Source organism: Rhineura floridana, chromosome 6 (assembly GCF_030035675.1).
Source record: "Rhineura floridana isolate rRhiFlo1 chromosome 6, rRhiFlo1.hap2, whole genome shotgun sequence".
NCBI lineage: Eukaryota > Metazoa > Chordata > Lepidosauria > Squamata > Rhineuridae > Rhineura > Rhineura floridana.
Window position 1 is genome coordinate 1,939,981 of NC_084485.1, and position 71,846 is coordinate 2,011,826.

At 44.1% G+C, this 71,846-nt stretch overlaps 2 protein-coding genes across 2 annotated transcripts; both read right to left on the reverse strand.

Annotated features, from left to right (window-relative positions):
* Positions 1-2,109: 2,109 nt before the first annotated feature.
* On the reverse strand, positions 2,110-7,674 carry LOC133386938 (kunitz/BPTI-like toxin). Its single transcript, XM_061630755.1, has 4 exons — positions 7,510-7,674; positions 5,843-6,004; positions 5,568-5,705; positions 2,110-2,326 (listed from the first exon to the last, which is right to left on the reverse strand). Exons 1-3 carry the CDS (start codon positions 7,589-7,591, stop codon positions 5,569-5,571), a joined length of 381 nt encoding a protein of 126 aa, XP_061486739.1. The 5' UTR covers positions 7,592-7,674; the 3' UTR covers positions 2,110-2,326; position 5,568.
* A 10,166-nt stretch (positions 7,675-17,840) lies between these two features.
* LOC133386483 (uncharacterized protein ZC84.1-like) lies at positions 17,841-43,581 on the reverse strand. Its single transcript, XM_061630141.1, has 8 exons — positions 43,410-43,581; positions 41,743-41,904; positions 41,475-41,605; positions 38,062-38,221; positions 24,697-24,846; positions 21,531-21,692; positions 21,256-21,393; positions 17,841-18,044 (listed from the first exon to the last, which is right to left on the reverse strand). Exons 1-7 carry the CDS (start codon positions 43,489-43,491, stop codon positions 21,257-21,259), a joined length of 984 nt encoding a protein of 327 aa, XP_061486125.1. The 5' UTR covers positions 43,492-43,581; the 3' UTR covers positions 17,841-18,044; position 21,256.
* Positions 43,582-71,846: the final 28,265 nt, after the last annotated feature.

Consider the following 71,846-nt stretch of genomic DNA (forward strand, 5'->3'; position numbering starts at 1 on the left):
ATTCTAATCTTGTGATTCAAAGATGCAGTTCCCAGACCTGCTTGGCTTGTCTGCCTGGAACGATGGACGCACAGGTAGGTGTTAGGAGCGACATCTCCTGCTCAGGCCCCCAGACGTGAATGGCTCCATCATGGGCAGTATGAATCATCCTTGAGACCATTCTTCCTTAGGGAAGGGCCAGAGGCTGAGGAGGGGGCCATAGTCTGGGAAGACCAGATGCTGAAGCTAAGCAGAGGTCAGCAATCCGAAGGAGGGACCACTTGCCCTCAGATATATATGTACGTTTGGGGAGGGTAAAAAGCGAGGAGGATCTGCTCTCTCTCGGCTTCTCTAGAGCAGGGGCTTCTAGAAGCTCATGGGATTGCCCAGATGGGCACTGATCTCCTGAGGAAAAAGAGAAGCCCATATTTGTTGTATGAAGAGAAGATGCCATGGCCAACCCAGAGACCTACCGTTGCCCATTGGAGCCCCCATTGTGACTTGTCCTGGAAAGGCCTGGAAAGAGAGTCTCCCCATTATTTTTGAAAGAGCATGATTTGATTCCCCAGCACTCCATCAAGCCCTCCTTTCCTTCACCTCTTTAGACCCAAAGCATCTCCTCTTCGTCACAGAGGTCCCAGAGGAAGGAGGAGGAGCCTGGAAGGTTTTTTCCTGGAAAGGTTTGAACTGCAAAAACATTTCCAATGCAAAGTCAGAGAATTTGCATTGGAAAATCTTCAGGTTGCACTGGACAATTTTATGATGAGTTTAATTTAGTAAACAAAGCAAAAACTTTGAAACTGCCAAGTTTCCCTAATATTGCTTTGCAATCATCCATTCTATTATTAGTAATTAATATATGAAATGGAACATTTTCCATGGAAAAAACATAACATTGGAAAATCTTCTGGCCCCCTCACTGATTGGACTACAAATCCCAGTATTTGTGTCAAGCCCACTGAGACCCCCCAGCTCCTAAAACCTGCATTTGCCACAAATTTCATCCAATTTTACCAAAGAAAAGTTAAATACTTTAAAAAAAACTATAGAAGGTGTCTGATACAAAAACGTCTGCATCTGTTGTTCTGTAATTTAACAGGCCCTATTCACTAAGGAGAAGTGCTAAGTCTGCAAATTTCATCCGCTTCTGTCTAAATAATCAGTCTTAATTGTTATAGGTATTTTATAATAGAAGACTACACTTTTATTAAAGCTACAGTTTGGTTTTCTAAGGATAATTCAAAGGGATTGACAAGATTTTTTCCCTCTGCTTTCAGGAAGTAACCACACCTACTCAGAAGAAAGCGCTCATTTTCCCTGTCTAAATCCTGTGAACACTGCTGCGTAAGAACTCCAGGGTCCACAAGATAACTCTTAGGTAGAACATAGAGGGCACTCTGCAAATGATCAGAGGCACTATCCTTTAAACCCTCTTTGGCACTATCCCTTCAGCTCTACAAGCTTGCTTAGAGGAGCAGTGGAGCACTCTTACAAAGGGCTTTACCACAGCGCCTTCTGCTTCTGAGCCTCCAGAGGCTCAAATGGCATTGAAGGGGCTGTCTTAAAGCTTTTGCAAGTATCTCCGCACTCCCTTATTAAACATCCAACATCAGAGGCTTAGAGAGGAGCATGGGAAGCCCTGGGAAGCCCTGTGCAAGTCTCCCCAAGGTCCCCTTTTGAATCTCTGAGATCAGGACTGTAAAAAGGAAGGAGACCCTTGCAACGCTGCCAGGAAGCTTGGCATATGGGCTGCCAAACCCACCTATCAAATTTGCCCTGTGAAATTGATGCTGGTAAGGATGTGACTTCTAGAGCCAAAAAGTTCCCCACCCTTGCCCTCTAGGGAGAGCAAAGGTGCCCCTTCTATGATAAGCTTCCGCCGGGCCTTGAAGACCTGGCTCTTCAGGCAGGCTTTTGGGGTGGGTTAGGTTTCTTACTGTTATGGTCTTAAATTTTAATGTTTTAATGTATTGTCTTATCTTGTACGTCGCCCAGAGTGGCTGGACAACCAGCCAGATGGGCGACTAATAGATTAAATAAATAAATAAATAAATAAATAAATAAATAAATAAAAGCAAATTGGAGAGCCAGGAAAACATGCACACACACACACACATTGCCCAGTGTGCAAATGAGCGGATGTCTTTATTGCAGAGAAGAGAAAAGAGGATGCCTGATGGAGCAAACTTTGCTCCACCGACAGCGAAAGCCCAAGGTTGGGTAGGGAGGCTGAGCTTTGCAGGGCCGGTGCCGTCACTGCTAAGATATGTGAGGTCTTCAGATTGCACTGGATCAGCTCCTGTAGATGTTTCTGGGTTTCCGGCCAGGGTCCGCTGCAGCTGAGAAGCTGGAGAGGAGAAGAAGAAGAGTGTGTCAGGCACAAGGGACATGGCATTGTAAATATTGGGCTTGTGCACAGACCCCCCATTTGCCCGTGGCTCCAGTCCACCAGTAGACCCACACTGGGTCAACCTGGGGACTAGCCGTCCTCGCTCGGAATCACTCCCAAATAAGGGCAAGGGGCGGGGCTAATGTTTAATTCGGATTTAAAAGAAGCCTAATTACATACAGTGGGGAGGGGGAGGGAGACAATGTTACTGAGCACGGGGTCCATTCTGAGCAGGTCCGCTCCCTCGGCTCATTGGCCCTTGAGCCCAGGAAGTAATACTGGACATGGTGGTTTGCAAGGCCCTTTCCTTCAGGATCACCTGCAGTGATCTTGCGGGGCATCAGTGCTGGAGGCACTCAGGTAGGAAGGAGAGCTGTGGCTGCCACTTCTCCCTGTCAGACGCCCTGCCCTGCTCTGGGTCATCCAATCTGACCCATACCCATCCGTGGCTGTCAGAATCTGACTCGGCTCAGGCCCCAAAAGGTCTGAATGCGCTGATTTGGGCGAATCGAGATATTGTTGGACTGCTTCAAAGGAATGTGCAGAGAAACCAGGGTCCCCAGGTATTACTTTCTTCAGAAAGGTTATGGCAATCCGTAGTCATATTCCAAAACTCTGTTTTGCAACTAGATGGTTTGGAGGAAGTTAGAAAGAGGCCAAACCTTCTATAAGGATAGGAAATAAACTCTGAGCACTTTCTCAGTGCAGTTACAATGCAATTCTTATGCTGTTTTAAAACTAGATTTTCAAAACAGAATGGGTTATATTTAACTGAGCCCTACTCAGGGTAGACCCATGGAAATTAATTAACCTAAGTCAGCTATGTCTATTAACTTCAATAGGGTTTCTCTCAGTCGGACTAGCATCATTTACCACCCACTATATTGCTATATGACATTGCCTTTAAACTAACTTCTTGGCTTCCAATCTTATAATATTATTGTGTTTCCTTGTTTACATTGTCAGTTTACTTGAAGGATCAGCTTAACTCACAAATGCCGACTCGACCGCTTTGTTCTGTGGAACTGGTACTTTTACAAGTGCCGAATAATGTTGGTTGCGCACTTGTGAGGATCTTTGAGGCTGGCTGCTCCCGTCCTTTGGAACTCCTTGCCCTTTGAAATTAGGCAGCGGCCTTCCCTGGATTCTTTTTGGTGCCTGCTAAATATTTTTTGTTTAGGCAAGGAAACCAAAGAATTTAAAGCTCATGTGTATTTTAATCTGTAACGTTAGCTTAGAATGTATAATTTAAATAGCTGATTTTATTCATTTTGTTTTTTTAAGACATCTTTTAAAATTGATCATCATCAAAACTCTTAGTGAGGAGAGACTGAAATAACTGGGCATGTTTCGTCTTGAGAAGAGAAGACTGAGGGGAGATATGACAGCACTCTTCAAGTACTTGAAAGGTTCCCACACAGTGGAGGACCAGGACCTCTTCTCGATCATCCCAGAGTGCAGGACACGGAATAATGGGCTCAAGCTGCAGGAAGCCAGATTTCAACTGGACATCAGGAAGAACTCCCTAACTGTTAGAGCAGTGGAACAATGGAACCCATGACCTAGGGAGGTGGTGGGCTCTCCGACATTGGAGGCCTTCAAGAGGCAGCTGGACAGGCACCTGTTGGGGATGCTTTAAGTTGGATTCCTGCATTGACCAGGGGGTTGGAACGGATGCCTTATAGGCCCCTTCCAACTCTATGATTCAGTGAACACACCTCCCTCTAGAGGACTGAAAGTTTGCCATGCAGAGGAGCAGTAATGTAATAGCAATTTCAGAAGTGCAAGGTCCCTTCATGATAGTCACAGTCACATCTCCTCCCCCTGCTTTTTGCTGTGAGGCTGAGATAATGATCTTTGTTATGGCTTCTCACACAACAACAGGTGCCCCAGGAGCCAATCAGCACGAAAGCGGAGACTGTTAGCTACTGAGAAGAGTCTTCTCAGTGGCTGACTCACCTCCTTTGACTCTGATTGGCTCTGTTCAGCAGGAAAGGATAAAGAAGCATGTTAGAAAACTCTTCTGAGTGCCTAACACACTCCCCTTTCGTGCTGATTGGCTCGTACAATGCTGGAGGCATGGGGATCCTTCTGGGATCCTAATCCCCAAAAGGTGAGGAGTCTAAGACCCCGCAAGAGCCTGTATGACTACACTCCTGCAGAGAAGGGCCAGGATCTCTTCTCGATCATCTGAGAGTGACGGACATGGAATAGTAATTCTATGATAAGTTACAGGAAACTAGATTTCGGCTGAACGTCAGGAAAAACGTCTTAACTATTGTAAATGTGCTGACTTCAAGTCGATTCCAACTTATGGCGACCCTATGAATAGGGTTTCCATGAGGCTGAGAGGCAGTGACTGACCCAAGGTCACCCAGTGAGATTCATGGCTATGTGGGGATTTGAACCCTGGTCTCCCATGTCGTAGTCTAATACCTTAACCACTATACCACACTGGCTCTCATGCCTAACTATTAGAGTGGTACGACAATGGAACCAATGTGCTAGGAAGGTTCTCTAGACTGGAGGCATTCAAGGGGCAGCTGGACAGCCGCCTGTCAGGGATGCTTGAAGTTGGACTCAGTGGCCTTATAGGCCTCTTCCAACACTCCTATTCTATTATTCTAAGACATGTTTTATATTCTTTGCAAACTTCGTAAACTCCCTTGAGGGTTTTTCTTACAGTTAAGTGGTATACAAAATTTGTTAATTAATTAACGTATTATTTAAAATAAACATATGAAGAAAATATGGCTTAAAATGTAAGGATTAAAGGAAGCATTGTGCATCAGTTAACAGATCTGATTCATTTTGGTGGTGTTTATCTCTGGTTATGCTTGTCTCACTCATTGCTAACGAGCAACTTTGAACCCTGCTTGGAGGACATTGATGCATAGGCTAGGAACGCACCAGTGATGACTGGATCCCCAAATTGACAATGCTTGTGGCAAAGATGTGCTTCAAAGCATAGTTTGCTTACCACAAGCATGGCCTGGGAGTTGGCTATTGATAAAAGCTCTAAATACATCAGACAGCAGCATTATATCCTTCAGCAGGCAGAGGAGAGAAGGAAAGTCTACTGGATCTGTTGAGATTCCAAACTTCTTTGTCAGCCACAATCAGTGTGGTTTGTGCAGTGGAGGAGAGGTCTACCCAACCCGCCCCACCCCACCATCCACCACCAAATAAGGGGTCTCACCTTAGATGGGAGAGGTACACTGTCGCGGGCAACTACCACAGCACTTCTGCTTTCCAGGGCAATCACAGTCATGTGAACACCATCCTATGCAGGGTCCGACGTGACCTGGAGGTTCTGGGGGGCATCTTCCAGGCTTCTCTGCAAAAGAGCACAACTGTGTGGGTGAGAGATGCCTGTTGGCCAGAGAGCTCCCCCTGTGCAGTGGGATGTGGCTCCCTTGCACCCAGGTGCCAGAGAAACCCAGCAGTCCTACGTCTGTCCCTGTTGTGCCTTACCAACACAGGTGCGACGGCATTCCTCTAAAGTCTTGAAATTGTTTCCATTTCCATGGCAGCCCCCATAAATAAACTGCTCACACTGGCCGGACGACTTGTTGTAGAAGAAGCGAGGCATGCGTGCTTTACATGGCCCTATTTCCGCAGGGAGGAAGCAGAACTCTGTGGAGAAAAGAGCTTATAAGCTTGGCGATGGAATCTGAAACAATTCTTCCCTCAGTGGTCAGCTGGTGGGAAAGTTCCTTCCAAACTGGACGTGGTTTGTGGTCTTTTGCTCTGCCTTGTGGTCTCCAAAATGAACTTCCCTGAATTTATGAGCTCTATGGAAAAGACAGAGACCATTGGGCGAAAAAAAAGAGTTGTAAAGTGCCAGGACATTAATCTGCTGTCCGTGCCTGCATTTGGAACAGCTTTAGGGAGCCTGTGGCCCTCCCGACGGCCTTGGACTCCTGCCCCCAACAGCCCCAGCCAGAGTGAAAACCCACCGAGATAAAACAGATGGAATGAAAATAAAAGGGCGCCAAGTGGGCCTCCGTGAGGAGATCATTCCCCACACCAAAGAGGGTGTCTTTCCTATCATGTATCAGTGGGGGAAAACCCCCCCAAAGGGCCTCCAGTGGAGATGTAAACAAGGGCACACGTGGAGACAGGCGGCCCTCCAGTAGTCTGGCAGACATTTCCCAGGACTGATTTGAATTTTGTTGCCCACAAGTCTGATTTCAACATGCGGAACCACATTTGCCAGAGAGACCCAAAAGCGACAGTCTAGAAGTCAGAGCTTGCCTGGTTCTCCCCAATAATCCTGCAAATATTGTAGCAATGGCTGCTGAGATTTGTCTGTTTTAGAGGCATCGGGAAGAGAAAGGCTTCTTCTTTCCACCTCGTGTGAGGCTTTTACTCTGGGATGGCGAAAGATACTGAGGAACCCACTCCAGACTCTGAGTATTTCTTTATCACAAGCCACAAGCCAGCTGAAACATGATCTGCAGTAGGGAATAGATCTACAACGTCTGCAGCTTTGTCAACCCCATTTCCCATCTTCCTTCAAAAGTTTGCAGCCAAACAGGACTCAAGACTTTCCCTTCCTGATGTTACAACAGTTGAGGACACCTGTTCATTAGGATCTGTCCATTTCATTTCTCTCAGTTTTTCATTTTTCCAAACTTAATTCAATTCTCCACATTTCTCCAGGAATTGATGTTGTTGTTGTTTTTTAAAAAAAACACCTCAGGAAAATTCTCCAGCATTTTAGTGCAGATTGCTAATAATAAACATATTTTTGTATGCCATTTTGACTCATCTAGACATTTGGACAAGCCATTTCCCATCATCTAAAAAGTTTTCATGTTATCTTCACTCATATATTAATTTTTATGCACACTTTTCCCTAATAAATGTATTTTTGCAAACCATTGTTTGGTTGGCTAACTGCATCACAAAATTCAAAGCATTTCAAAGGATTCGTGTGAATTTCAAAGAATGGCTGTGCTTCACTTCTTATGTTGTTTCAGAAAGTGCAAATTTGAAATTTCCTGAAAAATATCCATTTTTGTAAGCATAATTTTGATGGAGAACTGCATTGCAAAGTTCAGAGAAGCCCAAATTTCAAAGATGGCTTTCATGTGCACAGGAAAAGGGCGCAGGGAGAAGGAGAGGGAAGCTCTTACTTGGAGGGTCACCGGAGGCAGGAGGCAGCTGAGCCCAGAGGGCGAGGAGTCCCACGAGGAGGAGAAGGCCACCAGACTTCATGATGGGGCAGACTTTGGTGTCCACTGCCCAGCCACCTGCTCTCTTATATCCCAGAAAACAGCTCAGAAGTAGGAGGTTCAGGAAGGAGATAGATGTGATGGGGACAGAGTGAAAATTCCTTTTCCTTTAACCAGATCCTGCATTAATAGGAACTCATGACCTTTCTGTCGGTATTTTCAGCTCTAGTATGCTGAAGATGCAATAGATGATTGCAATAGCAATAGATGCTATTGGAGGTCGCTGAGTCATAGGGTGTATTGCCACATGACTGGAAGAATCTAGATGCATGAGGAAGCTTAAGAATGGCATGTGCATGGCCTTTGTCCCATAATTCAAACCTCATATCCCAAATCTATTGGGGTGCTGATTGCTTTGCACACTGTAATTGTAAGGTATTGCAATTTAGAGAGCTCAAAGCACAGGCTTTGTGGTATTATTTAGAAGAAGTTGAAAGAGAAGTTTCAACTCTGTATTCAGAAGCAGTCTTTGGGAAAGTTATTCAGTTAAGAAAAACCATGCAGCTTGTCCCATGCTTCTGCTCTGTCAGGTGGGATTGTTTATGGCTTTCCCAAGCTTTGACGGGATGGTGAGCTAATTGGCTTATGCATGTTCTCACTTGGCTAATTATTATTATTATTATTATTATCTAAAATTTATTCGACATCTATCTGGCAGGACACCCTGTCACTCTAGGCGACATACAAAGGAATAGAAATACAAAACGACAAATCAAAATATAAATAAACAGGTACATAATAAAAATACTGTTCACAATAAACCCCAAAAATCAGACCACCCCCTTAGCCACCTAACTGTAGCACGTTCATTCATCTGACTGTACAAAATGTAATGTAAACAAGTAGCCTGAGAGTCAAAACAAGGCATTAAGTGGGAGGTGCAGCTACATTGTCAAGCCAAAGCTGTACCACATGCAAGGTCAGGAGACATCACCTGAGGGGGAAACCAGCAATCTAGATGATGGGAATATAATTTTAGTTATTAATTTATTATTTGATTTATATCCTGCCCTTCCTTCCAGCAGGAGCCCAGGGAGGCAAACAAAAGCACTAAAAACACTTCAAAACATCATAAAAACAGACTTTAAAATAAATTAAAACAAAACATCTTAAACATTTTTATAACAGGTTTCAAGACATCTTTTTAAAAATGTTAAAAACATATTGTTTTATAAAAAGGTTTAAAAACATATTAAAAAGCAATTCAACACAGACACATAAGGGATAAGGTCTCAACTTAAAAGGCTTGTTGAAAGAGGAAGGTCTTCAATAGGTGCCGAAAAGATAACAGAGATAGCTCCTGTCTAATATTTAAGGGAAGGGAATGTCAAAGGGTAGGTGCCGCCACACTAAAGGTCTGCTTCCTATGTTGTGCAGAATGGACCTCCTGGTAAGATGTTATCTGCAGGAGGCCCTCACCTGCAGAGCGTAGTGATCGGCTGGGTATATAATGATCTAAGAGTTGTAAGTTGTCCCTCTCAGGGGGTTTTTTGGGGTATAGACATAGGACCCCTTGATCAGGGAGAGTAAGCTTCTGAGACAGCCTCGAAGCATCAAGAAGCAACATCAAGAAGAAGACTGAAGACTCAAGCCCTGCCAGGCAAGAATCTTCAGTGTGCTGTAGGGAGGTTTCCAGCCAGTGAAGAGTGTAAGACAGCGGAGGCAGGCAGAGACTGCTAGCTATTTAGTTTCATTTTAGCTGTTTGCAAATGCTGCTCTAATAAACCTTTAATTTCTTCACCACTAACAGTATTCATTGCCTTTTGACATTCCGAACTTAATTTGTCTCGTGGTGGGCACCAGGCTAGGCATTTGACGTTATATAGGGGCTCCATGGGTCGAGATCGAAGGTACATAACAACAACAAGGTTTCTCTCTCATCAACTCCTTGGTAAAGAATTCATCACAAAGACCCTTTGATCTCAAGGCTGTTTGGTGAAGATTTTTCTGTTCTTCCAGGCCTTTCAAGATCTCTGTGATATGGCTGGTGGTTAGACCTATCTGTGCATTTGAGGGTTTGCCTTATTTTTTCTTCAGTTCTGTGCTCTGTCATGCGGTTTACTGTGCTAGTATTGAATTTGTGTTTTCTTAATATGCTGATTGCCCAGGATTATTAAAGGAGCATGGGAGCAAGTAGCAAAAATTTTTAAAAAGAAAACAGTCCCACCATTTATAAACATCAAAATTCTGTTGCTGTTTTTAAAAATGCCATCTGTTGAACTAATACCTGGAAACTTGGCATGCACGATCTGTGTGATGTGCCGGATTTCAAACCAGGTAATAAAATTGCCATAGGTACAGCAAGTGAAAAAGTGCTGGAAATGGACCCATGTTTAGATCCTCATGCACCTTCCCCATGAGGTCCCAGGACAGATTATAATCATTAGGGCTGTGCACAGACCCCCCGATCTGCCCTGTGGCCCTGAATGTGGGCCTGAATCAGGCCAACCCATCCAGGGCCAACCCAGGGGCCGCTTGTCCCACATGCCATTAGGAGGGGGGAGGAGACGGTGCATCTCCTTCACCCCTCCTCCTAAAGAAAAGTGGGTGAGCTCAATTATAAGGGGTGCTCCTTGACAAGTGGCTTTTCTGTGGGGAGGATATTCTTGCAAAGAAGCCCCTGCAGGTGTAACCGGCTTCTTTCTGCTGGTTTTCTCAGTTGCTTCCCAATGACAGACAAGCCAGTCATTAAAACAAAACAAAACACTCTGTTAACAAGAATACAAGGGGAATGGCATTCCCGCCAAAGCAGGGGCGTGTTTGCCGCCACCCAGCCTTTGCAGAAGGCTCGGGAACATTCTCGAAGGGTTCAAAAATTTGTCACATGCCGCCCCCCTGGGCCAATCTGTGGAAGGGAGGACCAGGGCTTATAAGCCAGCTCCCCCCTTGAATCTTGCCACTCTTTGCCTTACGGCTCCCCCCCCTCCGGTCAGTATGGGCTTTGCTAGTCGCCAGTTGGGGCTGAGCAGGATTTTGGGGGGGAGGATTCTGATTTCAACATCCCTTTCGTTTTGCCTACTCCATACTGCTGGGATTTGATTCAATTGGCCTTAAGGGGGGAGTCGGGTTGTTCCGCTTTGGCTGGCATGGAATTCGGGCAGGTGAGGAAGGTGGGGGTACAAGATAGGTGACTGAGGCATTGTATTAAAGGGCACTCACTAGGGAACCGCCAGTCAGGTGTGGCTGGTGGGGATCTTGGGGGTGTCCTTGTGGGACCAACTTGCGTATCAGGGTGAGCGCCTGTATGGCGGGGCTGTGGTGCGGAGGTTGGAAACGCGTGATTGGCTCTACTGGCAAGGAGGGATAATCTCACCCACATACTTTGCTAGGGAGTCATGGTCTGTAGAGACTGAGATGCTCAGGGAACTGGAGGGATAAATCCCTCTCAGTTAGGTAGCCTCACCTGCCCGAAGTAGGTTTAATTTGGTAATTGGCAGAAAATTGGATAGAATCTATAGTTGTTATATTTTAAATAAATATAACATTATTCCACAACTGTGTCACGAGTCTTCTTTGGTGTCGTGGCAAAGCCCTACGCCAGGGCTACATGGCCTTCTACTCCCTTTTCCAGGGACCGGGACAAAAGTACAAGGCTCTGAATGTGGTGAAATTCAAAACTTTTGGGGTAAAGAAAAACCATAAACTGAACAGTTTTTACCCTCTTCCATTCTCCCCTCTCAACTTTCACCAAAACCTTTCTGTACAGAACGTTTTGTCAACACTGGACCGAGTGCACACCAAGGGACATTGCTATCAGTAGGGAATAACCTGCGAACTAGGTAAGGCAGGGATCACCATCCCCTCTGAGTGGGAGAACTGCCCTGTCAAGGGTTCAGAAGTGATGAGGGTCAGCTGCCTCCCCCAACCCACTTACGTAAGCGGAATGCGGCCTACACTCTGCACAGCTTAGCTCATTTTGTTAATGATATCTTCTTTACCAGCAACCCGTATTCATTTACATCTCCTATATATGAGCGGGTTTGGGGGGTATTCAAATGCCAGGGATTTCCCACTGTTTACACAACATCAGTACTTATTTCTTAAGATGAACCATATTGTAAAGCAACCTCTTTACTGGCGTAACCAATCTTCCAATCTTTGTTCTGATAGCCTGGATGCCTGACACTGGTGGCAGGATATCAGGAACCGGTGACCCCCTTTGGTGGATGCCAGATGCAGGCTTGGAACGTCTGGACCCTTGTTTCCTCAAACTCCGTGAGTCAGAACATTGTGATCTTCCATCTCCACTGAGGTAAGAATAGACTCCTTCCCCCATGCTGGAATCCACTCTCTGCAACGCTCCAGTACCTCTACGGGAGTCACAGTCAGAAACCTGGCTTACCCATGCAGCTGCCCGAGTTATCACATCCTCCTGAAACAACCCTGTGGATGTGCAATCACTTTGACTGTCATCATGCAAGGATTCCCTCCCCTCTGGGTTCAAGGGCATTAACCTAACTCACAGCATCAGATTCCTATGGACCATTTTGGCTTGTCCTGTTTCACAAGTCTTGACTTTGTACAATTGACTTGACTTTGGAATTTGTGGGCTCTTCCCAACCACAGTATAGACAGTGGATTCCCACCTTTCAGAAAGTTTCCTCCTGCCTCTTTCACCCTTGTTAGCCAACAATACATGGTCTCGTACCTGTGGTGGACCACCTTTCAGCTTGTGATGGTAGACTCCTGCCTGAGGTTGCTGTTTTGCTTGGCCATAAATTGGTATAATCAAACTGATTGTATACTTGGCAGCAGAAGATGGAGAAGTTCCATACTTTCTGCGTAAACAAGACCAGGAGCAGACTGCGGTACAGATCATGAACTGGTCATATTGAAAATCAGAGTAAAGCTAAAGAAGAAGAACAAAGCAATCATAATGCCAAAATACAATTTCAACAACATCCTAGAAGAATATAAAGATCACATAAAGAACAGATTTGAGGCTTTAAACTTAGTTGATAGAGAACCAGAAGAACTATGGAGTGAAGTCAGAGACATTATCAGGGAAGAACGCAAAAAGACAATACCTCTCGTTAAAAAGAGAGAAAGACCTTAATGGATGACTGAAGAAACTCTTCAAATGGTTAAAGAGAGAAGGAAAGCAAAAGCAAAAGGAGATTGAAACACGGTTAGAACCCTAAATGCAACTATACAGCGACTAGTACATAGGGACAAACAGAAGTATCACAATGGTTAATGTATAGAAATAAGATGTAAGATGTAAGTCGATTCCGACTTATGGTGACCCTATGAATAGGGTTTTCATGAGGCTGAGAGGCAGTGACTGGCCCAAGGTCACCCAGTGCGCTTCATGGCTATGTGGGGATTCAAACCCTCAGGTCGTAGTCCAACACCTTAACCACTACACCACACCCCTCACAGACCTTCAATCAGAATGGCTGACTGTTAAACCAGTCTGGCCACTGGAGCTCTGTCAGGGGAATAGGAGTCTCCTCTCAGCACCCTTCACTAACTACACTTCCCAGGATTCTTGGAGAGAAGCCATGACTGTCCAAAGTGAAATAAAGGCCTGGTGTGGATGTGGCCAGGGACAGCTTTGGTTTACATTTGGGTGGGAGGCTACATGTCCCTGCTGTAGAATAAAAATGTGGGGGAAATGATGAAAAGCAATGATACTGTTCATAATGTTTTCCTTTTGGAAAGGAAAGGGGCTTCTCTTCTGCCCAGTGCCCACCCACCCACCCAATCTCCTCCCCTCCCCTCCCCCTCCCCTCACTGCCCCTCCCCCAGGTCAGTGTTGGACTATGACCTGGGAGACCAGGGCTCAAATCCCCCCATGTCCATGAAGCTCACTGGGTGACCTTGGGACAATCACTGCCTCAGCCTCAGCGGAAGGCGATGGTAAAACCACCTCTGAATACCATTTACCATGAAAACCCTATTCATAGGGTCGACGTAAGTCGGGATCGGACTTTTTGCAAGCTACACAGCAAGTGGATTGGACTGTGAAAGACCAACCCAAGTTGTGTTTCCATTTTGACAAATTTGTAGGGCAGTCCAATATCTCAGGTCTCCTGCTCCCCTGGTGCATTCACTATAGCTGCCCAATTTGCCTGCTTTTTAAAGTTTGATAGAAATATCTGTGGGCTATAGGTACGTTCCTGAACCGCAAGGTTTTTTTGCTTATTAGTGAATTATTAGTAAATTATATGCCAGCCATGTATATGAGAAGCTACTAAAAACATATCAGGAGATAAACAGGCTGGTTTCAGGTCAAGGCGATCTGCTGTAGACCAGGGCCTAGTCCTCCAACATCTTGTTGAAAAATACACATCACCTAGAGAGGGAGCTCTTTTGTATACCAAGGGCGATTCAGTCCCATAACCAGGCCTGAACCCAGACTGGAATGGGTCGAGATAATCTGTTTCATCCAAGAATACTTGCAATTGCTGCGCCACAAGCCTCTCAATCACCTTCCCTAAGAAGGGAGTATTTGAAATCGGTCGGTAGTTGTCACAAACCAATGGGTCCAGGATGGGCTTCTTCAGGAGTGGAAGGATCACCACCTCTTTCAAGCCGGCTGGAACCACTCCCTCCCACAATGAGGCGTTGACCACACCCTGGATCTGCTTGGTCAACCCCCCTCGGCAAGCTCTAATAAGTCAAGAAGGGCAAGGCGAGAGGACATGTGGCTGGCTGCATCATCGCAAGCACCTTGTCCACATCATCAGGCCGCATCAACTGAAACCGTTCCCAAGAACGGTTAGTCTCAGTCTTAGTCTTCTCCAGGAAGGGGACAAAGCACAAATGGCAGATCAGTAATCACCCCATTGAACTGGTTGCATCTTATGTCTATCTGGGTGTAATTTTCCATGCATCGGGCTCCTGGAGAGCACAATCCAAAGATGCTACTGGGAATGCTCAGAGGAGTATAAAGGCCTTGCTCCGGTTCTTTTACACAAAGAGGGACCAATATGTGCCTTCAGCCTTCCAGGTGTTTCTAGCAAAGGCTATTTCAAAGATGTTATATGGCGCCCAGTTATGTGCATATGATAACTTTGCCCCTTTTGAAGTTGCACAGACTAAGTTTCTGAGAGCCGTGCTGGGAGTTCCAAGCTGTGTGCCTCATGTGTTGCCTCGTTTAGAAGCGGGGCTAATCTCTATTGAAGCTGGTGCTTGGATTCTTAGCCTTCATTATTAGTTGAAACTGATTTTTTCTCCTGTGGGTTTGGCCCCTTTGACTCTGATTGATGCACATCAGTCAAGATGGAAAAGCTTGGTGTCTGAGAAACTGCAAAATCTGGGATTTATGCCTTGTGCTCTTCTCCCTCTTGGACATGCTAAAGCAAAAACCACTCTCCAACAGCAAATTTGGGATACAGAACTACAAAATCATTTGCGTCTTGCTGGTAGGCACCCTGAGTTCAGGAATAGCCTTTCAGATTTAGGTTTACTTAACAAATTTGAATCTTCCCAACTATAGACGAGCTTTTACAGCTGCCAGGTTTAATGTACTCCCATCTGCCCTCCTGGAGGGAAGATGTAGAAGGGTACCTTATCTCAAAAGGGTCTGTCCATGTGGAATGGGTGAAGCGGAAACTGTCGGTCACGTTTTATTGTCTTGTACCTTTTATAGGGATCTCTGCCACTCTTTTATTACCCCAATTTTCAAAGCACCCTGGACTTACCTAGTGAGCTTTATTTAACGCGCTTATTGGCAGACAGGAGCCTACAGGTTACAGCAAGAGTGGCTGGTTTCTGTCGGAAAACAATGATGAATGACCCTATATAGGAAATCTGATGCTGGTTTTAATTTTGTACCTTTTACTCATTTATGGTTTTATGTATTTTATACGATCTTGTTTACTCATGCTTTTTTTATGTACTGATCTTTGATCGAAATAAATTATTCACAAGTCCAAAAGGGATCTGGGTTTCTCTCTCTCTCTCTTTTTAGACTTTGAACTCTCTACTCTGTCTGACTGTTTTGTGTATCACTATGAAAATTTACAGGTTGTTAAGCAAGAGTTTCTGAGTTCAGGACTACAAGTCTTGTAAGGTTTTGTGTTAAAATGAGCTTATGGGAAGCATCAGAATGGCATGGGGGGTATTTTCAATTTAACAAGTGAAAAGTCCACACTGGCTATAGTATACAGGCACTCTCGTGGCTGTATAATAAATTAGATGATGTTTTGCATATCAGTGTGCTGCCAAAGTCTTCTGTGACTGAATGTGGGTTCATGTTGTTTTATAGTCCTGTTTTTAAGGGAAGGTACATTTGCCTTTTTTTCTTTAAGGATGTTGTAAGTTGCTTAGAGACCTTTGGGAATAATAATAATAATAGGCAGCACTTTTAAGAATAAAATAAAATTGCTTCCATCGTTCCAGGCAGACAAGCCAAGCAGGTCTGGGAACTGCATCTTTGAATCACAAGATTAGAATGGGAAGATGCCAGGACTCCAACTGCAGAGCTGAGGATCTGCCTCCAGGCACCTCCACGCACAGGTAGGTGTTAGGAGCGACATCTCCTGCTCAGGCCCCCAGACGTGAATGGCTCCATCATGGGCAGTATGAATCATCCTTGAGACCATTCTTCCTTAGGGAAGGGCCACAGGCTGAGGAGGGGGCCATAGTCTGGGAAGACCAGATGCTGAAGCTAAGCAGAGGTCAGCAATCCGAAGGAGGGACCACTTGCCCTCAGATATATATGTACGTTTGGGGAGGGTAAAAAGCGAGGAGGATCTGCTCTCTCTCGGCTTCTCTAGAGCAGGGGCTTCTAGAAGCTCATGGGATTGCCCAGATGGGCACTGATCTCCTGAGGAAAAAGAGAAGCCCATATTTGTTGTATGAGGAGAAGATGCCATGGCCAACCCAGAGACCTACCGTTGCCCATTGGAACCCCCATTGTGACTTGTCCTGGAAAGGCCTGGAAAGAGAGTCTTCCCATTATTTCTGAAAGAGCATGATTTGATTCCCCAGCACTCCATCAAGCCCTCCTTTCCTTCACCTCTTTAGTCCCAAAGCAGCTCCTCTTCGTCACAGAGGTCCCAGAGGAAGGAGGAGGAGCCTGGACGGTTTTTTCCTGGAAAGGTTTGAACTGCAAAAACATTTCCAATGCAAAGTCAGAGAATTTGCATTGGAAAATCTTCAGGTTGCACTGGAAAATTTTATGATGAGTTTAATTTAGTAAACAAAGCAAAAACAAAGCATTTTCCATGGAAAAAACATAACATTGGAAAATCTTCTGGCCCCCCTCACTGATTGGACTACAAATCCCAGTATTTGCATCAAGCCCACTGAGACCCCCCAGCTCCTAAAACCTACATTTTCCACAAATTTCATCCAATAATACCAAAGAAAAGTTAAATACTTAAAAAAAAAACTATAAAAGGTGTCTGATACAAAAACGTCTGCATCTCTTGTTCTGTAATTTAACAGGCCCTATTCACTAAGGAGAAGTGCTAAGTCTGCAAATTTCATCCGTTTCTGTCTAAATAATCAATCTTAATTGTTATAGGTATTTTATAATAGAAGACTACACTTTTATTAAAGCTACAGTTTGGTTTTCTAAGGATAATTCAAAGGGTTTGCCAAGATTTTTTCCCTCTGCTTTCAGGAAGCAACCACACCTACTCAGAAGAAAGCGCTCATTTTCCCTGTCTAAATCCTATGAGCACTGCTGCGTAAGAACTCCAGGGTCCACAAGATAACTCTCAGGTAGAACATAGAGGGCACTCTGCAAATGTTCAGAGGCACTATCCTTTAAACCCTCTTCGGCACTATCCCTTCAGCTCTACAAGCTTGCTTAGAGGAGAAGTGGAGCACTCTTACAAAGGGCTTTACCACAGCGCCCTCTGCTTCTGAGCCTCCAGAGGCTCAAATGGCATTGAAGGGGCTGTCTTAAAGCTTTTGCAAGTATCCTTGCACTCCCTTATTAAACATCCAACATCAGAGGCTTAGAGAGGAGCATGGGAAGCCCTGGGAAGCCCTGTGCAAGTCTCCCCAAGGTCCCCTTTTGAATCTCTGAGATCAGGACTGTAAAAAGGAAGGAGACCCTTGCAACGCTGCAAGGAAGCTTGGCGTATGGGCTGCCAAACCCACCTATCAAATTTGCCCTGTGAAATTGATGCTGGTAAGGATGTGACTTCTGGAGCCAAAACGTTCCCCACCCTTGCCCTCTAGGGACAGCAAAGGTGGAAACCGCATTGGAGAGCCAGGAAAACACACACACACACACACACACATTGCCCAGTGTGCAAATGAGTGGATGTCTTTATTGCAGAGAAGAGAAAAGAGGATGCCTGATGGAGCAAACTTTGCTCCACCGACAGCGAAAGCCCAAGGTTGGGTAGGGAGGCTGAGCTTTGCAGGGCCGGTGCCGTCACTGCTAAGATATGTGAGGTCTTCAGATTGCACTGGATCAGCTCCTGTAGATGTTTCTGGGTTTCCTGCCAGGGTCCGCTGCAGCTGAGAAGCTGGAGAGGAGAAGAAGAAGAGTGTGTCAGGCACAAGGGACATGGCATTGTAAATATTGGGCTTGTGCACAGACCCCCCATTTGCCCATGGCTCCAGTCCACCAGTAGACCCACGCTGGGTCAACCTGGGGACTAGCCGTCCTCGCTCGGAATCACTCCCAAATAAGGGCAAGGGGCGGGGCTAATGTTTAATTCAGATTTGAAAGAAGCCTAATTACATACAGTGGGGAGGGGGAGGGAGACAATGTCACTGAGCACGGGGTCCATTCTGAGCAGGTCCGCTCCCTCGGCTCATTGGCCCTTGAGCCCAGGAAGTAATACTGGACATGGTGGTTTGCAAGGCCCTTTCCTTCAGGATCACCTGCAGTGATCTTGCAGGGCATCAGTGCTGGAGGCACTCAGGTAGGAAGGAGAGCTGTGGCTGCCACTTCTCCCTGTCAGACGCCCTGCCCTGCTCTGGGTCATCCAATCTGACCCATACCCATCCGTGGCTGTCAGAATCTGACTCAGCTCAGGCCCCAAAAGGTCTGAATGCGCTGATTTGGGCAAATCGAGATATTGTTGGACTGCTTCAAAGGAATGTGCAGAGAAACCAGGGTCCCCAGGTATTACTTTCTTCAGAAAGGTTATGGCAATCCGTAGTCATATTCCAAAACTCTGTTTTGCAACTAGATGGTTTGGAGGAAGTTAGAAAGAGGCCAAACCTTCAATAAGGATAGGAAATAAACTCTGAGCACTTTCTCAGTGCAGTTACAATGCTATTCTTATGCTGTTTTAAAACTAGATTTTCAAAACAGAATGGGTTATATTTAACTGAGCCCTACTCAGGGTAGACCCATGGAAATTAATTAACCTAAGTCAGCTATGTCTATTAACTTCAATAGGTTTTCTCTCAGTTGGGCTAGCATTATTTACCACCCACTATATTGCTATATGACATTGCCTTTAAACTAACTTCTTGGCTTCAAATCGTATAATATTATTGTGTTTCCTTGTTTACATTGTCAGTTTACTTGAAGGATCAGCTTAACTCACAAATGCCGACTCCACTGCTTTGTTCTGTGGAACTGGTACTTTTACAAGTGCCGAATAATGTTGGTTGTGCGCTTGTGAGGAGCTGATCTTTGAGGCTGGCTGCTCCCGTCCTTTGGAACTCCTTGCCCTTTGAAATTAGGCAGCGGCCTTCCCTGGATTCTTTTTGGTGCCTGCTAAATATTTTTTGTTTAGGCAAGGAAACCAAAGAATTTAAAGCTCATGTGTATTTTAATCTGTAACGTTAGCTTAGAATGTATAATTTAAATAGCTGATTTTATTCATTTTGCTTTTTTAAGACATCTTTTAAAATTGATCATCATCAAAACTCTTAATGAGGAGAGACTGAAATAACTGGGCATGTTTCGTCTTGAGAAGAGAAGACTGAGGGGAGATATGGCAGCACTCTTCAAGTACTTGAAAGGTTCCCACACAGTGGAGGACCAGGACCTCTTCTCGATCATCCCAGAGTGCAGGACACGGAATAATGGGCTCAAGCTGCAGGAAGCCAGATTTCAACTGGACACCAGGAAGAACTCCCTAACTGTTAGAGCAGTGGAACAATGGAACCCATGACCTAGGGAGGTGGTGGGCTCTCCGACATTGGAGGCCTTCAAGAGGCAGCTGGACAGGCACCTGTCGGGGATGCTTTAAGTTGGATTCCTGCATTGACCAGGGGGTTGGAACGGATGCCTTATAGGCCCCTTCCAACTCTATGATTCAGTGAACCCACCTCCCTCTAGAGGACTGAAAGTTTGCCATGCAGAGGAGCAGTAATGTAATAGCAATTTCAGAAGTGCAGGGTCCCTTCATGATAGTCACAGTCACATCTCCTCCCCCTGCTTTTTGCTGTGAGGCTGAGATAATGATTTTTGTTATGGCTTCTCACACAACAACAGGTGTCCCCAGGAGCCAATCAGCACAAAAGGGGAGACTGTTAGCTACTGAGAAGAGTCTTCTCAGTGGCTGACTCACCTCCTTTGACTCTGATTGGCTCTGTTCAGCAGGAAAGGATAAAGAAGCATGTTAGAAAACTCTTCTGAGTGCCTAACACACTCCCCTTTCGTGCTGATTGGCTCGTACAATGCTGGAGGCATGGGGATCCTTCTGGGATCCTAATCCCCAAAAGGTGAGGAGTCTAAGACCCCGCAAGAGCCTGTATGACTACTCTCCTGCAGAGAAGGGCCAGGATCTCTTCTCGATCATCTGAGAGTGACGGACATGGAATAGTAATTCTATGATAAGTTACAGGAAACTAGATTTCGGCTGAACGTCAGGAAAAACGTCCTAACTATTGTAAATGTGCTGACTCCAAGTCGATTCCAACTTATGGCGACCCTATGAATAGGGTTTCCATGAGGCTGAGAGGCAGTGACTGACCCAAGGTCACCCAGTGAGATTCATGGCTATGTGGGGATTTGAACCCTGGTCTCCCATGTCGTAGTCTAATACCTTAACCACTATACCACACTGGCTCTCATGCCTAACTATTAGAGTGGTACGACAATGGAACCAATGTGCTAGGAAGGTTCTCTAGACTGGAGGCATTCAAGGGGCAGCTGGACAGCCGCCTGTCAGGGATGCTTGAAGTTGGACTCAGTGGCCTTATAGGCCTCTTCCAACACTCCTATTCTATTATTCTAAGACATGTTTTATATTCTTTGCAAACTTCGTAAATTCCCTTGAGGGTTTTTCTTACAGTTAAGTGGTATACAAAATTTGTTAATTAATTAACGTATTATTTAAAATAAACATATGAAGAAAATATGGCTTAAAATGTAAGGAAGCATTGTGCATCAGTTAACAGATCTGATTCATTTTGGTGGTCTTTATCTCTGGTTATGCTTGTCTCACTCATCGCTAACGAGCAACTTTGAACCCTGCTTGGAGGACATTGATGCATAGGCTAGGAACGCACCAGTGATGACTGGATCCCCAAATTGACAATGCTTGTGACAATAGCATGGGAGTTGGCTATTGATAAAACCCCTAAATACATACATCAGACAGCAGCATTATATCCTTCAGCAGTCAGAGGAAAAAGAGAAAGTTTGCTGGATCTTTGAGACTCCAAACTTCTTTGTTAGCCACAATCAGTGAGGTTCTTGTAGTGGAGGAGAGCTCTACCATGCCCCACCACACCCCACCACACACTCCTCCACAGAATAAGGTGTCTCACCTTAGATGGGAGAGCTACAGTCTCGTGGACAACTACCACAGCACTTCTGCTTTCCAGGGCAATCCCAGTCATTTGAACACCTTGCTATGCAGGGTCCGACCTGCCCTGGACAACCTGGGGGGCATCTTCCAGGCTTCTCTGCAAAAGAGCACAGCAGTGTGGGTGAGAGACGCCTGTTGGCCAGAGAGCTCCCCCTGTGCAGTGGGATGTGGCTCCCTTGCACCCAGGTGCCAGAGAAACCCAGCAGTCCTACGTCTGTCCCTGTTGTGCCTTACCAACACAGGTGCGACGGCATTCCTCTAAAGTCTCAAAATTGTTTGCATTTCCCTGGCAGCCCCCATAAATAAACTGCTCACACTGGCTGGACGACTTGTTGTAGAAGAAGCGAGGCATGCGTGCTTTACATGGCCCAATTTCCACAGGGAGGGAGCAGAACTCTGTGGACAAAAGAGCTTATAAGCTTGGCGATGGGATCTGAAACAATTCTTCCCTCAGTGGTCAGCTGGTGGGAAAGTTCCTTCCAAACTGGAGGTAGTTTGTGGATCTTTTGCCCTGCCTTGTGGTCTCCAAAATGATATTCTCCGAATTTATGAGCTCAGCGTTCTTGGTCACTGGAAAAGACACTGTAATCCTGTTACTGACCTTGCCCCATACTCTGACCTTCATCTTCTGTACTTTAAAAGTTAAAAAAATTCCTGGCTGATCTTTAATTAGTTTAAGAAATATAACTTTGGAGTCTATTATAACGTTGGGAGTGCTCAGTAAGAACCAACTGTCAGTGTTCTAAACACAAGACTCACAGCTGCTGGGCTTGGCTAATCAGGTGGCCACACCCACTTAGATTGTCATGGCTCCCCCCAAAAGAATCATTGGAACTGTAGTTTGTGAAGGGTGCTGAGAGGAGACTCCTATTCCCCTGACAGAGCTCCAGTGGCCAGAGGGGTGTTTAACAATCAGCCCCTTTTCTGGGGATTGTAACTCTGTGAGGGGAACAAGGCGTCTCCTAGCAACTCTCAGCACCCTTAACTTACTACACTTCCCAGAATTCTTTGGGGGAAGCCAGGACTGTCTAAAGTGATATAAAGGTCTGGTGTGGATGTGGCCAGGGAAAGCTTTGGTTTAAATTTGGGTGGGAGGCTACATGTGCCTGCTGTAGAATAAAAAGGTGGGGGAAATGCTGAAAACCTATAATACTGTTTACAATGTTTTCCTTTTTGAAAGGAAAAGGGCTTACCCCTCCTCTTACCTTTCATCCTCTCCCCTTCCCACTCCCCTCCCCACCCCTCCCCCATGTCAGTTTCACCTATCCTAAACATGATTGCACGGGAGTAAATCCCATTGAACTCAAAAAGCATGCAAATGATCAAACCTACGCTCCCTCACCCCTCCTATTGCCTCTCTTTAGCCCCTTTCCTCCCCCTTCCTTCACCCCTCCCAGTCCATTCCCATCCCCTTCCAATCCACTCCCCCTCCTTCCTCCTTCCCCTCCCTTCCTCTTTCCCTCCCTTCTCCCCTCCTCCTCCTCCTCCTCCCCCATGGTCAGTTTTACTTATGTTAAGCATGATTCCATGGGAGTAAATCCCACTGAACTCAATAGGCATGCAAATGATCAAGCCTTCCCTCCCCTCCTCCTCCCTCCTATCACTTCCCTTTTGACTTCTTTGCCCCCTTCCCTTCCAATCCCCTCCTTCCCCCTCCCCTCTTCCTTCTTCCTCCTCCCCTGCCCACTCAAGCCCTCCGTCTCCTCCCCTCCCCATCCCCCCCAGTCACTTTTACCTATCCAAAGCATGATTGCAGGGGAGTAAATCCCACTGAACTCAATAAGCATGCAAATGATCAATTTGATTGATCTCAGCAAACTTGCACAAGATCCCATTTCTTACCTCCCAGATTAGAAAGTAGAGAAATTCACTAATAAGCAAACAAAACAAAACAAAAACCACCACCCTTGCGGTTTAAGAATGTACCTATAGGTGACAGATATTTCTCTCAAACTTTAAAAAGCGGGGAAATTGGACAGCTATAGCGAATACACAAGGGGGGCAGGAGACCTGACCTCCTCTCTGAGATATTGTACTGCCTTACAAATTTGTCAAAATGCAGACACAATTTGGGTTGGTCTTTCATAGTCCAATCCACTTCCTGTGTAGCTTGGAAGAATTTGGGAACGTGTCTTTGATGGTGTAGATCATGAAAAACTATGGAATGCTTTAAAAGAAATGGGGGTGCCACAGCATCTAATTGTCCTGATGTGCAACCTATACTCTGGACAAGAAGGTACTGTAAGGACAAAATATGGAAAAACTGATTGGTTCCCCATTGGAAAGGGTGTGAGACAGGGGTGTATTTTATCACCCTATTTGTTTAATCTATATACAGAACATATCATATGGAAGGTGGGATTGGACCAAGATGAAGTTGTGAAAATTGGAGGGAGAAATATCAATAATTTAAGATATGCAGAGGATACCATACTATTTATTTATTTATTTATTATTTGATTTATATCCATCCTCCCATCAGGAGCCCAGAAAGTACTAGCAGAAACCAGTAATGATTTGAAACTAATGCTGTTGAAAATTAAAGAGGAAAGCACAAAAGCAGAACTACAGCTGAGTGTCAAGAAGACTTAAGTAATGACAACAGAAGATTTATGTAACTTTAAAGTTGACAATGAGGACATTGAACCTGTCAAGGATTATCAATACCTCGGCACAATCATTAACCAAAATGGAGACAAGAGTCAAGAAATCAGAAGAAGGCTAAGACTGGGGAGGGCAGCTGTGAGAGAACTTGAAAAGGTCCTCAAATGCAAAGATGTATCACTGAACACTAAAGTAGGATCATTCAGACCATGGTATTCCCGATCTCTATGTATGAATGTGAAAGTTGGACAGTGAAAAAAGTGGATAAAAGAAAAATCAACTCATTTGAAATGTGGTGTTGGAGGAGAGCTTTGAGGATACCATGGACTGCGAGAAAGACAAATAATTGGGCGTTAGAACAAATTAAACCAGAACTATCACTAGAAGCTAAAATGATGAAACTGAGGTTATCATACCTTGGACACGTAATGAGAAGACATGATTCATCAGAAAAGACAATAATGCTGGGAAAAACAGAAGAGAGTTGAAAAAGAGGAAGGCCCAACAAGAGAAGGAAGCCACAGACCTGAACTTATAAGATCTGAACAGGGTGGTTCACAACAGATGCTCTTGGAGGTCGCTGATTCATATGGTTGCCATTAGTCGTCGTCGACTTGAAGGCACATAACAACAATTTTTATGTACGGTTTCCTGAAAAATAGCTATTTTGTAAACATATGTTTAATGGAGAACTGCATTGCAAAGTTTAGAGAAGTCTGAATTTCAAAAGATGGCTATTTTCAAAAGATAGCTTTCATGTGTGCAGGAAGAGGGAGACAGGGGAGGAGAGGGAAGCTCTTACCTTGATGGTTACCGGAGGCAGGAGACAGCTGAGCCCAGAGGGCGAGGAGTCCCACGACAAGGAGAAGACCACCAGACTTCATGACTGGGCAGATTTGTGTGTCCACTGCCCAGCCCACCTTCTCTCTTATATACCAGAGAACAGCTCCAATGGGAATTTCAGAAGCAGGAGGTTCAGGAAGGAGATAGATGTGATGGGGACGGAATGGAAATTCCTTTTCTTCTAACAAGATCTTGCATTAATAGGAACTAATGACCTTTCTGTAAGTATTTTCAGCTCTAGTAAGGTTTCTCTGATGTCATCACCTTGGTAAAGAATTCATCACAAAGACCCTTTGATCTCAAGACTGGTGAATAATTTTCTGTTCTTCCAGGCCTTTTAAGATCTCTGTGATATGGCTGGTGGTTAGACCTATCTGTGCATTTAATGGCTTGCCTTATTTTTTGTTTAGTTCTGTGTTCTATCATGTGGTTTACTGTGCTAGTATTTAATTTGTTTTTTTTAATATGCTGATTGTCCAGGTTTATTAAAGGAGAATGGGAGCAAGTAGTAAAAAGTTAAAGAAAACAGTCCCACCATTTATAAACATCAAAATTATGTTGCTGTTTTTAAAAATGCCCTCTGTTGAGCTAGTACCTGGAAACTTGGCATGCACAATCTATGTGTTGTGCCAGATTTCAAACCAAGACAATAAAATTGCCGTAGGTACAGCTAGTGAAAAAGCGCTGGAAATTGACGCATTTTTAGATCCTCATGCACCTTCCCCATGAGGTCCCAGGGCAGAGAATAATCATTAAGGCTCTGCACAGACCCCCCGATCTGCCCTGTGGCCCCAAACTGTGGGCCTGAATCAGGCCAACCCACCCAAGGCCAACCCAGGGACCAGTTGTCCCACATGCTATTTGGAGGGGGGAGGAGACAGTGCAACTCCTTCACCCCTCCCCGTAACCTTATTGTAAAGCAACCTCTTTACTGGCGTAACCAATCTTCCAATCTTTGTTCTGATAGCCTGGATGCCTGACACTGGTGGCAGGATATCAGGAACCGGTGACCCCCTTTGGTGGATGCCAGATGCAGGCTTGGAACGTCTGGACCCTTGTTTCCTCAAACTCCGTGAGTCAGAACATTGTGATCTTCCATCTCCACTGAGGTAAGAATAGACTCCTTCCCCCATGCTGGAATCCACTCTCTGCAACGCTCCAGTACCTCTACGGGAGTCACAATGAGAAACCTGGCTTACCCATGCAGCTGCCCGAGTTATCACATCCTCCTGAAACAACCCTGTGGATGTGCAATCACTTTGACTGTCATCATGCAAGGATTCCCTCCCCTCTGGGTTCAAGGGCATTAACCTAACTCACAGCATCAGATTCCTATGGACCATTTTGGCTTGTCCTGTTTCACAAGTCTTGACTTTGTACAATTGACTTCACTTTGGAATTTGTGGGCTCTTCCCAACCACAGTATAGACAGTGGATTCCCACCTTTCAGAAAGTTTCCTCCTGCCTCTTTCACCCTTGTTAGCCAACAATACATGGTCTCGTACCTGTGGTGGACCACCTTTCAGCTTGTGATGGTAGACTCCTGCCTGAGGTTGCTGTTTTGCTTGGGCATAAACCTCTGCAATTCTGTCAGATCATTCTTCAGAGATTTGACATATCAGTCATAGTTGACAAAGTCTTTGTCACTCAGGATCACAGCTTGGAAGATTACTTTTAAAAAGTAATCAATTACAGTTACAATTACATGGCCCAAAAAGGAGTAATTACCGTTACAATTACAATTGCTCTGAAAGTAACTGATTACTTTACTTTTGCTCAGAAGTAATCACTACAATTATATTTCAGTTACTTAAAAAAAATGCCTACAAGATGCTGCACATCTAAGTAGCCTAAAACAACATTAAAAATAAACACACACATACAGAGCTAGTAGAATAATTATTTTTATCCATAAGATAGCAAAGGTGGTCTCTCTGCTGGTAAGGGAGGTGGGGAGGGAGGCAGAGGCCACTACTCAGATCTTTGCACGTCAAACCAAGAGCAACCCCCCCCTCAGTCAGCAAGCATAATCTCTCTCACTTAACCACCTCCCGGACCCTGCCCTGACACCAACTAAGGGACACTCACCCAAGCAAACATTTTCCCCTGAGATGCAAAGAAGTTAAAATACTGCAATGCAGAACAGTAGCCAGAGAGGGTGGTGGCCGCTTTTTCAATAAGCCTTTTAAGTTGAGAGCTATTGTAACCCCTATGGGTTATATTGGTTTGGTCCAGCGGGTGGAGAAACCTTATGGAAGGATTGTATTAAGGAGTTGAGTACAAACCGTGAGGAAGCTGAAGAGAAAAGGAGCTGTTAATGCCAGGGAGTAAGGACTAGGCCCTTGTCACCTTGAATTAGGGCTTTGAAGTTTGCAATTTGGAAATTTCTGAATTTTCTCTACTGGACTTTCTGCAAGCAACTTCTTCATTTATGTCTTGCTGAATGCATTGGACTTTGGAGATTATTATGTTAAGAAGATATATGATATATTCTGTTGGCATACATGGTGTTATGTTCCTTTCAGTTATTGTTTAAATATATATATATATAAAACAAACATTGTAATTGTGTTTGCAGTATTCATTTCAACGAGCCCCATAGGACCCAAGAAAGAGGTACACTATCCCAGTCTGCATCTGTGTCAGAATTGTTTAATATGTTTTTAATAATGTTTTTAACCCTTTTTAAAAGTTTTTAAATGTTTTTAATGCTGTTTTGTTAATGTATTTTAAGATCTGTTTTTATGATGTTTTAAAGTGTTTTTAGCGCTTTGTTTGCCGCCCTGGGCTTCTGCTGGGAGGAAGGGCGGGATACAAATCAAATAAATAAATAATAATAAGTGCAAACTAAGTATTCACACAACACACACACACACATTGTCATCTTTCACCTCCACAGTTCTTTATCTCCATTCTACTGCTGCCTCCTTCTCCTCCTTTATAATCTAAAAAAATGTAACATAAGCATTGAGAACTGGGAAGCCTTGGCCCATAAACGTCCCAATTGGAGGTCAGCCATTATCAAAGGTGCTATGGACTTTGAAGAAGCACAAGTACAGGGCGAAAGGGACAAATGAGCAAAGCGGAAGCACGTCAAGCAAATCCTCATCGTGACCATCTTCCATCTGGAAACCTATGTCCTCATTTGAGAGGCTGTGTGGATCCAGAATTGGTCTCCACAGTCACTTATGGACCCACTGTTAAAGACCTTACCCTGGAAGACAATCTTATTTGGCCACGAGTGATCACCAATGAATGAATGAATTGTGTCGTTTCATGGACAGTGCAACTATAGGCAAAAGTGACGAATTTCAACATCTGTGGCCACTTCGGCTTGTCCTTGGCTGGCAGGAAACTGATCATATTGCCCAGTGTACGGATGAACCTTTCAATTTCTCCATTGCCCATTCGGTGGTAAGCAGTTGTCTGGGATATTTTGACTTCTCCAAGTTCCAAGCGTTGTGGTTTAAGCACACTTTTGAAACTGGCTCCTTTGTCAGAGTGGATCCACTCTGGGAGAGCATAAACACTGAAATACTGTTCCCACAATGCCTTTAGAACCTGCTCTGCAGATTGATCTTTGCACAAATTTTTATTTATTTATTTATTTATTTACCTAATGAAATAATTAATTAATTAATTTCCCACCCTTCCTCCCAGCAGGATCCCAGGACAGCAACAAATGCATGTGCCATTTTTGTAGAATGGTTGATAACAACCAAAACATGTACTGCCTGCTTCCTGTTATCCTCTGCTGTCCAGAAGTTGATGAACACAAGTTCCAGCGGGGCAGTGGTTGTGATGCTCTCAAGTGGGACACTTGCCTCTGGTTCAAGTGCTTTACTGACAACACATCTCTGGCAGCACTCTTTGACATCATGGTCAAGACTGGACTGGTAGAATCATTGTGAGTTCTTTGTTGGCCTTGATGACCAGCACTATCATGCACTCCTTGAAGGACAGTTGTTCTCAAGGATTCAGGTACTACATAGTGGCAGATCTTCTTTTTTGAAGTCGGAGACTCAGATACTTTGTAAAGAATGCCTTCCTTGAGTATCATCTCTTGCCATTGCTTGAGTAATCTTACAACACTGAAAGGTTCCTTGTGTTGCTCTCTCCTGGAGGGTTGCCTCTTCCTGCTCACATAAAATGTAACTCTTGAGAGGGTTTGATCCTTTTGCTGATACTCCCTGAGCTTCTGTGGTGAAAACTGATGAAGTCACCTGACTCACTATAGGATGTAAACTGGTTGTTTTGGACCAATCCCATGGCCCTGACTCAGGCACTAGTCTCTCAGTCAGCTTGAATTCTCAAAATAGCTGTTACTTCATCACAACTCATCCTGTTGGAGCTTCCCATGACTAAATCCTGATTGACTGAGAAAGGACCGGTGTGGTGATCTATTTTTGAAGCCTCTTTGACTGCTTGCACTTGATTAATCTACCTGAAGACATCCTAGGCAAGGTCCTCTTTGACAATGGCTGCATCTCTTAGCACAGTCTCATAGGGGTCTCTCAGCAACTTGTCTTCCACGATGGTAGATTTGACAATTGGTTTGCGGCTCAATGCATCAGCTACCATGTTCTTATTGCCTAAAATGTGATGGGTATCAAAATTATATGATGCAAGCTTTGCTAACCATCTTTGCTCACATGCATCCATATTAGGCTTGGTGAGTATGTACCTGAGTGGATTATTATCTGTCCACACCATAAACTGAATTTCCTTTTAGCCAATGTCCGAACTTTTCACAAACTGCCCATTCTAAGGCAAGAAATTCAAGTCTATGTACTGGATAATTTGCCTAGAGATTTGCTGGCAAAGGCAATGAGATGTGCTGTACCACCCTCTGGGGGAATTTGGGATAGTCCTGTCCCAAGTCGTTGTAGAGACACATCAACAGCTAATAGGAAATTTCTCTTGAAATCTGAATGGGTCAACACCACTGAATTCAACAATGCAGTCTTGAGGCTTTCAAAAGCCATATCACAATCAAAAGACCAATCACCTGGAGTGAGTTCACAAAACGTCCTTCCCTTTTGCAGTGCTTTACCCTTATGTCCTCTCCTTTTTTGTCCAACAGTCAATTGGAACAATGGGCTTGCTATCGAAAAACAGTGGCTGATGTAATCCTGGTAATAGCCCAAGAACAATTGAATTTTCTTGGCACAGGGATTACATCCGTTACTTTTCAACATATCCTCATTTCCATTTTGCTGGGATCAACAGCAGTTCCTTCGTGGCCAAGTATGTGACCCAGAAATCTTGGGCATCAGCTTCAAGTTGTTTTCTCTCAGTCGTGAGAGTACCATCTCTAATAGTTTCAAGGACTCTGCTTCTGTTGGTGTAAAAACTAAGAGGTCATCAGGATAGCAGAGGGGCTTGGTAAAATTCTGGTCACCAAAAATGTTCAACATCATTTGCATGAGGTGGCAGGACTATTACACAGGCCTTGAGGTAGTCTGTTATACTCATAAAGGCCCAGTGGTGTAGTAAAGGGACTGTATTTCTTATCCTCTTCATGCAGAGGGATATAACAGAAGCCAGAAATAAGATCCATAGTGCTAAAAAACACACTATCTCCCAATGCTGCCAAGCAGTGTGCCTGACAAGGGAGCGGGTGAGCATCCTTCACAGTGTGGGCATTAAGTCACTTGAAGTCAGTACAAATTCGCAGATCACTATTCTTTTTTCAGACCAGGACTTACGGCAATGATTACTCACTACTGGATGTCCAGATGATTTCCTATTCTTCCATTTCTGACAGGACTTGATGAAGTTTCTCATAATGAGCTGGTGGGACTCTCCTGCAAGGCAATCTGGAAGAACTCTCATCCACCAAGTGGATCCGGAGGACATATGTCTTTGCTTCACCACAATTATTATTATTATTATTATTTATTAAATTTATATACCGCCCGACTAGCGATAGCTCTCTGGGCGGTGAACATAAAATAGTATAAAAATACAATGAATAACAAAATAATATTAAAATACAATCAACAATACAATAAACATTATTAAAATTAGATCAATGTAACTTAAAATGCTTCAGAGAAAATCCAAGCTACGTCTACAGAAGATGACCTCAAACTCCACTGCTTTTTGGGCCAACATCTCTTTCCAAAAACTAGACACCTCACATGAATAAATATTCAGCTCTTTTAAGCCCAGATGTTCAAGGTTCTCTTCCCGTTCCTTACTTGGTTGGAAATGATCCCCCTGCAAGAGGGCTCAGCAGTGGTTTGGGTGTTATTGCACAAGTTGGCCTGTCCATCTGGGATGACCTCAGGTGGCAGATTGATGTCCTCCAGTGGTGAACAGGGTGATACATGTAGCTTAGTGTACTCCCTAACAGTCATAACTTTGTCTGACAGATTGACCACCTTCAGAGGTACCAAATTATCATTCCACATGGATGAAACTGTCCTTCCCACTAGAAAGTGATGGGGAAGGCACTTTGATGTAGTGGGTTCTGCCACAATGGTACTTCCAAGAGAGATTTTGCTCTTGCTGGGTAACCTCCCACAGACCAGATGCTCTTTGTGGGGCAAAACAGTAATAGCTTGCATGAACCTTACTGTACCAACTTTGGCTGGCACATCTTGTCCCCTCCACTGAGTGAGTCCAGGCAGCATGTCCATGGATTGTACTTCCATAACAGTTGGGCTGCTAGCAGTGTGAGCTGCCTGAGAAAGGATCTTCTGCCAGCATTCGGGGTCACCTCTCATTTGCTGTATCAGATACTTGATCACGTTGGTGCCCAAAATTTTAGGGCATCTTTTTGACCAGGAACCACTAGTGTAGCAACAACCAGAGACTTCCAAAATCTGTTCATAGATGCCTTTTGGCTGTGACTGCATGCCCCCACAGCCTACAAGCACTATTTTGCACCTTGGATATCTTTGTCACCAGCAAGGTCTGTCTTTGATTTCTTTTCAGCTTGTTCATTAATGGTACAAGCCATAGACAGAGCTTGGAAGTTACAGTTACAGTTGCATGGCCCAAAAAAGTAGTGGTTAACGTTACAATTACAATTGCTCTGAAAGTAACGGATTACTATACTTTTACTCAAAAGTAATCACTACAATTACATTTTAGTTACTCTTTTAAAAAAATTGCCTACAAGGTGCTGGCCTTGGCTGCTGCACATCTAAGTAGCCTAAAACAACATTAAAAATCAGCACATACACACAGAGGGTAGTAGAATAAATTTTTTTTATCTGTAAGATAAAGATAAGACTGGCGTAACAGAATCTCACATCCTCCCACTCCACGCCCAGCAATGATGATACCCCAACACACATATACAGACATACCCCACTTAACCTCGCTTCACTTAACGTCGCCTCGCCATAATGTACATGTTCCATATGCCTGTATTTCTCCAGAAACGCAGCTCAGCAGCAGAGGCTTTAGCGCGTGGGGGTGGAAATAGACGCGATCGTGCCACCGCATATCAGCTGGGAGGCATGATTGCGATCAGCTGAGAGGCGCAGCAGCGCAGCAGCAGAGGCTTTAGTGCAGGGCTTTGAGGCTCCACATGAGGGAGAGGTAAAAAAAGTTTTAAAAGGTAGCGCTTCACTTTAAGGACATTTTCGGTTTACGTACTCGCTCTGGTCCCATTGAGTAGGTTAATGCGAGGTATTACTGTAATTCACTTGAAATCAAATTTTACACTTGAAATGCTGCTTTTACAATACATTTCTGTTATGTCTCCAAAGAACAGGATGCTCAAGCAGCACATCAGACAAATCTGCTCTGGGCCGGGACAAATCATACACCCTAGGAAAGAGGAGGGTGTCCTCTACGAGATGCCAGTACGTCCCGCCTGGCCCACAACGTTTGCTGGGTGCAGGGCAGGGATAAGGGCATATATGCACAACCAACATTGACAAAAAGATGTGGGGGAAAAATAAGAAACCGAGGGTGCCCACCCCACAATCTGCTCTGGACCAGGACAAATCATACACCCAAGGAAAGGGAGGATATCTTCTACAAGATGCCAATGCTTCCCACCTAGCCCAGAGTTTCTGTTCGATTCAGGGTGTGTATAAGAGCATCTATGGTCAACCAAAAGAGACAAAAAGCAAAGCAAAGAATAAATATCTGGGGATGTTCACCACAAAATCTTCTCTGGGCCAAGATAGATCAGACACCCCAGAAATTGACAGGGTGTCTTCTATGCTATGCCAGTGCTTACGGCCAGTGCTTAAGATCTATGTGGATTTTTTAAAAATCTGTATTGGTCTTCCCTGTTACTCACTTTGTTATAGCTCAATTATTATTATTTTTAAAAGCCATTGATGCTGGTGACAGAAGGACTTGCGGCAGGGTCAACAAAAATGATGTCTTGAAGAAGATGTAATTTCATAGATGACGCTCTAAAGTACGCATGGATGGCATCTCGTAGAACACACTCTCCCAGATGCAGGGAAGCATGAAATGTGGTGCCCCAAATCATCTTTTAGGATGGGCACTCCCGTTTCTGATTTTCCTTCCTCTACATATTCACTATTTTTCTAATAACCATAAATAATAAATAATATTATTTATTAATAATAATAAATTTTATTTCTAAGTCGCCTATCTGGCCATATTAAACCGCCACTCTAGGTGATGTACAAAAGAATAAAATAACATATAAATACAAATGAACAGCAACTCTACATAATCAAAACCCACCCACATCTTTACAGAATAAAACAAGATTACCCAAAAGTCCCATAGGCCTGCCGAAACAGCCAGGTTTTCAATTCTCAGCGGAAACCTGCCAGGGAGGAGGCATGGCGGATGTCATAGGGCAGAGAATTCCAGAGGGTGGGGGCCACAATCGAAAATGCCCTCTCTCTGGTCCGCACCAGCCTAGCTGTCTTAACTGGCGGGACCAAGAGAAGGTCTTGAGAGGCTGATCTCGTCAGGCGGCATACTTGGTGATGCTGGAGGCGCTCCTTTAGATAAACTGGACCGAAATCGTGTAGGGCTTTAAAGGTTAATACCAACACCTTGAATTGGGCCCCGTAAACAACTGGTAACCAGTGTAGATCTACTAACACCAGAGTGATATGATCACGGCGACGGCTGTCCTTTTTTTTATAATAATTTTTTTTTATTATTCAAATTTTATAAAACAAATACAAATACAACAAAAACAATACAACAGAAATAAAAATGGGGGCTCCAATGGGCAACGGTAGGTCTCTGGGTTGGCCATGGCATCTTCTCCTCATACAACAAATATGGGCTTCTCTTTTTCCTCAGGAGACCAGTGCCCATCTGGGCAATCCCATGAGCTTCTAGAAGCCCCTGCTCTAGAGAAGCCGAGAGAGAGCAGATCCTCCTCGCTTTTTACCCTCCCCAAACGTACATATATATCTGAGGGCAGATTTAACCCGTGAAAATGCGCAAAAGTGCACACCTTCATATGGACGACCGAAAAATAATGAAAACACAAAGCGATCGTGTCACACATTTTACAGTCGTCTGGATGAGCCCTTAGTCTTCTCCAGGAAGGGGACAAAGCACAAATGGCAGATCAGTAATCACCCCATTGAACTGGTTGCATCTTATGTCTATCTGGGTGTAATTTTCCATGCATCGGGCTCCTGGAGAGCACAATCAAAAGATGCTACTGGGAATGCTCAGAGGAGTATAAAGGCCTTGCCCCGGTTCTTTTACACAAAGAGGGACCAATATGTGCCTTCAGCCTTCCAGGTGTTTCTAGCAAAGGCTATTTCAAAGATGTTATATGGCGCCCAGTTATGTGCATATGATAACTTAGCCCCTTTTGAAGTTGCACAGACTAAGTTTCTGAGAGCCGTGCTGGGAGTTCCAAGCTGTGTGCCTCATGTGTTGCCTCGTTTAGAAGCGGGGCTAATCTCTATTGAAGCTGGTGCTTGGATTCTTAGCCTTCATTATTAGTTGAAACTGATTTTTCTCCTGTGGGTTTGGCCCCTTTGACTCTGATTGATGCACATCAGTCAAGATGGAAAAGCTTGCTGTCTGAGAAACTGCAAAATCTGGGATTTATGCGTTGTGCTCTTCTCCCTCTTGGACATGCTAAAGCAAAAACCACTCTCCAACAGCAAATTTGGGATACAGAACTACAAAATCATTTGCGTCTTGTTGGTAGGCACCCTGAGTTCAGGGATAGCGGTAGGTTTACTTAACAAATTTGAATCTTCCCAAATATAGACGAGCTTTTACAGCTGCCAGGTTTCATGTACTCCGATCTGCCCTCCTGGAGGGAAGTTATAGAAGGGTACCTTATCTCGAAAGGGTCTGTGGAATGGAGGAAGCGGAAACTGTCGGTCACGTTTTATTGTCTTGTACCTTTTATAGGGATCTCTGCCACTCTTTTATTACCCCAATTTTACAAAGCACCCCGGACTTACCTAGTGAGCTTTATTTAACGCGCTTATTGGCAGACAGGAGCCCACAGGTTACAGCAAGAGTGGCTGGTTTCTGTCGGAAAACAATGATGAATGACCCTATATAGGAAATCTGATGCTGGTTTTAATTTTGTACCTTTTACTCATTTATGGTTTTATGTATTTTATACGATCTTGTTTACTCATGCTTTTTTTATGTACTGATCTTTGATCGAAATAAATTATTCACAAGTCCAAAAGGGATCTGGGTTTCTCTCTCTCTCTCTTTTTAGACTTTGAACTCTCTACTCTGTCTGACTGTTTTGTGTATCACTATGAAAATTTACAGGTTGTTAAGCAAGAGTTTCTGAGTTCAGGACTACAAGTCTTGTAAGGTTTTGTGTTGAAATGAGCTTATGGGAAGCATCAGAATGGCATGGGGGGTATTTTCAATTTAACAAGTGAAAAGTCCACACTGGCTATAGTATACAGGCACTCTCGTGGCTGTATAATAAATTAGATGGTGTTCTGCATATCAGTGTGCTGCCAAAGTCTTCTGTGACTAAATGGGGGTTCATGTTGTTTTATAGTCCTGTTTTTAAGGGAAGGTACATTTGCCTTTTTTTCTTTAAGGATGTTGTAAGTTGCTTGGAGACCTTTGGGTAACAAGCGATTAACAACAACAACAACAAAAGGCAGCACTTTTAAGAATAAAATAAAATTGCTTCCATCGTTCCAGGCAGACAAGCCAAGCAGGTCTGGGAACTGCATCTTTGAATCACAAGATTAGAATGGGAAGATGCCAGGACTCCAACTGCAGAGCTGAGGATCTGCCTCCAGGCACCTCCACGCACAGGTAGGTGTTAGGAGCGACATCTCCTGCTCAGGCCCCCAGACGTGAATGGCTCCATCATGGGCAGTATGAATCATCCTTGAGACCATTCTTCCTTAGGGAAGGGCCAGAGGCTGAGGAGGGGGCCATAGTCTGGGAAGACCAGATGCTGAAGCTAAGCAGAGGTCAGCAATCCGAAGGAGGGACCACTTGCCCTCAGATATATATGTACGTTTGGGGAGGGTAAAAAGCGAGGAGGATCTGCTCTCTCTCGGCTTCTCTAGAGCAGGGGCTTCTAGAAGCTCATGGGATTGCCCAGATGGGCACTGATCTCCTGAGGAAAAAGAGAAGCCCATATTTGTTGTATGAAGAGAAGATGCCATGGCCAACCCAGAGACCTACCGTTGCCCATTGGAGCCCCCATTGTGACTTGTCCTGGAAAGGCCTGGAAAGAGAGTCTCCCCATTATTTTTGAAAGAGCATGATTTGATTCCCCAGCACTCCATCAAGCCCTCCTTTCCTTCACCTCTTTAGACCCAAAGCATCTCCTCTTCGTCACAGAGGTCCCAGAGGAAGGAGGAGGAGCCTGGAAGGTTTTTTCCTGGAAAGGTTTGAACTGCAAAAACATTTCCAATGCAAAGTCAGAGAATTTGCATTGGAAAATCTTCAGGTTGCACTGGACAATTTTATGATGAGTTTAATTTAGTAAACAAAGCAAAAACTTTGAAACTGCCAAGTTTCCCTAATATTGCTTTGCAATCATCCATTCTATTATTAGTAATTAATATATGAAATGGAACATTTTCCATGGAAAAAACATAACATTGGAAAATCTTCTGGCCCCCTCACTGATTGGACTACAAATCCCAGTATTTGTGTCAAGCCCACTGAGACCCCCCAGCTCCTAAAACCTGCATTTGCCACAAATTTCATCCAATTTTACCAAAGAAAAGTTAAATACTTTAAAAAAAACTATAGAAGGTGTCTGATACAAAAACGTCTGCATCTGTTGTTCTGTAATTTAACAGGCCCTATTCACTAAGGAGAAGTGCTAAGTCTGCAAATTTCATCCGCTTCTGTCTAAATAATCAGTCTTAATTGTTATAGGTATTTTATAATAGAAGACTACACTTTTATTAAAGCTACAGTTTGGTTTTCTAAGGATAATTCAAAGGGATTGACAAGATTTTTTCCCTCTGCTTTCAGGAAGTAACCACACCTACTCAGAAGAAAGCGCTCATTTTCCCTGTCTAAATCCTGTGAACACTGCTGCGTAAGAACTCCAGGGTCCACAAGATAACTCTTAGGTAGAACATAGAGGGCACTCTGCAAATGATCAGAGGCACTATCCTTTAAACCCTCTTTGGCACTATCCCTTCAGCTCTACAAGCTTGCTTAGAGGAGCAGTGGAGCACTCTTACAAAGGGCTTTACCACAGCGCCTTCTGCTTCTGAGCCTCCAGAGGCTCAAATGGCATTGAAGGGGCTGTCTTAAAGCTTTTGCAAGTATCTCCGCACTCCCTTATTAAACATCCAACATCAGAGGCTTAGAGAGGAGCATGGGAAGCCCTGGGAAGCCCTGTGCAAGTCTCCCCAAGGTCCCCTTTTGAATCTCTGAGATCAGGACTGTAAAAAGGAAGGAGACCCTTGCAACGCTGCCAGGAAGCTTGGCATATGGGCTGCCAAACCCACCTATCAAATTTGCCCTGTGAAATTGATGCTGGTAAGGATGTGACTTCTAGAGCCAAAAAGTTCCCCACCCTTGCCCTCTAGGGAGAGCAAAGGTGCCCCTTCTATGATAAGCTTCCGCCGGGCCTTGAAGACCTGGCTCTTCAGGCAGGCTTTTGGGGTGGGTTAGGTTTCTTACTGTTATGGTCTTAAATTTTAATGTTTTAATGTATTGTCTTATCTTGTACGTCGCCCAGAGTGGCTGGACAACCAGCCAGATGGGCGACTAATAGATTAAATAAATAAATAAATAAATAAATAAATAAATAAATAAAAGCAAATTGGAGAGCCAGGAAAACATGCACACACACACACACATTGCCCAGTGTGCAAATGAGCGGATGTCTTTATTGCAGAGAAGAGAAAAGAGGATGCCTGATGGAGCAAACTTTGCTCCACCGACAGCGAAAGCCCAAGGTTGGGTAGGGAGGCTGAGCTTTGCAGGGCCGGTGCCGTCACTGCTAAGATATGTGAGGTCTTCAGATTGCACTGGATCAGCTCCTGTAGATGTTTCTGGGTTTCCGGCCAGGGTCCGCTGCAGCTGAGAAGCTGGAGAGGAGAAGAAGAAGAGTGTGTCAGGCACAAGGGACATGGCATTGTAAATATTGGGCTTGTGCACAGACCCCCCACTTGCCCGTGGCTCCAGTCCACCAGTAGACCCACACTGGGTCAACCTGGGGACTAGCCGTCCTCGCTCGGAATCACTCCCAAATAAGGGCAAGGGGCGGGGCTAATGTTTAATTCGGATTTAAAAGAAGCCTAATTACATACAGTGGGGAGGGGGAGGGAGACAATGTTACTGAGCACGGGGTCCATTCTGAGCAGGTCCGCTCCCTCGGCTCATTGGCCCTTGAGCCCAGGAAGTAATACTGGACATGGTGGTTTGCAAGGCCCTTTCCTTCAGGATCACCTGCAGTGATCTTGCGGGGCATCAGTGCTGGAGGCACTCAGGTAGGAAGGAGAGCTGTGGCTGCCACTTCTCCCTGTCAGACGCCCTGCCCTGCTCTGGGTCATCCAATCTGACCCATACCCATCCGTGGCTGTCAGAATCTGACTCGGCTCAGGCCCCAAAAGGTCTGAATGCGCTGATTTGGGCGAATCGAGATATTGTTGGACTGCTTCAAAGGAATGTGCAGAGAAACCAGGGTCCCCAGGTATTACTTTCTTCAGAAAGGTTATGGCAATCCGTAGTCATATTCCAAAACTCTGTTTTGCAACTAGATGGTTTGGAGGAAGTTAGAAAGAGGCCAAACCTTCTATAAGGATAGGAAATAAACTCTGAGCACTTTCTCAGTGCAGTTACAATGCAATTCTTATGCTGTTTTAAAACTAGATTTTCAAAACAGAATGGGTTATATTTAACTGAGCCCTACTCAGGGTAGACCCATGGAAATTAATTAACCTAAGTCAGCTATGTCTATTAACTTCAATAGGGTTTCTCTCAGTCGGACTAGCATCATTTACCACCCACTATATTGCTATATGACATTGCCTTTAAACTAACTTCTTGGCTTCCAATCTTATAATATTATTGTGTTTCCTTGTTTACATTGTCAGTTTACTTGAAGGATCAGCTTAACTCACAAATGCCGACTCGACCGCTTTGTTCTGTGGAACTGGTACTTTTACAAGTGCCGAATAATGTTGGTTGCGCACTTGTGAGGAGCTGATCTTTGAGGCTGGCTGCTCCCGTCCTTTGGAACTCCTTGCCCTTTGAAATTAGGCAGCGGCCTTCCCTGGATTCTTTTTGGTGCCTGCTAAATATTTTTTGTTTAGGCAAGGAAACCAAAGAATTTAAAGCTCATGTGTATTTTAATCTGTAACGTTAGCTTAGAATGTATAATTTAAATAGCTGATTTTATTCATTTTGTTTTTTTAAGACATCTTTTAAAATTGATCATCATCAAAACTCTTAGTGAGGAGAGACTGAAATAACTGGGCATGTTTCGTCTTGAGAAGAGAAGACTGAGGGGAGATATGACAGCACTCTTCAAGTACTTGAAAGGTTCCCACACAGTGGAGGACCAGGACCTCTTCTCGATCATCCCAGAGTGCAGGACACGGAATAATGGGCTCAAGCTGCAGGAAGCCAGATTTCAACTGGACATCAGGAAGAACTCCCTAACTGTTAGAGCAGTGGAACAATGGAACCCATGACCTAGGGAGGTGGTGGGCTCTCCGACATTGGAGGCCTTCAAGAGGCAGCTGGACAGGCACCTGTTGGGGATGCTTTAAGTTGGATTCCTGCATTGACCAGGGGGTTGGAACGGATGCCTTATAGGCCCCTTCCAACTCTATGATTCAGTGAACACACCTCCCTCTAGAGGACTGAAAGTTTGCCATGCAGAGGAGCAGTAATGTAATAGCAATTTCAGAAGTGCAAGGTCCCTTCATGATAGTCACAGTCACATCTCCTCCCCCTGCTTTTTGCTGTGAGGCTGAGATAATGATCTTTGTTATGGCTTCTCACACAACAACAGGTGCCCCAGGAGCCAATCAGCACGAAAGCGGAGACTGTTAGCTACTGAGAAGAGTCTTCTCAGTGGCTGACTCACCTCCTTTGACTCTGATTGGCTCTGTTCAGCAGGAAAGGATAAAGAAGCATGTTAGAAAACTCTTCTGAGTGCCTAACACACTCCCCTTTCGTGCTGATTGGCTCGTACAATGCTGGAGGCATGGGGATCCTTCTGGGATCCTAATCCCCAAAAGGTGAGGAGTCTAAGACCCCGCAAGAGCCTGTATGACTACACTCCTGCAGAGAAGGGCCAGGATCTCTTCTCGATCATCTGAGAGTGACGGACATGGAATAGTAATTCTATGATAAGTTACAGGAAACTAGATTTCGGCTGAACGTCAGGAAAAACGTCTTAACTATTGTAAATGTGCTGACTTCAAGTCGATTCCAACTTATGGCGACCCTATGAATAGGGTTTCCATGAGGCTGAGAGGCAGTGACTGACCCAAGGTCACCCAGTGAGATTCATGGCTATGTGGGGATTTGAACCCTGGTCTCCCATGTCGTAGTCTAATACCTTAACCACTATACCACACTGGCTCTCATGCCTAACTATTAGAGTGGTACGACAATGGAACCAATGTGCTAGGAAGGTTCTCTAGACTGGAGGCATTCAAGGGGCAGCTGGACAGCCGCCTGTCAGGGATGCTTGAAGTTGGACTCAGTGGCCTTATAGGCCTCTTCCAACACTCCTATTCTATTATTCTAAGACATGTTTTATATTCTTTGCAAACTTCGTAAACTCCCTTGAGGGTTTTTCTTACAGTTAAGTGGTATACAAAATTTGTTAATTAATTAACGTATTATTTAAAATAAACATATGAAGAAAATATGGCTTAAAATGTAAGGATTAAAGGAAGCATTGTGCATCAGTTAACAGATCTGATTCATTTTGGTGGTGTTTATCTCTGGTTATGCTTGTCTCACTCATTGCTAACGAGCAACTTTGAACCCTGCTTGGAGGACATTGATGCATAGGCTAGGAACGCACCAGTGATGACTGGATCCCCAAATTGACAATGCTTGTGGCAAAGATGTGCTTCAAAGCATAGTTTGCTTACCACAAGCATGGCCTGGGAGTTGGCTATTGATAAAAGCTCTAAATACATCAGACAGCAGCATTATATCCTTCAGCAGGCAGAGGAGAGAAGGAAAGTCTACTGGATCTGTTGAGATTCCAAACTTCTTTGTCAGCCACAATCAGTGTGGTTTGTGCAGTGGAGGAGAGGTCTACCCAACCCGCCCCACCCCACCATCCACCACCAAATAAGGGGTCTCACCTTAGATGGGAGAGGTACACTGTCGCGGGCAACTACCACAGCACTTCTGCTTTCCAGGGCAATCACAGTCATGTGAACACCATCCTATGCAGGGTCCGACGTGACCTGGAGGTTCTGGGGGGCATCTTCCAGGCTTCTCTGCAAAAGAGCACAACTGTGTGGGTGAGAGATGCCTGTTGGCCAGAGAGCTCCCCCTGTGCAGTGGGATGTGGCTCCCTTGCACCCAGGTGCCAGAGAAACCCAGCAGTCCTACGTCTGTCCCTGTTGTGCCTTACCAACACAGGTGCGACGGCATTCCTCTAAAGTCTTGAAATTGTTTCCATTTCCATGGCAGCCCCCATAAATAAACTGCTCACACTGGCCGGACGACTTGTTGTAGAAGAAGCGAGGCATGCGTGCTTTACATGGCCCTATTTCCGCAGGGAGGAAGCAGAACTCTGTGGAGAAAAGAGCTTATAAGCTTGGCGATGGAATCTGAAACAATTCTTCCCTCAGTGGTCAGCTGGTGGGAAAGTTCCTTCCAAACTGGACGTGGTTTGTGGTCTTTTGCTCTGCCTTGTGGTCTCCAAAATGAACTTCCCTGAATTTATGAGCTCTATGGAAAAGACAGAGACCATTGGGCGAAAAAAAAGAGTTGTAAAGTGCCAGGACATTAATCTGCTGTCCGTGCCTGCATTTGGAACAGCTTTAGGGAGCCTGTGGCCCTCCCGACGGCCTTGGACTCCTGCCCCCAACAGCCCCAGCCAGAGTGAAAACCCACCGAGATAAAACAGATGGAATGAAAATAAAAGGGCGCCAAGTGGGCCTCCGTGAGGAGATCATTCCCCACACCAAAGAGGGTGTCTTTCCTATCATGTATCAGTGGGGGAAACCCCCCCCAAAGGGCCTCCAGTGGAGATGTAAACAAGGGCACACGTGGAGACAGGCGGCCCTCCAGTAGTCTGGCAGACATTTCCCAGGACTGATTTGAATTTTGTTGCCCACAAGTCTGATTTCAACATGCGGAACCACATTTGCCAGAGAGACCCAAAAGCGACAGTCTAGAAGTCAGAGCTTGCCTGGTTCTCCCCAATAATCCTGCAAATATTGTAGCAATGGCTGCTGAGATTTGTCTGTTTTAGAGGCATCGGGAAGAGAAAGGCTTCTTCTTTCCACCTCGTGTGAGGCTTTTACTCTGGGATGGCGAAAGATACTGAGGAACCCACTCCAGACTCTGAGTATTTCTTTATCACAAGCCACAAGCCAGCTGAAACATGATCTGCAGTAGGGAATAGATCTACAACGTCTGCAGCTTTGTCAACCCCATTTCCCATCTTCCTTCAAAAGTTTGCAGCCAAACAGGACTCAAGACTTTCCCTTCCTGATGTTACAACAGTTGAGGACACCTGTTCATTAGGATCTGTCCATTTCATTTCTCTCAGTTTTTCATTTTTCCAAACTTAATTCAATTCTCCACATTTCTCCAGGAATTGATGTTGTTGTTGTTTTTTAAAAAAAACACCTCAGGAAAATTCTCCAGCATTTTAGTGCAGATTGCTAATAATAAACATATTTTTGTATGCCATTTTGACTCATCTAGACATTTGGACAAGCCATTTCCCATCATCTAAAAAGTTTTCATGTTATCTTCACTCATATATTAATTTTTATGCACACTTTTCCCTAATAAATGTATTTTTGCAAACCATTGTTTGGTTGGCTAACTGCATCACAAAATTCAAAGCATTTCAAAGGATTCGTGTGAATTTCAAAGAATGGCTGTGCTTCACTTCTTATGTTGTTTCAGAAAGTGCAAATTTGAAATTTCCTGAAAAATATCCATTTTTGTAAGCATAATTTTGATGGAGAACTGCATTGCAAAGTTCAGAGAAGCCCAAATTTCAAAGATGGCTTTCATGTGCACAGGAAAAGGGCGCAGGGAGAAGGAGAGGGAAGCTCTTACTTGGAGGGTCACCGGAGGCAGGAGGCAGCTGAGCCCAGAGGGCGAGGAGTCCCACGAGGAGGAGAAGGCCACCAGACTTCATGATGGGGCAGACTTTGGTGTCCACTGCCCAGCCACCTGCTCTCTTATATCCCAGAAAACAGCTCAGAAGTAGGAGGTTCAGGAAGGAGATAGATGTGATGGGGACAGAGTGAAAATTCCTTTTCCTTTAACCAGATCCTGCATTAATAGGAACTCATGACCTTTCTGTCGGTATTTTCAGCTCTAGTATGCTGAAGATGCAATAGATGATTGCAATAGCAATAGATGCTATTGGAGGTCGCTGAGTCATAGGGTGTATTGCCACATGACTGGAAGAATCTAGATGCATGAGGAAGCTTAAGAATGGCATGTGCATGGCCTTTGTCCCATAATTCAAACCTCATATCCCAAATCTATTGGGGTGCTGATTGCTTTGCACACTGTAATTGTAAGGTATTGCAATTTAGAGAGCTCAAAGCACAGGCTTTGTGGTATTATTTAGAAGAAGTTGAAAGAGAAGTTTCAACTCTGTATTCAGAAGCAGTCTTTGGGAAAGTTATTCAGTTAAGAAAAACCATGCAGCTTGTCCCATGCTTCTGCTCTGTCAGGTGGGATTGTTTATGGCTTTCCCAAGCTTTGACGGGATGGTGAGCTAATTGGCTTATGCATGTTCTCACTTGGCTAATTATTATTATTATTATTATTATCTAAAATTTATTCGACATCTATCTGGCAGGACACCCTGTCACTCTAGGCGACATACAAAGGAATAGAAATACAAAACGACAAATCAAAATATAAATAAACAGGTACATAATAAAAATACTGTTCACAATAAACCCCAAAAATCAGACCACCCCCTTAGCCACCTAACTGTAGCACGTTCATTCATCTGACTGTACAAAATGTAATGTAAACAAGTAGCCTGAGAGTCAAAACAAGGCATTAAGTGGGAGGTGCAGCTACATTGTCAAGCCAAAGCTGTACCACATGCAAGGTCAGGAGACATCACCTGAGGGGGAAACCAGCAATCTAGATGATGGGAATATAATTTTAGTTATTAATTTATTATTTGATTTATATCCTGCCCTTCCTTCCAGCAGGAGCCCAGGGAGGCAAACAAAAGCACTAAAAACACTTCAAAACATCATAAAAACAGACTTTAAAATAAATTAAAACAAAACATCTTAAACATTTTTATAACAGGTTTCAAGACATCTTTTTAAAAATGTTAAAAACATATTGTTTTATAAAAAGGTTTAAAAACATATTAAAAAGCAATTCAACACAGACACATAAGGGATAAGGTCTCAACTTAAAAGGCTTGTTGAAAGAGGAAGGTCTTCAATAGGTGCCGAAAAGATAACAGAGATAGCTCCTGTCTAATATTTAAGGGAAGGGAATGTCAAAGGGTAGGTGCCGCCACACTAAAGGTCTGCTTCCTATGTTGTGCAGAATGGACCTCCTGGTAAGATGTTATCTGCAGGAGGCCCTCACCTGCAGAGCGTAGTGATCGGCTGGGTATATAATGATCTAAGAGTTGTAAGTTGTCCCTCTCAGGGGGGTTTTTGGGGTATAGACATAGGACCCCTTGATCAGGGAGAGTAAGCTTCTGAGACAGCCTCGAAGCATCAAGAAGCAACATCAAGAAGAAGACTGAAGACTCAAGCCCTGCCAGGCAAGAATCTTCAGTGTGCTGTAGGGAGGTTTCCAGCCAGTGAAGAGTGTAAGACAGCGGAGGCAGGCAGAGACTGCTAGCTATTTAGTTTCATTTTAGCTGTTTGCAAATGCTGCTCTAATAAACCTTTAATTTCTTCACCACTAACAGTATTCATTGCCTTTTGACATTCCGAACTTAATTTGTCTCGTGGTGGGCACCAGGCTAGGCATTTGACGTTATATAGGGGCTCCATGGGTCGAGATCGAAGGTACATAACAACAACAAGGTTTCTCTCTCATCAACTCCTTGGTAAAGAATTCATCACAAAGACCCTTTGATCTCAAGGCTGTTTGGTGAAGATTTTTCTGTTCTTCCAGGCCTTTCAAGATCTCTGTGATATGGCTGGTGGTTAGACCTATCTGTGCATTTGAGGGTTTGCCTTATTTTTTCTTCAGTTCTGTGCTCTGTCATGCGGTTTACTGTGCTAGTATTGAATTTGTGTTTTCTTAATATGCTGATTGCCCAGGATTATTAAAGGAGCATGGGAGCAAGTAGCAAAAATTTTTAAAAAGAAAACAGTCCCACCATTTATAAACATCAAAATTCTGTTGCTGTTTTTAAAAATGCCATCTGTTGAACTAATACCTGGAAACTTGGCATGCACGATCTGTGTGATGTGCCGGATTTCAAACCAGGTAATAAAATTGCCATAGGTACAGCAAGTGAAAAAGTGCTGGAAATGGACCCATGTTTAGATCCTCATGCACCTTCCCCATGAGGTCCCAGGACAGATTATAATCATTAGGGCTGTGCACAGACCCCCCGATCTGCCCTGTGGCCCTGAATGTGGGCCTGAATCAGGCCAACCCATCCAGGGCCAACCCAGGGGCCGCTTGTCCCACATGCCATTAGGAGGGGGGAGGAGACGGTGCATCTCCTTCACCCCTCCTCCTAAAGAAAAGTGGGTGAGCTCAATTATAAGGGGTGCTCCTTGACAAGTGGCTTTTCTGTGGGGAGGATATTCTTGCAAAGAAGCCCCTGCAGGTGTAACCGGCTTCTTTCTGCTGGTTTTCTCAGTTGCTTCCCAATGACAGACAAGCCAGTCATTAAAACAAAACAAAACACTCTGTTAACAAGAATACAAGGGGAATGGCATTCCCGCCAAAGCAGGGGCGTGTTTGCCGCCACCCAGCCTTTGCAGAAGGCTCGGGAACATTCTCGAAGGGTTCAAAAATTTGTCACATGCCGCCCCCCTGGGCCAATCTGTGGAAGGGAGGACCAGGGCTTATAAGCCAGCTCCCCCCTTGAATCTTGCCACTCTTTGCCTTACGGCTCCCCCCCCTCCGGTCAGTATGGGCTTTGCTAGTCGCCAGTTGGGGCTGAGCAGGATTTTGGGGGGGAGGATTCTGATTTCAACATCCCTTTCGTTTTGCCTACTCCATACTGCTGGGATTTGATTCAATTGGCCTTAAGGGGGGAGTCGGGTTGTTCCGCTTTGGCTGGCATGGAATTCGGGCAGGTGAGGAAGGTGGGGGTACAAGATAGGTGACTGAGGCATTGTATTAAAGGGCACTCACTGGGGAACCGCCAGTCAGGTGTGGCTGGTGGGGATCTTGGGGGTGTCCTTGTGGGACCAACTTGCGTATCAGGGTGAGCGCCTGTATGGCGGGGCTGTGGTGCGGAGGTTGGAAACGCGTGATTGGCTCTACTGGCAAGGAGGGATAATCTCACCCACATACTTTGCTAGGGAGTCATGGTCTGTAGAGACTGAGATGCTCAGGGAACTGGAGGGATAAATCCCTCTCAGTTAGGTAGCCTCACCTGCCCGAAGTAGGTTTAATTTGGTAATTGGCAGAAAATTGGATAGAATCTATAGTTGTTATATTTTAAATAAATATAACATTATTCCACAACTGTGTCACGAGTCTTCTTTGGTGTCGTGGCAAAGCCCTACGCCAGGGCTACATGGCCTTCTACTCCCTTTTCCAGGGACCGGGACAAAAGTACAAGGCTCTGAATGTGGTGAAATTCAAAACTTTTGGGGTAAAGAAAAACCATAAACTGAACAGTTTTTACCCTCTTCCATTCTCCCCTCTCAACTTTCACCAAAACCTTTCTGTACAGAACGTTTTGTCAACACTGGACCGAGTGCACACCAAGGGACATTGCTATCAGTAGGGAATAACCTGCGAACTAGGTAAGGCAGGGATCACCATCCCCTCTGAGTGGGAGAACTGCCCTGTCAAGGGTTCAGAAGTGATGAGGGTCAGCTGCCTCCCCCAACCCACTTACGTAAGCGGAATGCGGCCTACACTCTGCACAGCTTAGCTCATTTTGTTAATGATATCTTCTTTACCAGCAACCCGTATTCATTTACATCTCCTATATATGAGCGGGTTTGGGGGGTATTCAAATGCCAGGGATTTCCCACTGTTTACACAACATCAGTACTTATTTCTTAAGATGAACCATATTGTAAAGCAACCTCTTTACTGGCGTAACCAATCTTCCAATCTTTGTTCTGATAGCCTGGATGCCTGACACTGGTGGCAGGATATCAGGAACCGGTGACCCCCTTTGGTGGATGCCAGATGCAGGCTTGGAACGTCTGGACCCTTGTTTCCTCAAACTCCGTGAGTCAGAACATTGTGATCTTCCATCTCCACTGAGGTAAGAATAGACTCCTTCCCCCATGCTGGAATCCACTCTCTGCAACGCTCCAGTACCTCTACGGGAGTCACAGTCAGAAACCTGGCTTACCCATGCAGCTGCCCGAGTTATCACATCCTCCTGAAACAACCCTGTGGATGTGCAATCACTTTGACTGTCATCATGCAAGGATTCCCTCCCCTCTGGGTTCAAGGGCATTAACCTAACTCACAGCATCAGATTCCTATGGACCATTTTGGCTTGTCCTGTTTCACAAGTCTTGACTTTGTACAATTGACTTGACTTTGGAATTTGTGGGCTCTTCCCAACCACAGTATAGACAGTGGATTCCCACCTTTCAGAAAGTTTCCTCCTGCCTCTTTCACCCTTGTTAGCCAACAATACATGGTCTCGTACCTGTGGTGGACCACCTTTCAGCTTGTGATGGTAGACTCCTGCCTGAGGTTGCTGTTTTGCTTGGCCATAAATTGGTATAATCAAACTGATTGTATACTTGGCAGCAGAAGATGGAGAAGTTCCATACTTTCTGCGTAAACAAGACCAGGAGCAGACTGCGGTACAGATCATGAACTGGTCATATTGAAAATCAGAGTAAAGCTAAAGAAGAAGAACAAAGCAATCATAATGCCAAAATACAATTTCAACAACATCCTAGAAGAATATAAAGATCACATAAAGAACAGATTTGAGGCTTTAAACTTAGTTGATAGAGAACCAGAAGAACTATGGAGTGAAGTCAGAGACATTATCAGGGAAGAACGCAAAAAGACAATACCTCTCGTTAAAAAGAGAGAAAGACCTTAATGGATGACTGAAGAAACTCTTCAAATGGTTAAAGAGAGAAGGAAAGCAAAAGCAAAAGGAGATTGAAACACGGTTAGAACCCTAAATGCAACTATACAGCGACTAGTACATAGGGACAAACAGAAGTATCACAATGGTTAATGTATAGAAATAAGATGTAAGATGTAAGTCGATTCCGACTTATGGTGACCCTATGAATAGGGTTTTCATGAGGCTGAGAGGCAGTGACTGGCCCAAGGTCACCCAGTGCGCTTCATGGCTATGTGGGGATTCAAACCCTCAGGTCGTAGTCCAACACCTTAACCACTACACCACACCCCTCACAGACCTTCAATCAGAATGGCTGACTGTTAAACCAGTCTGGCCACTGGAGCTCTGTCAGGGGAATAGGAGTCTCCTCTCAGCACCCTTCACTAACTACACTTCCCAGGATTCTTGGAGAGAAGCCATGACTGTCCAAAGTGAAATAAAGGCCTGGTGTGGATGTGGCCAGGGACAGCTTTGGTTTACATTTGGGTGGGAGGCTACATGTCCCTGCTGTAGAATAAAAATGTGGGGGAAATGATGAAAAGCAATGATACTGTTCATAATGTTTTCCTTTTGGAAAGGAAAGGGGCTTCTCTTCTGCCCAGTGCCCACCCACCCACCCAATCTCCTCCCCTCCCCTCCCCCTCCCCTCACTGCCCCTCCCCCAGGTCAGTGTTGGACTATGACCTGGGAGACCAGGGCTCAAATCCCCCCATGTCCATGAAGCTCACTGGGTGACCTTGGGACAATCACTGCCTCAGCCTCAGCGGAAGGCGATGGTAAAACCACCTCTGAATACCATTTACCATGAAAACCCTATTCATAGGGTCGACGTAAGTCGGGATCGGACTTTTTGCAAGCTACACAGCAAGTGGATTGGACTGTGAAAGACCAACCCAAGTTGTGTTTCCATTTTGACAAATTTGTAGGGCAGTCCAATATCTCAGGTCTCCTGCTCCCCTGGTGCATTCACTATAGCTGCCCAATTTGCCTGCTTTTTAAAGTTTGATAGAAATATCTGTGGGCTATAGGTACGTTCCTGAACCGCAAGGTTTTTTTGCTTATTAGTGAATTATTAGTAAATTATATGCCAGCCATGTATATGAGAAGCTACTAAAAACATATCAGGAGATAAACAGGCTGGTTTCAGGTCAAGGCGATCTGCTGTAGACCAGGGCCTAGTCCTCCAACATCTTGTTGAAAAATACACATCACCTAGAGAGGGAGCTCTTTTGTATACCAAGGGCGATTCAGTCCCATAACCAGGCCTGAACCCAGACTGGAATGGGTCGAGATAATCTGTTTCATCCAAGAATACTTGCAATTGCTGCGCCACAAGCCTCTCAATCACCTTCCCTAAGAAGGGAGTATTTGAAATCGGTCGGTAGTTGTCACAAACCAATGGGTCCAGGATGGGCTTCTTCAGGAGTGGAAGGATCACCACCTCTTTCAAGCCGGCTGGAACCACTCCCTCCCACAATGAGGCGTTGACCACACCCTGGATCTGCTTGGTCAACCCCCCTCGGCAAGCTCTAATAAGTCAAGAAGGGCAAGGCGAGAGGACATGTGGCTGGCTGCATCATCGCAAGCACCTTGTCCACATCATCAGGCCGCATCAACTGAAACCGTTCCCAAGAACGGTTAGTCTCAGTCTTAGTCTTCTCCAGGAAGGGGACAAAGCACAAATGGCAGATCAGTAATCACCCCATTGAACTGGTTGCATCTTATGTCTATCTGGGTGTAATTTTCCATGCATCGGGCTCCTGGAGAGCACAATCCAAAGATGCTACTGGGAATGCTCAGAGGAGTATAAAGGCCTTGCTCCGGTTCTTTTACACAAAGAGGGACCAATATGTGCCTTCAGCCTTCCAGGTGTTTCTAGCAAAGGCTATTTCAAAGATGTTATATGGCGCCCAGTTATGTGCATATGATAACTTTGCCCCTTTTGAAGTTGCACAGACTAAGTTTCTGAGAGCCGTGCTGGGAGTTCCAAGCTGTGTGCCTCATGTGTTGCCTCGTTTAGAAGCGGGGCTAATCTCTATTGAAGCTGGTGCTTGGATTCTTAGCCTTCATTATTAGTTGAAACTGATTTTTTCTCCTGTGGGTTTGGCCCCTTTGACTCTGATTGATGCACATCAGTCAAGATGGAAAAGCTTGGTGTCTGAGAAACTGCAAAATCTGGGATTTATGCCTTGTGCTCTTCTCCCTCTTGGACATGCTAAAGCAAAAACCACTCTCCAACAGCAAATTTGGGATACAGAACTACAAAATCATTTGCGTCTTGCTGGTAGGCACCCTGAGTTCAGGAATAGCCTTTCAGATTTAGGTTTACTTAACAAATTTGAATCTTCCCAACTATAGACGAGCTTTTACAGCTGCCAGGTTTAATGTACTCCCATCTGCCCTCCTGGAGGGAAGATGTAGAAGGGTACCTTATCTCAAAAGGGTCTGTCCATGTGGAATGGGTGAAGCGGAAACTGTCGGTCACGTTTTATTGTCTTGTACCTTTTATAGGGATCTCTGCCACTCTTTTATTACCCCAATTTTCAAAGCACCCTGGACTTACCTAGTGAGCTTTATTTAACGCGCTTATTGGCAGACAGGAGCCTACAGGTTACAGCAAGAGTGGCTGGTTTCTGTCGGAAAACAATGATGAATGACCCTATATAGGAAATCTGATGCTGGTTTTAATTTTGTACCTTTTACTCATTTATGGTTTTATGTATTTTATACGATCTTGTTTACTCATGCTTTTTTTATGTACTGATCTTTGATCGAAATAAATTATTCACAAGTCCAAAAGGGATCTGGGTTTCTCTCTCTCTCTCTTTTTAGACTTTGAACTCTCTACTCTGTCTGACTGTTTTGTGTATCACTATGAAAATTTACAGGTTGTTAAGCAAGAGTTTCTGAGTTCAGGACTACAAGTCTTGTAAGGTTTTGTGTTAAAATGAGCTTATGGGAAGCATCAGAATGGCATGGGGGGTATTTTCAATTTAACAAGTGAAAAGTCCACACTGGCTATAGTATACAGGCACTCTCGTGGCTGTATAATAAATTAGATGATGTTTTGCATATCAGTGTGCTGCCAAAGTCTTCTGTGACTGAATGTGGGTTCATGTTGTTTTATAGTCCTGTTTTTAAGGGAAGGTACATTTGCCTTTTTTTCTTTAAGGATGTTGTAAGTTGCTTAGAGACCTTTGGGAATAATAATAATAATAGGCAGCACTTTTAAGAATAAAATAAAATTGCTTCCATCGTTCCAGGCAGACAAGCCAAGCAGGTCTGGGAACTGCATCTTTGAATCACAAGATTAGAATGGGAAGATGCCAGGACTCCAACTGCAGAGCTGAGGATCTGCCTCCAGGCACCTCCACGCACAGGTAGGTGTTAGGAGCGACATCTCCTGCTCAGGCCCCCAGACGTGAATGGCTCCATCATGGGCAGTATGAATCATCCTTGAGACCATTCTTCCTTAGGGAAGGGCCACAGGCTGAGGAGGGGGCCATAGTCTGGGAAGACCAGATGCTGAAGCTAAGCAGAGGTCAGCAATCCGAAGGAGGGACCACTTGCCCTCAGATATATATGTACGTTTGGGGAGGGTAAAAAGCGAGGAGGATCTGCTCTCTCTCGGCTTCTCTAGAGCAGGGGCTTCTAGAAGCTCATGGGATTGCCCAGATGGGCACTGATCTCCTGAGGAAAAAGAGAAGCCCATATTTGTTGTATGAGGAGAAGATGCCATGGCCAACCCAGAGACCTACCGTTGCCCATTGGAACCCCCATTGTGACTTGTCCTGGAAAGGCCTGGAAAGAGAGTCTTCCCATTATTTCTGAAAGAGCATGATTTGATTCCCCAGCACTCCATCAAGCCCTCCTTTCCTTCACCTCTTTAGTCCCAAAGCAGCTCCTCTTCGTCACAGAGGTCCCAGAGGAAGGAGGAGGAGCCTGGACGGTTTTTTCCTGGAAAGGTTTGAACTGCAAAAACATTTCCAATGCAAAGTCAGAGAATTTGCATTGGAAAATCTTCAGGTTGCACTGGAAAATTTTATGATGAGTTTAATTTAGTAAACAAAGCAAAAACAAAGCATTTTCCATGGAAAAAACATAACATTGGAAAATCTTCTGGCCCCCCTCACTGATTGGACTACAAATCCCAGTATTTGCATCAAGCCCACTGAGACCCCCCAGCTCCTAAAACCTACATTTTCCACAAATTTCATCCAATAATACCAAAGAAAAGTTAAATACTTAAAAAAAAAACTATAAAAGGTGTCTGATACAAAAACGTCTGCATCTCTTGTTCTGTAATTTAACAGGCCCTATTCACTAAGGAGAAGTGCTAAGTCTGCAAATTTCATCCGTTTCTGTCTAAATAATCAATCTTAATTGTTATAGGTATTTTATAATAGAAGACTACACTTTTATTAAAGCTACAGTTTGGTTTTCTAAGGATAATTCAAAGGGTTTGCCAAGATTTTTTCCCTCTGCTTTCAGGAAGCAACCACACCTACTCAGAAGAAAGCGCTCATTTTCCCTGTCTAAATCCTATGAGCACTGCTGCGTAAGAACTCCAGGGTCCACAAGATAACTCTCAGGTAGAACATAGAGGGCACTCTGCAAATGTTCAGAGGCACTATCCTTTAAACCCTCTTCGGCACTATCCCTTCAGCTCTACAAGCTTGCTTAGAGGAGAAGTGGAGCACTCTTACAAAGGGCTTTACCACAGCGCCCTCTGCTTCTGAGCCTCCAGAGGCTCAAATGGCATTGAAGGGGCTGTCTTAAAGCTTTTGCAAGTATCCTTGCACTCCCTTATTAAACATCCAACATCAGAGGCTTAGAGAGGAGCATGGGAAGCCCTGGGAAGCCCTGTGCAAGTCTCCCCAAGGTCCCCTTTTGAATCTCTGAGATCAGGACTGTAAAAAGGAAGGAGACCCTTGCAACGCTGCAAGGAAGCTTGGCGTATGGGCTGCCAAACCCACCTATCAAATTTGCCCTGTGAAATTGATGCTGGTAAGGATGTGACTTCTGGAGCCAAAACGTTCCCCACCCTTGCCCTCTAGGGACAGCAAAGGTGGAAACCGCATTGGAGAGCCAGGAAAACACACACACACACACACACACATTGCCCAGTGTGCAAATGAGTGGATGTCTTTATTGCAGAGAAGAGAAAAGAGGATGCCTGATGGAGCAAACTTTGCTCCACCGACAGCGAAAGCCCAAGGTTGGGTAGGGAGGCTGAGCTTTGCAGGGCCGGTGCCGTCACTGCTAAGATATGTGAGGTCTTCAGATTGCACTGGATCAGCTCCTGTAGATGTTTCTGGGTTTCCTGCCAGGGTCCGCTGCAGCTGAGAAGCTGGAGAGGAGAAGAAGAAGAGTGTGTCAGGCACAAGGGACATGGCATTGTAAATATTGGGCTTGTGCACAGACCCCCCATTTGCCCATGGCTCCAGTCCACCAGTAGACCCACGCTGGGTCAACCTGGGGACTAGCCGTCCTCGCTCGGAATCACTCCCAAATAAGGGCAAGGGGCGGGGCTAATGTTTAATTCAGATTTGAAAGAAGCCTAATTACATACAGTGGGGAGGGGGAGGGAGACAATGTCACTGAGCACGGGGTCCATTCTGAGCAGGTCCGCTCCCTCGGCTCATTGGCCCTTGAGCCCAGGAAGTAATACTGGACATGGTGGTTTGCAAGGCCCTTTCCTTCAGGATCACCTGCAGTGATCTTGCAGGGCATCAGTGCTGGAGGCACTCAGGTAGGAAGGAGAGCTGTGGCTGCCACTTCTCCCTGTCAGACGCCCTGCCCTGCTCTGGGTCATCCAATCTGACCCATACCCATCCGTGGCTGTCAGAATCTGACTCAGCTCAGGCCCCAAAAGGTCTGAATGCGCTGATTTGGGCAAATCGAGATATTGTTGGACTGCTTCAAAGGAATGTGCAGAGAAACCAGGGTCCCCAGGTATTACTTTCTTCAGAAAGGTTATGGCAATCCGTAGTCATATTCCAAAACTCTGTTTTGCAACTAGATGGTTTGGAGGAAGTTAGAAAGAGGCCAAACCTTCAATAAGGATAGGAAATAAACTCTGAGCACTTTCTCAGTGCAGTTACAATGCTATTCTTATGCTGTTTTAAAACTAGATTTTCAAAACAGAATGGGTTATATTTAACTGAGCCCTACTCAGGGTAGACCCATGGAAATTAATTAACCTAAGTCAGCTATGTCTATTAACTTCAATAGGTTTTCTCTCAGTTGGGCTAGCATTATTTACCACCCACTATATTGCTATATGACATTGCCTTTAAACTAACTTCTTGGCTTCAAATCGTATAATATTATTGTGTTTCCTTGTTTACATTGTCAGTTTACTTGAAGGATCAGCTTAACTCACAAATGCCGACTCCACTGCTTTGTTCTGTGGAACTGGTACTTTTACAAGTGCCGAATAATGTTGGTTGTGCGCTTGTGAGGAGCTGATCTTTGAGGCTGGCTGCTCCCGTCCTTTGGAACTCCTTGCCCTTTGAAATTAGGCAGCGGCCTTCCCTGGATTCTTTTTGGTGCCTGCTAAATATTTTTTGTTTAGGCAAGGAAACCAAAGAATTTAAAGCTCATGTGTATTTTAATCTGTAACGTTAGCTTAGAATGTATAATTTAAATAGCTGATTTTATTCATTTTGCTTTTTTAAGACATCTTTTAAAATTGATCATCATCAAAACTCTTAATGAGGAGAGACTGAAATAACTGGGCATGTTTCGTCTTGAGAAGAGAAGACTGAGGGGAGATATGGCAGCACTCTTCAAGTACTTGAAAGGTTCCCACACAGTGGAGGACCAGGACCTCTTCTCGATCATCCCAGAGTGCAGGACACGGAATAATGGGCTCAAGCTGCAGGAAGCCAGATTTCAACTGGACACCAGGAAGAACTCCCTAACTGTTAGAGCAGTGGAACAATGGAACCCATGACCTAGGGAGGTGGTGGGCTCTCCGACATTGGAGGCCTTCAAGAGGCAGCTGGACAGGCACCTGTCGGGGATGCTTTAAGTTGGATTCCTGCATTGACCAGGGGGTTGGAACGGATGCCTTATAGGCCCCTTCCAACTCTATGATTCAGTGAACCCACCTCCCTCTAGAGGACTGAAAGTTTGCCATGCAGAGGAGCAGTAATGTAATAGCAATTTCAGAAGTGCAGGGTCCCTTCATGATAGTCACAGTCACATCTCCTCCCCCTGCTTTTTGCTGTGAGGCTGAGATAATGATTTTTGTTATGGCTTCTCACACAACAACAGGTGTCCCCAGGAGCCAATCAGCACAAAAGGGGAGACTGTTAGCTACTGAGAAGAGTCTTCTCAGTGGCTGACTCACCTCCTTTGACTCTGATTGGCTCTGTTCAGCAGGAAAGGATAAAGAAGCATGTTAGAAAACTCTTCTGAGTGCCTAACACACTCCCCTTTCGTGCTGATTGGCTCGTACAATGCTGGAGGCATGGGGATCCTTCTGGGATCCTAATCCCCAAAAGGTGAGGAGTCTAAGACCCCGCAAGAGCCTGTATGACTACTCTCCTGCAGAGAAGGGCCAGGATCTCTTCTCGATCATCTGAGAGTGACGGACATGGAATAGTAATTCTATGATAAGTTACAGGAAACTAGATTTCGGCTGAACGTCAGGAAAAACGTCCTAACTATTGTAAATGTGCTGACTCCAAGTCGATTCCAACTTATGGCGACCCTATGAATAGGGTTTCCATGAGGCTGAGAGGCAGTGACTGACCCAAGGTCACCCAGTGAGATTCATGGCTATGTGGGGATTTGAACCCTGGTCTCCCATGTCGTAGTCTAATACCTTAACCACTATACCACACTGGCTCTCATGCCTAACTATTAGAGTGGTACGACAATGGAACCAATGTGCTAGGAAGGTTCTCTAGACTGGAGGCATTCAAGGGGCAGCTGGACAGCCGCCTGTCAGGGATGCTTGAAGTTGGACTCAGTGGCCTTATAGGCCTCTTCCAACACTCCTATTCTATTATTCTAAGACATGTTTTATATTCTTTGCAAACTTCGTAAATTCCCTTGAGGGTTTTTCTTACAGTTAAGTGGTATACAAAATTTGTTAATTAATTAACGTATTATTTAAAATAAACATATGAAGAAAATATGGCTTAAAATGTAAGGAAGCATTGTGCATCAGTTAACAGATCTGATTCATTTTGGTGGTCTTTATCTCTGGTTATGCTTGTCTCACTCATCGCTAACGAGCAACTTTGAACCCTGCTTGGAGGACATTGATGCATAGGCTAGGAACGCACCAGTGATGACTGGATCCCCAAATTGACAATGCTTGTGACAATAGCATGGGAGTTGGCTATTGATAAAACCCCTAAATACATACATCAGACAGCAGCATTATATCCTTCAGCAGTCAGAGGAAAAAGAGAAAGTTTGCTGGATCTTTGAGACTCCAAACTTCTTTGTTAGCCACAATCAGTGAGGTTCTTGTAGTGGAGGAGAGCTCTTCCATGCCCCACCACACCCCACCACACACTCCTCCACAGAATAAGGTGTCTCACCTTAGATGGGAGAGCTACAGTCTCGTGGACAACTACCACAGCACTTCTGCTTTCCAGGGCAATCCCAGTCATTTGAACACCTTGCTATGCAGGGTCCGACCTGCCCTGGACAACCTGGGGGGCATCTTCCAGGCTTCTCTGCAAAAGAGCACAGCAGTGTGGGTGAGAGACGCCTGTTGGCCAGAGAGCTCCCCCTGTGCAGTGGGATGTGGCTCCCTTGCACCCAGGTGCCAGAGAAACCCAGCAGTCCTACGTCTGTCCCTGTTGTGCCTTACCAACACAGGTGCGACGGCATTCCTCTAAAGTCTCAAAATTGTTTGCATTTCCCTGGCAGCCCCCATAAATAAACTGCTCACACTGGCTGGACGACTTGTTGTAGAAGAAGCGAGGCATGCGTGCTTTACATGGCCCAATTTCCACAGGGAGGGAGCAGAACTCTGTGGACAAAAGAGCTTATAAGCTTGGCGATGGGATCTGAAACAATTCTTCCCTCAGTGGTCAGCTGGTGGGAAAGTTCCTTCCAAACTGGAGGTAGTTTGTGGATCTTTTGCCCTGCCTTGTGGTCTCCAAAATGATATTCTCCGAATTTATGAGCTCAGCGTTCTTGGTCACTGGAAAAGACACTGTAATCCTGTTACTGACCTTGCCCCATACTCTGACCTTCATCTTCTGTACTTTAAAAGTTAAAAAAATTCCTGGCTGATCTTTAATTAGTTTAAGAAATATAACTTTGGAGTCTATTATAACGTTGGGAGTGCTCAGTAAGAACCAACTGTCAGTGTTCTAAACACAAGACTCACAGCTGCTGGGCTTGGCTAATCAGGTGGCCACACCCACTTAGATTGTCATGGCTCCCCCCAAAAGAATCATTGGAACTGTAGTTTGTGAAGGGTGCTGAGAGGAGACTCCTATTCCCCTGACAGAGCTCCAGTGGCCAGAGGGGTGTTTAACAATCAGCCCCTTTTCTGGGGATTGTAACTCTGTGAGGGGAACAAGGCGTCTCCTAGCAACTCTCAGCACCCTTAACTTACTACACTTCCCAGAATTCTTTGGGGGAAGCCAGGACTGTCTAAAGTGATATAAAGGTCTGGTGTGGATGTGGCCAGGGAAAGCTTTGGTTTAAATTTGGGTGGGAGGCTACATGTGCCTGCTGTAGAATAAAAAGGTGGGGGAAATGCTGAAAACCTATAATACTGTTTACAATGTTTTCCTTTTTGAAAGGAAAAGGGCTTACCCCTCCTCTTACCTTTCATCCTCTCCCCTTCCCACTCCCCTCCCCACCCCTCCCCCATGTCAGTTTCACCTATCCTAAACATGATTGCACGGGAGTAAATCCCATTGAACTCAAAAAGCATGCAAATGATCAAACCTACGCTCCCTCACCCCTCCTATTGCCTCTCTTTAGCCCCTTTCCTCCCCCTTCCTTCACCCCTCCCAGTCCATTCCCATCCCCTTCCAATCCACTCCCCCTCCTTCCTCCTTCCCCTCCCTTCCTCTTTCCCTCCCTTCTCCCCTCCTCCTCCTCCTCCTCCCCCATGGTCAGTTTTACTTATGTTAAGCATGATTCCATGGGAGTAAATCCCACTGAACTCAATAGGCATGCAAATGATCAAGCCTTCCCTCCCCTCCTCCTCCCTCCTATCACTTCCCTTTTGACTTCTTTGCCCCCTTCCCTTCCAATCCCCTCCTTCCCCCTCCCCTCTTCCTTCTTCCTCCTCCCCTGCCCACTCAAGCCCTCCGTCTCCTCCCCTCCCCATCCCCCCCAGTCACTTTTACCTATCCAAAGCATGATTGCAGGGGAGTAAATCCCACTGAACTCAATAAGCATGCAAATGATCAATTTGATTGATCTCAGCAAACTTGCACAAGATCCCATTTCTTACCTCCCAGATTAGAAAGTAGAGAAATTCACTAATAAGCAAACAAAACAAAACAAAAACCACCACCCTTGCGGTTTAAGAATGTACCTATAGGTGACAGATATTTCTCTCAAACTTTAAAAAGCGGGGAAATTGGACAGCTATAGCGAATACACAAGGGGGGCAGGAGACCTGACCTCCTCTCTGAGATATTGTACTGCCTTACAAATTTGTCAAAATGCAGACACAATTTGGGTTGGTCTTTCATAGTCCAATCCACTTCCTGTGTAGCTTGGAAGAATTTGGGAACGTGTCTTTGATGGTGTAGATCATGAAAAACTATGGAATGCTTTAAAAGAAATGGGGGTGCCACAGCATCTAATTGTCCTGATGTGCAACCTATACTCTGGACAAGAAGGTACTGTAAGGACAAAATATGGAAAAACTGATTGGTTCCCCATTGGAAAGGGTGTGAGACAGGGGTGTATTTTATCACCCTATTTGTTTAATCTATATACAGAACATATCATATGGAAGGTGGGATTGGACCAAGATGAAGTTGTGAAAATTGGAGGGAGAAATATCAATAATTTAAGATATGCAGAGGATACCATACTATTTATTTATTTATTTATTATTTGATTTATATCCATCCTCCCATCAGGAGCCCAGAAAGTACTAGCAGAAACCAGTAATGATTTGAAACTAATGCTGTTGAAAATTAAAGAGGAAAGCACAAAAGCAGAACTACAGCTGAGTGTCAAGAAGACTTAAGTAATGACAACAGAAGATTTATGTAACTTTAAAGTTGACAATGAGGACATTGAACCTGTCAAGGATTATCAATACCTCGGCACAATCATTAACCAAAATGGAGACAAGAGTCAAGAAATCAGAAGAAGGCTAAGACTGGGGAGGGCAGCTGTGAGAGAACTTGAAAAGGTCCTCAAATGCAAAGATGTATCACTGAACACTAAAGTAGGATCATTCAGACCATGGTATTCCCGATCTCTATGTATGAATGTGAAAGTTGGACAGTGAAAAAAGTGGATAAAAGAAAAATCAACTCATTTGAAATGTGGTGTTGGAGGAGAGCTTTGAGGATACCATGGACTGCGAGAAAGACAAATAATTGGGCGTTAGAACAAATTAAACCAGAACTATCACTAGAAGCTAAAATGATGAAACTGAGGTTATCATACCTTGGACACGTAATGAGAAGACATGATTCATCAGAAAAGACAATAATGCTGGGAAAAACAGAAGAGAGTTGAAAAAGAGGAAGGCCCAACAAGAGAAGGAAGCCACAGACCTGAACTTATAAGATCTGAACAGGGTGGTTCACAACAGATGCTCTTGGAGGTCGCTGATTCATATGGTTGCCATTAGTCGTCGTCGACTTGAAGGCACATAACAACAATTTTTATGTACGGTTTCCTGAAAAATAGCTATTTTGTAAACATATGTTTAATGGAGAACTGCATTGCAAAGTTTAGAGAAGTCTGAATTTCAAAAGATGGCTATTTTCAAAAGATAGCTTTCATGTGTGCAGGAAGAGGGAGACAGGGGAGGAGAGGGAAGCTCTTACCTTGATGGTTACCGGAGGCAGGAGACAGCTGAGCCCAGAGGGCGAGGAGTCCCACGACAAGGAGAAGACCACCAGACTTCATGACTGGGCAGATTTGTGTGTCCACTGCCCAGCCCACCTTCTCTCTTATATACCAGAGAACAGCTCCAATGGGAATTTCAGAAGCAGGAGGTTCAGGAAGGAGATAGATGTGATGGGGACGGAATGGAAATTCCTTTTCTTCTAACAAGATCTTGCATTAATAGGAACTAATGACCTTTCTGTAAGTATTTTCAGCTCTAGTAAGGTTTCTCTGATGTCATCACCTTGGTAAAGAATTCATCACAAAGACCCTTTGATCTCAAGACTGGTGAATAATTTTCTGTTCTTCCAGGCCTTTTAAGATCTCTGTGATATGGCTGGTGGTTAGACCTATCTGTGCATTTAATGGCTTGCCTTATTTTTTGTTTAGTTCTGTGTTCTATCATGTGGTTTACTGTGCTAGTATTTAATTTGTTTTTTTTAATATGCTGATTGTCCAGGTTTATTAAAGGAGAATGGGAGCAAGTAGTAAAAAGTTAAAGAAAACAGTCCCACCATTTATAAACATCAAAATTATGTTGCTGTTTTTAAAAATGCCCTCTGTTGAGCTAGTACCTGGAAACTTGGCATGCACAATCTATGTGTTGTGCCAGATTTCAAACCAAGACAATAAAATTGCCGTAGGTACAGCAAGTGAAAAAGCGCTGGAAATTGACGCATTTTTAGATCCTCATGCACCTTCCCCATGAGGTCCCAGGGCAGAGAATAATCATTAAGGCTCTGCACAGACCCCCCGATCTGCCCTGTGGCCCCAAACTGTGGGCCTGAATCAGGCCAACCCACCCAAGGCCAACCCAGGGACCAGTTGTCCCACATGCTATTTGGAGGGGGGAGGAGACAGTGCAACTCCTTCACCCCTCCCCGTAACCTTATTGTAAAGCAACCTCTTTACTGGCGTAACCAATCTTCCAATCTTTGTTCTGATAGCCTGGATGCCTGACACTGGTGGCAGGATATCAGGAACCGGTGACCCCCTTTGGTGGATGCCAGATGCAGGCTTGGAACGTCTGGACCCTTGTTTCCTCAAACTCCGTGAGTCAGAACATTGTGATCTTCCATCTCCACTGAGGTAAGAATAGACTCCTTCCCCCATGCTGGAATCCACTCTCTGCAACGCTCCAGTACCTCTACGGGAGTCACAATGAGAAACCTGGCTTACCCATGCAGCTGCCCGAGTTATCACATCCTCCTGAAACAACCCTGTGGATGTGCAATCACTTTGACTGTCATCATGCAAGGATTCCCTCCCCTCTGGGTTCAAGGGCATTAACCTAACTCACAGCATCAGATTCCTATGGACCATTTTGGCTTGTCCTGTTTCACAAGTCTTGACTTTGTACAATTGACTTCACTTTGGAATTTGTGGGCTCTTCCCAACCACAGTATAGACAGTGGATTCCCACCTTTCAGAAAGTTTCCTCCTGCCTCTTTCACCCTTGTTAGCCAACAATACATGGTCTCGTACCTGTGGTGGACCACCTTTCAGCTTGTGATGGTAGACTCCTGCCTGAGGTTGCTGTTTTGCTTGGGCATAAACCTCTGCAATTCTGTCAGATCATTCTTCAGAGATTTGACATATCAGTCATAGTTGACAAAGTCTTTGTCACTCAGGATCACAGCTTGGAAGATTACTTTTAAAAAGTAATCAATTACAGTTACAATTACATGGCCCAAAAAGGAGTAATTACCGTTACAATTACAATTGCTCTGAAAGTAACTGATTACTTTACTTTTTCTCAGAAGTAATCACTACAATTATATTTCAGTTACTTAAAAAAAATGCCTACAAGATGCTGCACATCTAAGTAGCCTAAAACAACATTAAAAATAAACACACACATACAGAGCTAGTAGAATAATTATTTTTATCCATAAGATAGCAAAGGTGGTCTCTCTGCTGGTAAGGGAGGTGGGGAGGGAGGCAGAGGCCACTACTCAGATCTTTGCACGTCAAACCAAGAGCAACCCCCCCCTCAGTCAGCAAGCATAATCTCTCTCACTTAACCACCTCCCGGACCCTGCCCTGACACCAACTAAGGGACACTCACCCAAGCAAACATTTTCCCCTGAGATGCAAAGAAGTTAAAATACTGCAATGCAGAACAGTAGCCAGAGAGGGTGGTGGCCACTTTTTCAATAAGCCTTTTAAGTTGAGAGCTATTGTAACCCCTATGGGTTATATTGGTTTGGTCCAGCGGGTGGAGAAACCTTATGGAAGGATTGTATTAAGGAGTTGAGTACAAACCGTGAGGAAGCTGAAGAGAAAAGGAGCTGTTAATGCCAGGGAGTAAGGACTAGGCCCTTGTCACCTTGAATTAGGGCTTTGAAGTTTGCAATTTGGAAATTTCTGAATTTTCTCTACTGGACTTTCTGCAAGCAACTTCTTCATTTATGTCTTGCTGAATGCATTGGACTTTGGAGATTATTATGTTAAGAAGATATATGATATATTCTGTTGGCATACATGGTGTTATGTTCCTTTCAGTTATTGTTTAAATATATATATATATAAAACAAACATTGTAATTGTGTTTGCAGTATTCATTTCAACGAGCCCCATAGGACCCAAGAAAGAGGTACACTATCCCAGTCTGCATCTGTGTCAGAATTGTTTAATATGTTTTTAATAATGTTTTTAACCCTTTTTAAAAGTTTTTAAATGTTTTTAATGCTGTTTTGTTAATGTATTTTAAGATCTGTTTTTATGATGTTTTAAAGTGTTTTTAGCGCTTTGTTTGCCGCCCTGGGCTTCTGCTGGGAGGAAGGGCGGGATACAAATCAAATAAATAAATAATAATAAGTGCAAACTAAGTATTCACACAACACACACACACACATTGTCATCTTTCACCTCCACAGTTCTTTATCTCCATTCTACTGCTGCCTCCTTCTCCTCCTTTATAATCTAAAAAAATGTAACATAAGCATTGAGAACTGGGAAGCCTTGGCCCATAAACGTCCCAATTGGAGGTCAGCCATTATCAAAGGTGCTATGGACTTTGAAGAAGCACAAGTACAGGGCGAAAGGGACAAATGAGCAAAGCGGAAGCACGTCAAGCAAATCCTCATCGTGACCATCTTCCATCTGGAAACCTATGTCCTCATTTGAGAGGCTGTGTGGATCCAGAATTGGTCTCCACAGTCACTTATGGACCCACTGTTAAAGACCTTACCCTGGAAGACAATCTTATTTGGCCACGAGTGATCACCAATGAATGAATGAATTGCGTCGTTTCATGGACAGTGCAACTATAGGCAAAAGTGACGAATTTCAACATCTGTGGCCACTTCGGCTTGTCCTTGGCTGGCAGGAAACTGATCATATTGCCCAGTGTACGGATGAACCTTTCAATTTCTCCATTGCCCATTCGGTGGTAAGCAGTTGTCTGGGATATTTTGACTTCTCCAAGTTCCAAGCGTTGTGGTTTAAGCACACTTTTGAAACTGGCTCCTTTGTCAGAGTGGATCCACTCTGGGAGAGCATAAACACTGAAATACTGTTCCCACAATGCCTTTAGAACCTGCTCTGCAGATTGATCTTTGCACAAATTTTTATTTATTTATTTATTTATTTACCTAATGAAATAATTAATTAATTAATTTCCCACCCTTCCTCCCAGCAGGATCCCAGGACAGCAACAAATGCATGTGCCATTTTTGTAGAATGGTTGATAACAACCAAAACATGTACTGCCTGCTTCCTGTTATCCTCTGCTGTCCAGAAGTTGATGAACACAAGTTCCAGCGGGGCAGTGGTTGTGATGCTCTCAAGTGGGACACTTGCCTCTGGTTCAAGTGCTTTACTGACAACACATCTCTGGCAGCACTCTTTGACATCATGGTCAAGACTGGACTGGTAGAATCATTGTGAGTTCTTTGTTGGCCTTGATGACCAGCACTATCATGCACTCCTTGAAGGACAGTTGTTCTCAAGGATTCAGGTACTACATAGTGGCAGATCTTCTTTTTTGAAGTCGGAGACTCAGATACTTTGTAAAGAATGCCTTCCTTGAGTATCATCTCTTGCCATTGCTTGAGTAATCTTACAACACTGAAAGGTTCCTTGTGTTGCTCTCTCCTGGAGGGTTGCCTCTTCCTGCTCACATAAAATGTAACTCTTGAGAGGGTTTGATCCTTTTGCTGATACTCCCTGAGCTTCTGTGGTGAAAACTGATGAAGTCACCTGACTCACTATAGGATGTAAACTGGTTGTTTTGGACCAATCCCATGGCCCTGACTCAGGCACTAGTCTCTCAGTCAGCTTGAATTCTCAAAATAGCTGTTACTTCATCACAACTCATCCTGTTGGAGCTTCCCATGACTAAATCCTGATTGACTGAGAAAGGACCGGTGTGGTGATCTATTTTTGAAGCCTCTTTGACTGCTTGCACTTGATTAATCTACCTGAAGACATCCTAGGCAAGGTCCTCTTTGACAATGGCTGCATCTCTTAGCACAGTCTCATAGGGGTCTCTCAGCAACTTGTCTTCCACGATGGTAGATTTGACAATTGGTTTGCGGCTCAATGCATCAGCTACCATGTTCTTATTGCCTAAAATGTGATGGGTATCAGAATTATATGATGCAAGCTTTGCTAACCATCTTTGCTCACATGCATCCATATTAGGCTTGGTGAGTATGTACCTGAGTGGATTATTATCTGTCCACACCATAAACTGAATTTCCTTTTAGCCAATGTCCGAACTTTTCACAAACTGCCCATTCTAAGGCAAGAAATTCAAGTCTATGTACTGGATAATTTGCCTAGAGATTTGCTGGCAAAGGCAATGAGATGTGCTGTACCACCCTCTGGGGGAATTTGGGATAGTCCTGTCCCAAGTCGTTGTAGAGACACATCAACAGCTAATAGGAAATTTCTCTTGAAATCTGAATGGGTCAACACCACTGAATTCAACAATGCAGTCTTGAGGCTTTCAAAAGCCATATCACAATCAAAAGACCAATCACCTGGAGTGAGTTCACAAAACGTCCTTCCCTTTTGCAGTGCTTTACCCTTATGTCCTCTCCTTTTTTGTCCAACAGTCAATTGGAACAATGGGCTTGCTATCGAAAAACAGTGGCTGATGTAATCCTGGTAATAGCCCAAGAACAATTGAATTTTCTTGGCACAGGGATTACATCCGTTACTTTTCAACATATCCTCATTTCCATTTTGCTGGGATCAACAGCAGTTCCTTCGTGGCCAAGTATGTGACCCAGAAATCTTGGGCATCAGCTTCAAGTTGTTTTCTCTCAGTCGTGAGAGTACCATCTCTAATAGTTTCAAGGACTCTGCTTCTGTTGGTGTAAAAACTAAGAGGTCATCAGGATAGCAGAGGGGCTTGGTAAAATTCTGGTCACCAAAAATGTTCAACATCATTTGCATGAGGTGGCAGGACTATTACACAGGCCTTGAGGTAGTCTGTTATACTCATAAAGGCCCAGTGGTGTAGTAAAGGGACTGTATTTCTTATCCTCTTCATGCAGAGGGATATAACAGAAGCCAGAAATAAGATCCATAGTGCTAAAAAACACACTATCTCCCAATGCTGCCAAGCAGTGTGCCTGACAAGGGAGCGGGTGAGCATCCTTCACAGTGTGGGCATTAAGTCACTTGAAGTCAGTACAAATTCGCAGATCACTATTCTTTTTTCAGACCAGGACTTACGGCAATGATTACTCACTACTGGATGTCCAGATGATTTCCTATTCTTCCATTTCTGACAGGACTTGATGAAGTTTCTCATAATGAGCTGGTGGGACTCTCCTGCAAGGCAATCTGGAAGAACTCTCATCCACCAAGTGGATCCGGAGGACATATGTCTTTGCTTCACCACAATTATTATTATTATTATTATTTATTAAATTTATATACCGCCCGACTAGCGATAGCTCTCTGGGCGGTGAACATAAAATAGTATAAAAATACAATGAATAACAAAATAATATTAAAATACAATCAACAATACAATAAACATTATTAAAATTAGATCAATGTAACTTAAAATGCTTCAGAGAAAATCCAAGCTACGTCTACAGAAGATGACCTCAAACTCCACTGCTTTTTGGGCCAACATCTCTTTCCAAAAACTAGACACCTCACATGAATAAATATTCAGCTCTTTTAAGCCCAGATGTTCAAGGTTCTCTTCCCGTTCCTTACTTGGTTGGAAATGATCCCCCTGCAAGAGGGCTCAGCAGTGGTTTGGGTGTTATTGCACAAGTTGGCCTGTCCATCTGGGATGACCTCAGGTGGCAGATTGATGTCCTCCAGTGGTGAACAGGGTGATACATGTAGCTTAGTGTACTCCCTAACAGTCATAACTTTGTCTGACAGATTGACCACCTTCAGAGGTACCAAATTATCATTCCACATGGATGAAACTGTCCTTCCCACTAGAAAGTGATGGGGAAGGCACTTTGATGTAGTGGGTTCTGCCACAATGGTACTTCCAAGAGAGATTTTGCTCTTGCTGGGTAACCTCCCACAGACCAGATGCTCTTTGTGGGGCAAAACAGTAATAGCTTGCATGAACCTTACTGTACCAACTTTGGCTGGCACATCTTGTCCCCTCCACTGAGTGAGTCCAGGCAGCATGTCCATGGATTGTACTTCCATAACAGTTGGGCTGCTAGCAGTGTGAGCTGCCTGAGAAAGGATCTTCTGCCAGCATTCGGGGTCACCTCTCATTTGCTGTATCAGATACTTGATCACGTTGGTGCCCAAAATTTTAGGGCATCTTTTTGACCAGGAACCACTAGTGTAGCAACAACCAGAGACTTCCAAAATCTGTTCATAGATGCCTTTTGGCTGTGACTGCATGCCCCCACAGCCTACAAGCACTATTTTGCACCTTGGATATCTTTGTCACCAGCAAGGTCTGTCTTTGATTTCTTTTCAGCTTGTTCATTAATGGTACAAGCCATAGACAGAGCTTGGAAGTTACAGTTACAGTTGCATGGCCCAAAAAAGTAGTGGTTAACGTTACAATTACAATTGCTCTGAAAGTAACGGATTACTATACTTTTACTCAAAAGTAATCACTACAATTACATTTTAGTTACTCTTTTAAAAAAATTGCCTACAAGGTGCTGGCCTTGGCTGCTGCACATCTAAGTAGCCTAAAACAACATTAAAAATCAGCACATACACACAGAGGGTAGTAGAATAAATTTTTTTTATCTGTAAGATAAAGATAAGACTGGCGTAACAGAATCTCACATCCTCCCACTCCACGCCCAGCAATGATGATACCCCAACACACATATACAGACATACCCCACTTAACCTCGCTTCACTTAACGTCGCCTCGCCATAATGTACATGTTCCATATGCCTGTATTTCTCCAGAAACGCAGCTCAGCAGCAGAGGCTTTAGCGCGTGGGGGTGGAAATAGACGCGATCGTGCCACCGCATATCAGCTGGGAGGCATGATTGCGATCAGCTGAGAGGCGCAGCAGCGCAGCAGCAGAGGCTTTAGTGCAGGGCTTTGAGGCTCCACATGAGGGAGAGGTAAAAAAAGTTTTAAAAGGTAGCGCTTCACTTTAAGGACATTTTCGGTTTACGTACTCGCTCTGGTCCCATTGAGTAGGTTAATGCGAGGTATTACTGTAATTCACTTGAAATCAAATTTTACACTTGAAATGCTGCTTTTACAATACATTTCTGTTATGTCTCCAAAGAACAGGATGCTCAAGCAGCACATCAGACAAATCTGCTCTGGGCCGGGACAAATCATACACCCTAGGAAAGAGGAGGGTGTCCTCTACGAGATGCCAGTACGTCCCGCCTGGCCCACAACGTTTGCTGGGTGCAGGGCAGGGATAAGGGCATATATGCACAACCAACATTGACAAAAAGATGTGGGGGAAAAATAAGAAACCGAGGGTGCCCACCCCACAATCTGCTCTGGACCAGGACAAATCATACACCCAAGGAAAGGGAGGATATCTTCTACAAGATGCCAATGCTTCCCACCTAGCCCAGAGTTTCTGTTCGATTCAGGGTGTGTATAAGAGCATCTATGGTCAACCAAAAGAGACAAAAAGCAAAGCAAAGAATAAATATCTGGGGATGTTCACCACAAAATCTTCTCTGGGCCAAGATAGATCAGACACCCCAGAAATTGACAGGGTGTCTTCTATGCTATGCCAGTGCTTACGGCCAGTGCTTAAGATCTATGTGGATTTTTTAAAAATCTGTATTGGTCTTCCCTGTTACTCACTTTGTTATAGCTCAATTATTATTATTTTTAAAAGCCATTGATGCTGGTGACAGAAGGACTTGCGGCAGGGTCAACAAAAATGATGTCTTGAAGAAGATGTAATTTCATAGATGACGCTCTAAAGTACGCATGGATGGCATCTCGTAGAACACACTCTCCCAGATGCAGGGAAGCATGAAATGTGGTGCCCCAAATCATCTTTTAGGATGGGCACTCCCGTTTCTGATTTTCCTTCCTCTACATATTCACTATTTTTCTAATAACCATAAATAATAAATAATATTATTTATTAATAATAATAAATTTTATTTCTAAGTCGCCTATCTGGCCATATTAAACCGCCACTCTAGGTGATGTACAAAAGAATAAAATAACATATAAATACAAATGAACAGCAACTCTACATAATCAAAACCCACCCACATCTTTACAGAATAAAACAAGATTACCCAAAAGTCCCATAGGCCTGCCGAAACAGCCAGGTTTTCAATTCTCAGCGGAAACCTGCCAGGGAGGAGGCATGGCGGATGTCATAGGGCAGAGAATTCCAGAGGGTGGGGGCCACAATCGAAAATGCCCTCTCTCTGGTCCGCACCAGCCTAGCTGTCTTAACTGGCGGGACCAAGAGAAGGTCTTGAGAGGCTGATCTCGTCAGGCGGCATACTTAGTGATGCTGGAGGCGCTCCTTTAGATAAACTGGACCGAAATCGTGTAGGGCTTTAAAGGTTAATACCAACACCTTGAATTGGGCCCGGTAAACAACTGGTAACCAGTGTAGATCTACTAACACCGGAGTGATATGATCACGGCGACGGCTGTTCTTTTTTTTATAATAAATTTTTTTTATTATTCAAATTTTATAAAACAAATACAAATACAACAAAAACAATACAACAGAAATAAAAAGAAAAAGAAAAAAATAAAAAGAAAAACTGGACTTCCGATTTGTTACAGATCAGCTATAAATATATAATATATATCAAACCTGTCTCCTAAAACATACGAAATTCACTTTTTTCCAAAGTCTATCTTAATTAATCGTCAAATCCCATTATCATCATTTCATTTTTTTCTTTCAACAAAAAGTCCAAAAGAGGCTTCCATTCCTTAAGAAATGTATCTGTCGTTTTTTCTCTGAGAAGGCATGTCAATTTGTCCATCTCAACTAAGTCCATTAATTTCAATAGCCATTCTTCCATTGTTGGTATCGAATCCATTTTCCACTTTTGTGCATATAATAATCTTGCTGCCGTGATCATATATAATATTATTCTTCCATATTTCTTTTCCTTTTGTTTATCCATAAAACCCAATAAAAAAAATTCTGGTTTTGACTGAATATTTATCTTTAAGATTTTTTGCATCATCCTACCTATCTGTGCCCAAAATAATTTTGCCTGTTTACACAACCACCACATATGATAAAAAGATCCTTCTTGTTGTTTACATTTCCAACATACATTAGTATACATTTTTGACAACTTTTCTGGAGTCATATACCAACGATACATCATTTTATAAAAAAATTCTTTAAGATTATAGCATAATGTAAATTTCAAACCTTTTCTCCACATATTTTCCCATTGATCCATTTGTATATTATAACCAAAGTTTTTTGCCCACTTAACCATACACTCTTTTACTTGTTCTTCTTCCATGTCCATTTTCAATAAAAATTTATACATTTTTGCAATTATACATTCATCATTTGTACACAAACCTATTTCAAGATCAGATTTATTTATTTCAAACCCATACATTTTCTTGTCCATTTTGAATCTTTCTAACAATTGTAAATAGGCAAACCATTGTGAACTATATCCTTCCTTTATTAGTTGTTCTCTCTCTTTCATTATATATTCACCATGCACATTTTCTAATAGTTCTTGGTAAGTTAACCATTTAAGAACATAAGAACATAAGAAGAGCCTGCTGGATCAGGCCAGTGGCCCATCTAGTCCAGCATCCTGTTCTCACAGTGGCCAACCATTTCTCTTTTCCAGCCATTTCTCTTCTATAACTTGACTTGAAACACATAGTGGTATTTTTGAAAAAAACCTTGTTTTGTATTTATTCCATATATTCAACAAAGGACGTCTTATAAAATGATTATTAAAATCCACATTAACTTTTACTTTATCATACCATAGATATCCATGCCATCCCCACTTCAGGTTGTGACCCTCCAAATCCAATAATCTTTTATTCCTCAATAGAATCCATTCCTTTATCCAGACTAAGCAACAAGCAGCAAAATAAAGTCTCAAATTTGGTAATCCCAGCCCTCCTCTTTCTTTGGCGTCTTGTAATAATTTGAATTTAACTCTTGGTTTTTTCCCCTGCCAAACAAATTTAGAAATATCTTTTTGCCATTGTTTGAAAGGTAGATCAGAGGATATGACAGGTATTGTTTGAAATAGAAACATCATTCTTGGCAATACATTCATTTTTATTACAGATATTCTACCCATTAATGACAACTGTAATTTATCCCATCTTAACAAATCTTTCTTAATCTCTGTCCATAGTTTTTCATAGTTATTATGAAACAACTTTGAATTTTTATTTGTCATAATGATACCTAAATATTTCACCTTTTCTTCTATTTTAAAATCTATCTTTTCCATTAACACTTTTTGATCTCTTAAAGATGAATTTTTCACCAACATCTTCGTTTTTTGATTATTAATCTTAAATCCTGCTAATGGTCCAAATTCTTCTAGTTTATCCATCAATACTTTGATTCCTTCCAAGGGATTTTCTAATACAATTATCAAGTCATCAGCAAATGCTCTCAATTTATATTCCTCTTTTTTTATCTTTATTCCCGAAATCCTTTTGTCTTGCCTTATGTCTCTAAGCAGCACTTCTAAACCAGAATAAAAAGAAGGGGGGACAATGGACATCCCTGTCTTGTACCCTTTTGTATTTCACATG

What these genes read in the sequence shown, in the direction of transcription:
- LOC133386938 (XM_061630755.1), bottom strand. Translation starts at nt 7,591, where the DNA reads ATGAAGTCTGGTGGCCTTCTCCTCCTCGTGGGACTCCTCGCCCTCTGG. An exon ending in TGCCTCCGGTGACCCTCCAA is followed by an intron (nt 6,005 to 7,509) that starts GTAAGAGCTTCC and finishes TTTTCTCCACAG; the next exon opens with AGTTCTGCTTCCTCCCTGCG. An exon ending in ATGCCGTCGCACCTGTGTTG is followed by an intron (nt 5,706 to 5,842) that starts GTAAGGCACAAC and finishes GCTCTTTTGCAG; the next exon opens with AGAAGCCTGGAAGATGCCCC.
- LOC133386483 (XM_061630141.1), bottom strand. Translation starts at nt 43,491, where the DNA reads ATGAAGTCTGGTGGCCTTCTCCTCCTCGTGGGACTCCTCGCCCTCTGG. An exon ending in CGGTAACCATCAAGGTAAGA is followed by an intron (nt 21,693 to 24,696) that starts GCTTCCCTCTCC and finishes TTTTGTCCACAG; the next exon opens with AGTTCTGCTCCCTCCCTGTG. An exon ending in ATGCCGTCGCACCTGTGTTG is followed by an intron (nt 21,394 to 21,530) that starts GTAAGGCACAAC and finishes GCTCTTTTGCAG; the next exon opens with AGAAGCCTGGAAGATGCCCC.